Source organism: Vigna umbellata, chromosome 8 (assembly GCF_029865625.1).
Source record: "Vigna umbellata cultivar VRB3 chromosome 8, Vumbellata_1.0, whole genome shotgun sequence".
Taxonomy (NCBI): domain Eukaryota; kingdom Viridiplantae; phylum Streptophyta; class Magnoliopsida; order Fabales; family Fabaceae; genus Vigna; species Vigna umbellata.
In genome coordinates, this window is record NC_142172.1 from 3336757 (window position 1) to 3408845 (window position 72089).

The window sequence follows — 72089 nt, forward strand, 5'->3', positions numbered from 1 at the left end:
AGAAAAAAAAAAGAGAAAGAAAAGAGAAGAAAAAGCAAAGCTCAATGCAAAGGAAAGTTGGGAAGAAGTAAGAATGGTTGTGTTTATATGACTCTCTTAACTCAAGGGTTTTGTGATCTAGAAAAACCAATTTTCTTGTTAGCCCAGCCACATTATAAGCCATAGAAAAGTTCTTGTGATGATGCTTGCTTGTAAGTGTTTTTCATTGTGGTTAAATGAAAGGCAAAGTTGATTCATGTGACATTGTGATAGTAGAGTGAATGAGTGAATACCTCTTATACACTTGTGTGTTTGAGTGAAACACTTTATCTAGTGAGGAAAGATTCCATGAACATATAAGAACAACTTTGCTTAGTTGATTGATCATTCATGAAAAGTAGAATTTGTTAGATAGTATCTGATTGTGTGAACACTAAAGCATGTGCATGTTTGATAACAGTTGAAAAACTGTTATTTTCCTGCTTAAAATTGATACTAAAAGCAACCTTTAACACTTAGAAACTAGCTTGAAATCATGCTTTTGGTCATATTTTTAGAAATAAGAGAGCTGCACAGGTTATGCTTGATTTCAGTGTTTTTATGCAGGTTTTAAGGTGAATTTGGTGAAAGAAGTGAAGAAGGATAGAGATGGAATCAGAAAAGACATAAAAAAGTGCAAAAGGAGAAGCCGCAACTGCCGCTCAGCGGCAGTTTACCGCTGAGCGGCACTCAGGCAGTCACGTTGGCTCCGCTGAGGGGTGAAAAGGCCACTGAGGGGAGAAAAACAACTCACGCACTTACCGCTGAGCGGCACTATTTTGGGCTTGGGACTAATTTTTTGTATTGTTAGAATAGTATATAAGCTTTAGGATGTCCTAGGGTTTGTATCTTTGGCAGAGACGAAGCAAACACTCTCTTTTCCACCCCTTGAAGGAAGATCTTGGATGCTTAGGCTACCTCCTCCTCTTTCTAGGGTTTTATCTTTCATTCTTTCATTATTGTTCATCTAGTTTCACCATGAATATGGTGAACTAAACCTTGTATTGTTGTTGGGGAATCAATGTAGTCTTGTGAAACTCTCATATATGGAATTTGATTTAATGTCTTATATTAAGATATATGCTTTCTTTCATCTTTAGCTAGGGTTTTTCCTCTTTGCTTATTGCTTGCTTTGTTTAACTCATTCATTGCCATGATTATTGATTTTGTCGATACGGAAACGTACGGGGAAGTCTAGATCCGGGGAATTTCTCCCAATAGCATATTGGTTGACTCTAAGCTCCTGCACTTTAAGAACTAATTACTAGGAATGCTAGGAATTGTATGAACTTGTAATTAGGGATAGGCCTTCTTGCAAGGTGATTTAGAGAGTGGCATTAGCATTGATGATAAAAATGATGAATTCCTAAAAGTATATGAGAGTGGATAAGATGAAATTGATAACCCCAACACCATACTCATCCATCTAATTCATTGAAGTGTTTGTATTATGTTTTTCTCCATTGATCAAATTCATGCATACATATTTAATTACTGTCTCTTGCATTGAAACCTAAAATCAATTTGTTCTTAAGTCTTAAATAATCAACAAACCACATAGCTAAACTAGGTCGTGAGTCCTTTGGGAAAACGATACTTGGTCTTACCTTGTTTTATTACTTGATACGATTCGGTCACGCTTGCCGATTGTTCAACAAGTTTGTGGCGCCGTTTTTCGGTGTTCATAAATTTGTCATCAAGTTTTTGGCGTCGTTGCCGGGGACTCGTGGTTTAACTAGTTCATTTGTGTGATTATTGATTATCTTTGACGTGAATTTTGAATTTTGAATTTTGAATTTCTGTTTTTATTTTTTTCTGTTTTTATTTTATTTTATTTTATTCTATTTTATTTTATTTTATTTTCTGTTTTTATTTTTATTTTTTTGTTTTCTATTTTTATCTTCTCATCTCAGATTTTATATCTTTTTGTGCTAACCAATTCTTCTAGGGATTTGTTTTCTTGTGTATGCAGGAAGCAATCCGAACTAGAAGCAAGAAAACTGCAGAACCTCTTCTTGAAGGTTTAGACGAGAGTAGACGGAGGAGAAGAATTCGTACATCTAGAGAGCTTTTTCCTCCTCCGGAAACTCTGTTACAACCATCACCACAAGGTTCTGACCATAGCACTGAAAATATGGAGAATAATAATGCCAGAAGAACTCTTGCAGATTACACAAATATAGCTGGACCTCAACACTTTAACAGCATAGCAAGACCGAGGGTCAATGCAGTCAACATGGAGGTTAAGCCAGCATTAATCCAACTGGTGAAGAGTAATCAATTTAATGGGTTGTCTCACGAAAGCCCATATGAGCACCTCACAACTTTTAATGAGATCTGCAACACGGTGAAAATAAATGGGGTGTCGGATGAAGCAATCAAACTTAGCTTGTTTCCATTCTCACTAGGAGGCAATGCTAAGCTTTGGTTAAATTCTTTTCCAGAAGAAAGCTTTATAGAGTGGGAAGCAGTGGTGACCAAGTTCCTAAACAAATACTTTCCACAATCAAAAGTAAATAAAGGAAAGCAAGAGATTTCAGCATTCAGGCAAGGCATGGAGGAATCACTAGGGCATGCATAGGATAGGTATAAAAGCTTATTAAGAAAGACACCTACACATGGCTTTGATGATGTGCAAGTAGTCCTAACCTTCCTTGGAGGTCTTGGTTCACAAACCAAGATGATGCTTGACGCCTCAGCAGGAGGAAATATCAAATGGAAAACTCCAGAGGAAGCTACAGAAATAATTGACAATATGGCTACAAGTGACAATGAACTCAACAGTGAAAGAGGAGCTCCTATACAACAAAAAGGAGTTCTACAATTACAAACCCATGATGCCTTGCTAGCACAAAATAAGATACTAACTCAACAACTGGAGACTCTTACGAAAACACTTGCACAACTGCCAAAAGAGTTGAAGACAGTTGCACAGGCTCAATCACAGTTGTGTGAATTATGTGGAGGTGACCATATCAATGGTCAATGCGCTTTTCCAGTAGAAGCATTAGAGGATGTAAACTTCATGGCCAATCAATACCGTCAAGGGAATTTTAATCAAGGGTGGAAACCACACCCAAGCATTGGTCACGGACAAACTGGGCAAGTTGGACAAACTGGGCAATTCAATAAGCAACAACAACAACCAACCTTATGGCAACAGATTGCTATACTTAATGAATGGTCAATAAGGATGGAAGAAATTCTTCATCAGTTCATACAGAAAACTGAGTCTACTCAAAAGAGCACTGAGGCTACTATTAAGAATTGGGAGACTCAAATGGGTCAGATTACCAAGCAGTTGGAAGAGAGGACAAACAAAAATTTTGGGGCTAATACTGAGGTTAACCCCAGGGAAGAATGCAAAGTGGTGGAGAGTACAAATGATGAGAGAGTTGAGTTAAAAGAAAAGAGAGAAAAGAAAGAAAAAGAAGAGAGAGAAAAGAGAGAAAAGAAAGAAAAAGAAGAGAGAGAAAAAGAAAAAGAGAGAAAAGAGAAAGGAGAGAGAAGAGAGATAGAGAGTAATGATATTTTTCCTTTTCCAATAAATCAAGAGAAGCAATTTGATTTTACAGAATTATTCAGGATGGTGGACAATGATGTACCTTGGAATCAGATACTACAACAAATTGCAGTTTATACTAAACCTGAAGAAGAAGTCCCTACAAGGAAAAGACGTAGAGATGATAATACAAAAAAGTATAAAGCTGTTAAAAAGGAGCCATTCCCTCTAAAGGCAAAAGAGCCATTCCATGCACAATAAGGAAGAAGAGGATAAACAAAGCCTTACTTGATTTAGGATCAAGTGTTAACTTGATACCTTATTCTTTACTGGAGCAGATCGGTGATGTTGATGTGAAGCCTGTAAAGGTTAACTTAGTAATGGCAGATGGATCTTCAAAGGAACCCTGTGGAATAACAGAAGATATTATAGTTTGTGTGGGCAAACTCCAGTTCTTGGTAGACTTTGTGGTGATGAAGATGGAGACTGAAAAGATACCCATTATTCTTTGAAGACCGTTTATGAAAACGGCCAAAGCTATCATTGATGTGAACGAAGGTATAGTGGTGCTCCAAGACAGAGAAGAGAGAGTTGTTGAAGATGTCTTCAAAGATGAGAGGCAGATGCAGGAGGAAGAAGCTAGTCATAAAGTTGCATTTCAAGATGTACTCATGACTAGCCCTCAAGATGAAAAGCCCAAGGTTAAAGGTAAACATTGTTTATTGTTTCAGGTACCGGACAAAGAAAATATTGGAAGAGGAAGGAAAGTTTCTGATGACTGGATGAAAGAACAACTCCAACTGGGTACACCTGTGAGAATCAAAAACAAATTGTGGGTTGTGAAAGGCTATAAAGAAAAGGAGATGATAGAGATAGAGTCTTCATATTCTAGAAGAGTCAAAAACAGTACACCGGAAGAAGTTGAGGAGTTGGTGGAATATGGACATCAACCAGAAAGAAGAACATGAGCTTTATTGGGTCAAGCTAGTGACGTTAAAAGAGCGCTTGCTGGGAGGCAACCCAGTGATTTAAGAACTTTTAATTTTTGGTTTGGTGATGTAATTTTGAACTTTTGGACATTATTTTTGTAAATATTTTGTTGGGATATAGCATCTACTGAAGGATTCTAGGTGGTTAAGTATCCACTGAAGGATACTAGGTTTCTTACACCTACTGATGGGTGTTGGTAAGAAAGTTTTGCACCTACTGATGGGTGTTGGTGGATTTTGGGTCAGGCTCGTGACGTTAAACAAGCGCTACTTGGGAGGCAACCCAGTTGATTGATTATATTTTTGTTTGTTCTGCTGTAGTTGCATAATAGGATTTTGCATGAGTAATCTGAACATGTTATTGCAGGGAATAAGTGAGAGGCATGGGTAGGAGGCACCTAGGTTAAGCTAGGAAGAAGAAGAGAAATTCCCGAAAGTGCCGCTGAGCGGCAAACTACCGCTTAGCGGTAGTGTCGCAGATTGGGCTTAGGCTTCCCCTAAGCGGAACCCGAGCCCATTAGGGTATTTTTATACCCTAAGCTGCGCCTTAGTTTTTCTTTTCAGATTTTTCTCTGCACACACACTCCTACATACTTTTTCAAAGGTTCTCTACAACTTTTCCCTCATCCCGTTTTAGAAAATCTCTCTTTCACTCATTTTATCACTAGCTTTCCATCTAAGTTTGGGGTAGGAAGAGAGAGCATCTTAGCTTGAAAGCATTCTCAGTTCATCTAGCATCTCCACCCAAGTAAGTCAAGCATTTTTCATTCTAGGGTTCTTGAATGTGAATTTGATTGTTAAACCATGAATATTTAGGGGTTTTGATTTCTAAGCATGATTTGATGATTTAATTGAAGTTTGAACCGATTAAACTGAATGATTTTGAACTGGAAAACTGAAAATTGCATGTGGGTGGAGTTAGGACAGGTTAAAACGAAGTTTTCAAAAATCTGTAGAGTTACCGCTGAGGGGTAAATTGCCGCTGAGCGGCACTCTGACAGACAACAGATTTTTACTGAATTGTGTTCTGGATTGCTGCACTGGTGGCGCTGAGGGGTGATTTTTGACCCTCAGCGGTGGTTTAGCCTCGAAATAAGGTGTTTTCTGTGTTTTACTAATGATTAACAACATGTTTTGTGGTTTGGTATCTGTGTTTGATGTAGGAATGGCATCCTCTTCAGGAAAAAGATTTAAGACCATGGCATCCAAAAGAAAAGAAAAGGAACCAGAACAACCCCATTCTAGTAGGTTCCTATCTCGCAAACATGAAAAGCACTTCAAGGTGGTCCAAGATAGGAGGCTACTGATGGAGAGAAAGGTTGGAATGATACCTAACTTTGCTCCTCAATTTGGAGAGCAATTGTTAGGGAATGATTGGGGAAAGCTAGCCACATACCCTACACCTGCCAATATAGCTGTGGTGAAAGAATTCTGCACTAATGCAAGAAAGATTGGTGATTATCCAGCTGAGAATTACCTTGGCTATGTCAGAGGCCATGCTATCAGGTATGATCCTAATTCCATCAACAACTTCGTGGATACTGTGTGGGCTAGTGAGCAGTGCCAGTTTGCTCTCTGTATGGAAGAAGGAGCTGATTTTGAGGATGTAGAGAGAGTTTTATGTGTGCCTGGAGGACATTTTCAAAGGAATAGAACTGGCGTTGTGGTAAACATTAGGAGAACTGACTTGACTCCTCTTGCAAAGTATTGGATGGCATTTTCTCATGCCAACATTCAGCCATGTTCTCATGTGTCAGACATTACTCTTAGCAGGGCACTCCTCCTTTACTGTGCAATCAGGAACTTGAATGTCAATATTGGACAGGTAATAGCTGATGAGATAAGGGTATGCGCTAACACAACAAACAACAAAGCACCCTTAGGACATCCGTCTTTAATCACACACCTTTGCAAGATAGCTGGGGTGGATACTTCTGCTCCACCGTTTGAAAGGCCAAGGAAAGCCATTGATGAGGCTTATAGACAGTACTGTGGAGGTGAGGAAGCAGCTGAGCCAGTTCCACCAGGCCGTACTCGCAGAGAAAGAGGGCAAGCACAGAATCAGGCATCTGCTAAGACACATGAAGCAGAACCGTTCCAAATGAGGGACATGTACATGTCTCTTATAGGTGCACAGTTACAGTCTATCCACAGAGGGCAGGTGGCTACTGTAGAGATGATTGCTGGAATGTATGATACACCTCCAGCACACAGGTGGACTATGGAGGAGTTTCATAATGTGGTGGCTTGGCCAGAAGAACAGGTACAAGGCAGCAAAGCTGGAGCAGCTGAAGCTTCAGCTATGGAGATGGATGAAGAAGATGCTGATGATGATGATGATGCATTTGAGGATGCGGAAGATGAGGAAGAAGAGGAGGATACAGATGACAGCTCAGATTGATGAGGAGCTGAGATAGCATTTACTGATGAATGCTATCATATCTAGAGCAGGACTTATGCTTTTATTTGGTTTTGTGTTTTGAACTTAATTACTGTTGTTTTAGAATAAGGTATGATGTACTCAATTGGAAACTTTGTCTGGTATGATGGTTTGCTTATGATTGTGATTGTTTGATAAGTGATGCTTGATGATACTTTGAGATGGATTGATGTTGAGAATGTGCACATTATATGCTTATACAGGTGGTTCACAAGCATTGTGAACAAATGCAAGATTTTGTGATTGTGATTATGATTCTAAGCAGGATTTTATATGTGGAATGTGAATGAGCTTATATGTGAGGTTTTGAGCTCCAGAGTTGTTATTGTTGAATATTATTCCTTTGGAAACATGAATGACTTTGCCCAGGTTTTCTATGATTGAATTACTTGCTTGTTTGCATCATATGATCAAGGCCATTTGTTGGTAACCTTTTTATTAGCCAAATTCATAAATTTAGCCACTAAAAGAGAACACTATGTGTTCTATCCTTTGAACCCTTAGCCTTGAACATGATTGGGAAACCCTTGTTGAAAAGATTTACCTTGAGTTAAGTAGAAAATATTGTGTGGTATTGACAAATGTTCAAGTTTGGGGTTGTTGTAAAATAGAAAGGGAAATTGAAAGCATTGAGCTAAGTGCTAAGAAATAAGTATGTGAAAAGAAAAAGGAAAAAGAGAAAGAAAATAAAAGAAAAGCAAAGCCCAATGCAAAAGAAAGTTGGGAATAAATAAGAATGATTGTGTTGATATAATTCTCTTAACTCAAGGGTTTTGTGATCCAGAAAAACCAATTTTCTTGTTAGCCCAGCCACATTATAAGCCATTGAAAAAGTCCTTGTGATGATGCATGCTTGTGAATTTATTTGATTGTGGTTAAATGAAAGGCAAAGACGATTCATGTGACATTGTGATAGTAGAGTGAATGAGTGATTACCTCTTATACACTTGTGTTTGAGTGAAACACTTTACCTAGTGAGGAAATATTCATTGAGCACATGAACATCCATGTTTAGTTGATTAATCATTCATGAAAAATAGCATTTGTTGGATATTAAGTGACTTTGTGAACACCAAAGCATGTGCACGTCTTGATTAAAATCTTTGTCATGAGTTTGATTGAAGTCTTTACTTATCTTGAAAAGAAGATTTTTGAATGGGTGAACCATTATATGGATTGATGAAAGATTGAGTTACATCTTGTTTGCTTGAGGACAAGCAAAGTTCTAAGTTTGGGGTTGTGATAACAGTTGAAAAACTGTTATTTTCCTGCTTAAAATTGATACTAAAAGCAACCTTTAACACTTAGAAACTAGCTTGAAATCATGCTTTTGGTCATATTTTTAGAAATAAGAGAGCTGGACAGGTTATGCTGTATTTCAGTGTTTTTATGCAGGTTTTAAGGTGAATTTGGTGAAAGAAGTGAAGAAGGATAGAGATGGAATCAGAAAAGACATAAAAAAGTGCAAAAGGAGAAGCCGTACTTTCTAGGGTTTTATCTTTCATTCTTTCATTATTGTTCATCTAGTTTCACCATGAATATGGTGAACTAAACCTTGTATTGTTGTTGGGGAATCAATGTAGTCTTGTGAAACTCTCATATATGGAATTTGATTTAATGTCTTATATTAAGATATATTCTTTCTTTCATCTTTAGCTAGGGTTTTTCCTCTTTGCTTATTGCTTGCTTTGTTTAACTCATTCATTGCCATGATTATTGGTTTTGTCGATACGGAAACGTACGGGGAAGTCTAGAGTCGGGGAATTTCTCCCAATAGCATATTGGTTGCCTCTAAGCTCCTACACTTTAAGAACTAATGATGGAAGACCATCTAAGACATACATTGGACCTCTTACTAGAGCCATGGCTAAGAGAGTTCAAGAGGAAGAAGGATCACTTAATATTTTGCTTCTATGGAAGGTGAATTATCTTAAACCTTCTTCTCTTAATTAAGGATGTTTACTTTGTTTTGTAGGATTAAATAAATTGGAGGGAGCAGCTGCCAGCATGGCATTTGGCACGTGAAAGGAAGGCTGGTTGGAGAAGCTTGCTGCCAAAGTCATATGCGCCCAGCCAAAACCCCAAAATAGCCAGCGTTGGATGAGAAGATGCTTCAAACACGTGAGGAGCTGACCTGGAGCCAGGCATGGGATTGCTGGAAGGATTTGGCGTTGCTGTTAGGCTTCCCATTTGAAATTAGGCGGGATTTCATTTCAGAAAAGAGACCCATCTTCACTTATAAATAGGAGGGTTTCTTCCTTGTATGGGTACTTTAGAGCTATGCCCAAATGTGAGAAATATATTCCAGTCTTGCATTCTGCTCTTGAGTCAAAATTGCTTGCTAATTCTTCATTTTCTCTCAAGCTTCCTTCCATTATATGAAGGCTTTCTGAGCTGAGAGGCTTCACTCATTTTACCTTGCTTCATTCAAACATCTCCATCACCATTTACTCCATCAATTCCGCTGCACACCAACACATCTACCACACCTTGATCTGGGAGCTTCAGGCCACTGGTTTCCTCTGAATTTGGCTCCATCAAGTGGTATCAGAGCTTAGGTTCTCCACGCACCAAGGAGCTAAGCATTTCTTCTCATTCTGCAATTTAATTCTGCTGAATTCCATCTCTGTTTCTGTTTCAGTTTTAATTCTGTTTCAGTTTTTGTTCTTTTAATTCTGCTTCTGTAATTTTGTTCCAGCCTTTAATTTTGTGTTCTTATAGTGTTTTTGTCCATTTTTCATTTTAAACGGTGAATCATTTCTTGTTTGAGTCAATTCCAGCTTTGAACTTTAAATTCTGTTTTGTCTAAAGTCTTGTGCAAACTACTATTGCTGTTTTATCGTTGTCACTGTTTTGAAATTGTTTCTGTTGAGTTCTGTGCTTACCAGTGCTATACAAGCTGTTTGTTACCATTAGAGGCAGTGATGAGTTGATCTAGCCTTGGTAATATAGGCTAACTGGTTTTAAAATTCTGTTTAAATCTGATGCAGAATTTTGTTTGCTGTTCTAAATCATCAAATCTGTTTTCAGCTGGTTTTGGTTGATTCTAAAGCTTGATACAACATTGTTTAGTGTTGTTGAATGATGCTAAGAGTGTAGCCAACCATAACAAGCAATGAAATGCAATTTGCATAGCTTGGTTGTGCATAGACACTAGTCATTTGCTATTTCAGATTTAAATTTGGTTTATCACCGTGCCAATTTTCATTGCATAGTTTAATCTGAGTTTGGTCATGCTAAGCATCTTTAATTCCAGCTTAGATCTGTGTATTCACATTTCCTAGAGTCTTTTCCTTGCTGATTCAAACTTTGATTCCATAAAATGAATTTGGTTGGTTATTTTGTGTGCCATTTTACTGCATAAGTGGTACAGCAGTGGGGAATTTCGAAAATCTGCTGTTTCCTTGCTGTTTTATAGCTTGAGCAAGTTTCAATTGATGGTTCAAAGTTGCTAGTACTGTTCATTTGGTCAAAACATGACTTATATGCAAATTTGCATTTGAAACCATCAATTTTTGAGTGAAAATGGAAGTGAAACAATGATTTCGAATTATAGGCAGTTCCTAAGTGTTTTAAGGTCTGAACATGTTCAAAATCATCATTAAAAATTGTTGAAACTGTCCAAACAAAGATTGAAACATTTCCATATAGTTTTGGATCTCAAACCACCAAATTCAGTTTAATTTTTCTGGTGCAGTTCTGTTTTCCAGCTGCTGTTTGGTAATTTTGATGCAAAATTCATTACTGGATTGTGAAAAAGCTGGTTCTATGATTAAAAATGAAATAGATGACTCAAAGAAGTAATATCAAGTGATAAAAAGCTGTTGAACTGTGCAATCCAGATTACAGGCCCTGAAAAAAATCAAAATTCAAAAATCTGAAAGTCATTGGGGCATTTTATCAAACAGTTTTGAAAATTATCAAACAGTTTGCATTTGGAATCATTTCTGAACTGTGTTTGCGTTTTTAATTGCTTTCTTAATCTGTTCTAGCACCTTTGGTAGGTTCCTTTTGTGTACTTGCTGTTTTTTCCATACCTAGTTCATTTGTTTACCACATTTTTGGCTTCCAAAATTGTCAATTATTGCTGGAAATTGGTGTGGAAAACTGGTGCAGAATGGTAAATCTGGCTTGGTTTGTTTGAGTGGATTTAAGGTACTGTGATAGCTGTTGTGAAGCATCCAGTTGCAGAAACCTTTACTTATAATGGTAGCATACTAGGAAGTGAGGGGAAAGCTGAAATGAAAAGCAATTAGGAGCTCTTGAGTAGATGCAACTCTGCTGTCCAGCAGCTGCAGAATACATTACAGCAGCATAATTTGCCACCAGAATTTGAACAACTTGCATACTGTTTTTGAGATACACTTGGCAGCAGCTGAAGATTGAAGTCCACACTGTTTTTACACATTTAATTGAGCTTGTTTGAGTATCACGGAACCTTGTAGTTTTTTTTAATTATATTTCTGTTTTTGTGCCAAGTGACTTGGGAAAATGCTTTTGAAGCAATTCCAAGCTCACAATTGAACATTGTAATAGTCCAATTTCGTTTTCTTAGTGTGAAAGTGTGTCAAGGGGCTCCAAGTGTCACTTGCACTTTCACTTAGGGCCGTCTAGCATTTACATTCTTGCATCTTTATTGCTTTCCTTAAATGTCTTGAGTAATCCTTTTGTTTTTAGGTCTCCGTGGTATTTAGGATAGCATAGCATATAGTAAACCTTTCTTTGGTTTGTAGGTTCATAACATTTAAAAAGAATTTGAAGAATTTCTACTTAGAAACTAAAGTAAAAGAACATTCTAAGGAAACTCTGGCTAAGGAAGAACTTGGTTTCTAAGCTTGTCCATTTGTGACTCACCTCTTCTTCCTGGGAGCTACTTAGAAACATCTTTTAGTTCTAGAATCTCTTAGAAATTTTTCACCAAAAACAAAGAAAGTTTGTGAAAATTTTTTTCATTCATTACTTGTCAAACATTTTGAAAACCTTTTGAAAATTTTCCTTTGACAAGAATGAGTCAATCAAGTGTGCAAGGAAGTTTGAAACCCAATAGTGAAATGTCTTTAAGGGAAGAATTTGAGCAAAGATTTGAACAAAGGGATAAAGAGATTAGTGAGCTCAAAGATATGATTAGTCAACTTTTGATTAATCAAGATAAAAAGAAAGAGAGGTCTTCCCATAGGAGAAGAGAAGAATCATCATCTTCTCCAAGTGAAATTGAGCAAAATAGTAGTCATCACAATGATGACCACTACCAAATGCCTCCTAGAAGACAACATAGAGTTAGAGAGCATTACCCAAGAGAGCCTAAGATTGATCTTCCTTCCTTTCATGGAAAAGATGTAGAAGAATACCTAGAGTGGGAAATGAAAGTTGAGCAATTGTTTGAGTGCCACCAAATAGATGATGAACGGAGAGTCACCATGGCTTCTCTAAGCTTTCAAGGTTATGCCTTAATTTGGTGGACAGCCTTAGTCAAGGACCATAGGCTAAGACACTTACCTCCCATTAGGTATTGGAATGAAATGAGAGCTGCCTTGAGGAGGAGGCATGTACCAGCCTACTATGATAGGGAGATAATGGATAAACTCCATAAACTCCAACAAAGGAACATGAGTGTTGAGGAATATAGACAAAAAATGGAATTACTCATGTTGAGGGCTGGGATAAGAGAGGAACCAAGAATCACAATTGCTAGGTTCCAAAGTGGACTCAACTATGACATAAGAGATAGGGTTGAACTTATACCCTACAATGATCTCAATGAGTTAGTCCAACTTTGTGTGAGGGTAGAGCAGCAACTCAAAAGAAAAAGCTCTACTAAGAAAGATTACCCTCATAGTTACAAGAAAGAATATAAGAGGGAGGGTAGTCTAATTAAGCCAAGATATGAAGAATCTAGAGAGAGGGAGAAAGGGAAAGAAAGAGCCAAAGAACCTCCAAAAGATAATAAAAGTAAGGAAACCAAATGCTTTAAATGTGGGGAAAGAGGGCACTATTCATCTGAGTGTCGAAATAGAAGGTCAACTTACATTCTTGAACATGAAAGTGAAAGTGAGGGTTCTTCATGTAGTGAGTCTGAAACATCCACTTCTGAAGAAGAAGAAACTCTACCTTGTGATGGAGATTTACTCATGGTGAGAAGACTCCTTGAGAGCAAACATGTAGAACTAGAACAGTCACAAAGAGAGAACCTATTCCACACAAGATGCAAAGTTTTAGAAAAGACATGTTCAATGATAGTGGATAGTGGCTCTTGTTGCAACTGTTGTAGTTCTAGAATGGTAGAGAAGCTTGGCTTAACCACTACTCCTCATCCTAAACCTTACAAACTTCAATGGATCAAAGAGGATGATGGAATAGTAGTTAAAGAACAAGTAAGTGTACCCATTTCCATTGGCAAATATGAAGATCAAATTGTTTGTGATATAGTACCAATGGAAGCTGGGCACATATTACTTGGAAGACCTTGGCAATATGATAAACAAGCTTTACATGATGGAGTCACCAACAAAATCACCATTCAACACAAGGAAAAAAAATTATTTTGTGTCCTCTTACACCTTCACAAGTAAGAGAGGACCAAATAATTCTTAAGAAGAAGTTGGATGGAGAAAAGAAAAAAGAAAATAAGAAAGAAAGAAAGAATTTGGTAACCCATGCCTCAGCCCATGAAGTTGTCCAACCTCAAACCTTGAATATTTCCAAAAATCTTTTTCTTGGACAACCTCATTTCCTTCTTTATTGCAAAGAGGCATTTGTTTCAATCACTCATGAACTTGGTTCTCTACCAAAGGGGTTGCAAAAACTTTTAAAGGAATTTGATGATATATTTCCCAAAGAGGTACCAAGTGGATTACCACCTTTGAGGGGAATAGAACATCAAATAGATTTGGTGCCTGGGCAAGCCTACCCAATAGGCCAGCCTATAGAACCAACCCTATGGAAACAAAAGAAATAGAGAAACAAGTTAATGACTTGTTGAACAAAGGGTGGATCCAAAAGAGTTTAAGTCCCTGTGCTGTGCCTGTGTTGTTGGTCCCTAAAAAGGATGGGTCTTGGAGAATGTGTACAGATTGTAGGGCCATCAACAACATAACTGTCAAGTATAGGCACCCCATTCCTAGGCTAGATGACATGTTGGATGAATTACATGGAGCAAATCTCTTCACCAAAATTGATCTTAAAAGTGGATACCATCAAATAAGAATTCATGAAGGAGATGAATGGAAAACTGCTTTCAAGACCAAGTTTGGTTTATATGAATGGTTAGTCATGCCCTTTGGCTTGACCAATGCTCCAAGTACATTCATGAGATTAATGAATCATGTGCTTAGGGAATGCATAGGCAGATTTGTAGTGGTCTACTTTGATGACATCTTAATCTATAGTCAAAGTCTTCAAGAGCATCTTAGACATATCAAGGAAGTCTTGCTTCTTCTTAGAGAACACCACCTCTTTGCCAACTTTGACAAATGTACTTTTTGTCAAGAAAGTGTGATTTTCCTTGGTTTCAAAGTTGGAAAAGAAGGTGTGCATGTTGATCCAGAGAAGATCAAGGCTATACAAGAATGGCCAACCCCTAAAAATATAGGAGAAGTAAGAAGCTTTCATGGGCTAGCTAGTTTTTATAGGAGATTTGTGAAAGACTTTTCCACCATAGCTGCTCCTTTAAATGAGTTAGTCAAGAAAGATGTTCCTTTTCTTTGGGGTGATAAGCAAGAGTTGTCTTTTGAGACTTTGAAACATAAGTTAACTCATGCACCCATTCTCGTTTTACCTGATTTTTCCAAAGCCTTTGAATTAGAATGTGATGCATCTGGGATAGGTATAGGAGCTGTTTTAATACAAGGAGGACATCCCGTAGCTTACTTTAGTGAAAAACTTAGGGGACCTACCTTGAACTATCCTACCTATGACAAAGAGTTGTATGCCCTCATTAGAGCTTTAAAAACTTGGGAACATTACTTGGTTACTAGAATTCATCATCCACACTGACCATGAATCTCTCAAGTACATAAAAGGGCAAGCAAAGCTAAACAAAAGACATGCCAAGTGGGTGGAATATCTGGAGCAATTTCCCTATGTCATCAAACACAAAAAGGGGAGTACTAATGTTGTTGCGGATGCTTTATCTAGAAGACATGCATTATTAGTAACCCTAGGATCCCAAATATTAGGATTTGATGACATAAAAGAGTTGTATGAAAATGATGAAACATTTGCATCCACTTATTCATCATGTCTTAAGAAGCCTTTTGATGGATTCTATCTTTCTGAGGGGTATCTTTTTAATAAAGGAAAACTTTGTATACCCCAAGGATCCATTAGAAAACTTCTTATCAAAGAGAGTCATGGAGGAGGACTTATGGGCCATCATGGAGTTGATAAAACTCTAAACATTTTGAAAAGTAAATTTTATTGGCCACACATGAGAATAGATGTTCAAAGGCATTGTTCTAAATGCATAGCTTGTTTACAAGCTAAGTCAAAGATTATGCCTCATGGACTCTATACACCTCTTCCCATAGCTAATACCCCTTGGGAGGACATAAGCATGGACTTTGTCCTAGGATTACCAAGAACTCAAAGGGGTTATGATTCTATCTTTGTGGTAGTAGATCGTTTTAGTAAAATGGCTCATTTTATACCCTGCCACAAAGTAGATGATGCTAGCTATATATCTCGACTCTTCTTTAAGGAAATAGTGAGATTGCATGGTTTACCCAAATCTATAGTGTCTGATAGAGATGTGAAGTTCCTAAGCCACTTTTGGAAAACTTTATGGGAAAAGCTTGGAACTAAACTTCTATTTTCTACTACATGTCACCCACAAACTGATGGGCAAACTGAAGTAGTTAATAGATCTCTATCTACATTATTAAGGGTAATATTAAGAGGTAACAATAAATCTTGGGATGAACATCTACCTCATATTGAATTTGCTTATAACAGGGTAGTCCACAAGACTACTAATCTTTCTCCTTTTGAGGTTGTTTATGGTTTTAATCCTATCACACCTCTTGATTTACTACCTCTTCCAGAACCATCTCTTTTTCTTCATAAAGAAGGTGTTTCTAAAGCGGAGTTCATCAAGAAGTTACATGAGAAGGTCAAAACCCAAATTGAAAAACAAACTCAAAAATATACAGAATACAACAACAAAGGGAGAAAGAAAATAGTTTTTGAAAAAGGAGACCTAGTTTGGCTTCATTTGAGAAAGGAAAGATTTCCCTCTCAAAGGAAGTCCAAACTTAGTCCAAGAGGAGATGGTCCATTCAAGGTGGTCAAAAGGATAAATGATAATGCATACATCTTAGATCTTCCTGAAAGTTATGGTGTCAGTCATACTTTTAACATCTGTGATTTAATTCCTTTCACAGGAGATGATCAACAGGATGCAACAGATCTGAGGACAGATCCTTCTCAAGAGGGAGGGTCTGATGGAAGACCATCTAAGACATACATTGGACCTCTTACTAGAGCCATGGCTAAGAGAGTTCAAGAGAAGAAGGATCACTTAATATTTTGCTTCTATGGAAGGTGAATTATCTTAAACCTTCTTCTCTTAATTAAGCATGTTTACTTTGTTTTGTAGGATTAAATAAATTGGAGGGAGCAGCTGCCAGCATGGCATTTGGCACGTGAAAGGAAGGCCTGGTTGGAGAAGCTTGCTGCCAAAGTCATATGCGCCCAGCCAAAACCCCAAAATAGCCAGTTGGATGAGAAGATGCTTCAAACACGTGAGGAGCTGACCTGGAGCAAGGCATGGGATTTGCTGGAAGGATTTGGCGTTGCTGTTAGGCTTCCCATTTGAAATTAGGCGGGATTTCATTTCAGAAAAGAGACCCATCTTCACTTATAAATAGGAGGGTTTCTTCCTTGTATGGGTACTTTAGAGCTATGCCCAAATGCTGAGAAATATATTCCAGTCTTGCATTCTGCTCTTGAGTCAAAATTGCTTGCTAATTCTTCATTTCTCTCAAGCTTCCTTCCATTATATGAAGGCTTTCTGAGCTGAGAGGCTTCACTCATTTTACCTTGCTTCATTCAAACATCTCCATCACCATTTACTCCATCAATTCCGCTGCACACCAACACATCTACCACACCTCTGATCTGGGAGCTTCAGGCCACTGGTTTCCTCTGGAATTTGGCTCCATCAACTAATTACTAGGAATGCTATGAATTGTATGAACTCGTAATTAGGGATAGGCCTTCTTGCAAGGTGATTTAGAGAGTGGCAATAGCATTGATGATAAGAATGATGAATTCCTAAAAGTATATGAGAGTGGATAAGATGAAATTGATAACCCCAACAACATACTCATCCATCTAATTCATTGAAGTGTTTGTATTCTATTTTTCTCCATTGATCAAATTCATGCATACATATTTAATTACTGTCTCTTGCATTGAAACCTAAAATCAATTTGTTCTAAAGTCTTAAATAATCAACAAACCACATAGCTAAACTAGGTCGTGAATCCTTTGGGAAAACGATACTTGGTCTTACCTTGTTTTATTACTTGATACGATTCGGTCACACTTGCCGATTGTTCAACAAGTTTGTGGCGTCGTTTTTCGGTGTTCATAAATTTGTCATCAATGTCTTGATTAAAATCTTTGAAATGAGCTTAATTGAGTACTTACTTATCTTGAAAAGGGAGTTTTGAATGTGGTGAACCAATATATGGATTGATGGAAGATTGAGTTACATCTTGTTTGCTTGAGGACAAGCAAAGTTTTAAGTTTGGGGTTGTGATAATGGTTGAAAACCCGTTATTTTTATGCTTAAAATTGATACCAAAAGCAACCTTTAAAACTTAGAAACTAGCTTGAACTCATATTTTTGCTTTAGTTTTGGGAATAAGAGAGTTGAAGGTGAATTTAATGGTTTTGTGCATGATTCCCTTGATTTTGTAGGCTAATTGAATGATTTGAAAGAAGAATTGAAGTACCGAATGATTGGAGTGCTGAAAAGTCAACCAGAAACCACAAAAGTCAACCAGTCAACCAGAAAGTCAACCAATCACTAGTGCAGCGAGGGGCTTTTACGCGTTGATTTTCACTATACGTCCGGTTCTTGAACCGCGGCATTTCAGCCGCGTAGTAAGTCAGACACTTTATGCCGCGGTCATAACCCGTATATAGTCTGCGCAATATGCCGCGGTTGTCTAGGGAACCGCTGCCAAATTCATTTTTTTTTAAAAAAAATTCAAAAAAAAATAATTAAAAAATGCACTATATGCCGCGTTCGCGGTTCAACCGCGGCATATAGGCCGACAAATATGCCGCGGTTAGTGTCAAAACCGCGGCCATATGTCTCGTTTTTAAAAAAAAACGAAGCACTATATGCGCGGTTGTGGTTAGAACCGCGGCATATGGGGGAATATGTCGCGGTTGTGTTAGAACCGCGGCATATTCCCACTGCAGTTTTTTAAAATTGCAGGTCTGTGTTTTGTGATATCCACTACCACAAAACAGACCTGCATATAAAAACATTTACAGAAATGCAATTTCAACATAACAACACATGTTCAAATGTGTTTCAACATCAAATAAAGTAGAGAGTCTAAGAAATCAAAAGCTAATCAATGCATTGTTTAAATCTAAATCTAAGAGCTATTGTATAATCTAACTATATACTTCGCAGCAGCGTTCCTAATGAATAGTAGGACCTTCTCAGGAACTGGTGTAGTAGTCTTGAATCTCTGCAAAAGACAATCATTTTAATTAGTGTATATAATTCAACATTTGTTAAAAAATCAAAATTTGTTAAAGTTAAATATTACCGTTTCCCAGCTTCTTGTGATGTGAGAACGAACAATATGGGTCATCCAATACATTACATAGTATCCACACTCATATGACCCATTTTGTCTGTTACACTACAATATATCATCACAGTTGATAATAGTTAGTGAATAACATTTGTTATAAAACAATTATAACAAAGTATGACTTTAGCATATGTCAAACCTTGAGAGAAATCCAAGCAATCTTTCTACTCTTAGCAATTGATCTCCCGTCCATCATCATACTTGCTGGAATAGAACTGTATATAAAAAATGTTTTAGCATTCAGTTATATAACAAAGAAAGTCCAAACATTGAGGTTCTTACCAATCAATTGCTTGTCTGAGTTGTGTGGGAGGAGGCCTGTGCAATGAGCAGAACCACAAAGCATAGTTGTCTTGCACAGACATAACAAGAAGTTGCCAATGGCGCCTGAAATTCATAATAACGTAACTATTAAATATTAAAATCACATATGGAACATTATTATGTTAACAAAGTTCACTTACCCGGATATATAAGGCAAAAAGTATATTTTCTTGCCCCTTCCAAAACTTCTTATCAGACTCATGTTGATATGGTCAAAATCATTTGATTCATGAATTTCTTGGGGATCAATGAATCCATAATCATCAGAACGCCCCAACTTATTAGCGACCCCAAACATATACCTGAAATCAAAAATTAACTTTGATATAAGGATACTTGATATATAAATCAATTTTATATATAAATAATTGGTCATAGACTTACATCGTCCATAGTTGAATAATTGAAATATTCAACTCTTGTGTTCCCGACGCAAGCTCACGGACATCTTGGCTATTAAGGTATATTGGGACCTCAGAGCCATGCCCAAATACATTAGCATCATACTGAACCTCCAAAGGCTTATCATCAAGGATGTCAGCAAGTAGATGCAATGAAGAAAGAGGGTCATCCTCAGATAGAGGAATCTTCTGTTGTTCCTGCGTCTGTTGTTACATGAAAAGATAAGATAAGTTTTGAAATCAAAAACCTTTAAAATTGAGAAGTGTAAAGAAGAATTTCATACCGAGGGGTCAGAAACTGGTTTAACCAAAAATTTAGGCCAAGTGATAAACGACTTATATGCTTGTTCCACAGTGAAAATCTCTTCCGTGGACAGTGGAACCGAGGCATCTGGCATGATCATTTCATCCACTGAGACCTTCACCTCATCCTCTAATAGTTGCATACCATGACATACAGTCGCTGACCTAAACTCTGTTCCACGAGCTACCAGCACCATCTGATCTTCTTCTAAAATGTATAGCAGACATGGACTACCATCGTCCATGTCATCCTCTGGGATGGCTGATGCGGAACAACTTCCTTTGCCGCTTCTCCCTGTCAGAGTAAATGTTAGATTATACAAGAGATAGAAATAATTGCACATAAATGTTTATTAAGTTTACCTGTGGGAGGGGGAGGGACCACATGTTCCTCTATAGGAGACTGCATCGGGCGCATGCTCTGAAACTGCTCCTGGTAGAGCATCTGGAATTCAGCCCTCACCTCGGCCCTGATCTCCTGCATAAGGTCTTGTCGGACCTTTTTTGTGATCTCTTCTGTCATCCTTTGTGTATCGCTGTACGAATATGAAGGCTGACGAGAAGAGCTCCCAAAATAATCCGTAATTCCTACTCCAGGACCTGCAGCACGTACACGTCCAGGGTGCTCAGGTCGTCCAATTGCAGCAGCAAGAATATCCTGGCGACCCTCTGGAGTGAATTGGCCTTGGGAGCTCTGCTCAACCAAGGCGTCCTGTAACATTACAAAACACCATTATCAGTTAAATAGTTTAATGTAGTATGTATAATGACAATATTTATTATTTTAGGAACAGTGATAACTTACAATTTTTTCAGAAATCTCTCGTGCTGAGTCGGAAGAGTAGGTGCCCGATGGTCGCATACGGGCCAACTTCCATTTCTCGTGTCTAGACGGTGGAGAAGGAGGCTGAGGAGGGCTACCACTCTGAGATGGTGGTATAGCATCTGCCTTTTGCTTGAGGATTTTCTCCTCAAGCTTCCTATACCCACCACGAGATAATAGGTGGGGGTTTTTGTTCTTAGCACTTGTTCCTTGTGCTTTGCTTCTAATTGCCTGTCACATACACATTAATTAATGAGTTCATATGATATATATTTGTTAATGAGGAATTGAATAATATGAACTACACTAACCTGCCATTCCTCTGACATCCGACTCTCTTTAAAAACCCGCCAAGTCTCCTCATCAATGGACTTATATGCATTACATGGAGTTTTATGTTTAAGGTGTCCAAAGATGTACCTTGATGTCAACTTGCTTTTAAAGTTTCTGAAATTTTCTGCAACAGTTGACAAACACTTATTTCTAAGTGTTGGGACATTTGGAATGTCAAATGTCATCTGAAAAAAACATAATAAAGTTGTATTAGTACAAAATTATCAATATAAACAAATTATAATTCAAATGCTATTAACTAACTTACCAATATATCTTGCCAAATAATGTTCCGATCACCCTCGGACACATGATCAAAAGATGGAATGAGAATGCTAATCTTATCACGTGCCACTACTCCAAGGTATGATCGGAAGTCATCTGCATTGGGGCCAGTTGCCACACCCGTGGTGACATTCACATTCACCGGAGTTCTTTCACCACTATTTTTCCTGATTAATAGTTGTTTCATCCTAGTGGGTCCTCTAGTGGATCTGGGTGGGGGAGCCTCATCCCCTGAAGAATGTGGATGATCAGCCATATATCTGTCAAAATAAATAACAACATTAAATTTTCTTTCAAGACTTATGTAATATCATATAAATTAACAAAACATGTAATAGTATCCAAATTGAAAATTCATACATAAAGATATGGATTCATGATACAAAAGCAGGATCTGATGGAGCAGGGAAGGAAGTTCACACCTAACAATTCATCATATGTATATTCCCTCATCATGATCTGACCGAATTGCATGTACATCATCGTCAACTACAGATTGGTCATCCAACTTTGTTGTAGTTTGAAATGAATGGTTGTCAGCAATATCAATATTAATTAGATTGTCTTCGTTAACTTCAATTTGTTTTTTGCCTTGAAGAGCAACATACCAATGGTCAGACGAAGGATCTTTGACATAAAAAACTTGAGATGGTTGATGTACCATGATAAACGGTTCGTCTCGATAACCCACCTTGCGAAAATCAACCAGTGTCATACCCGAGTCATCTATTTTCACACCACTCTTATTGTCAAACCACTTACACTTGAACAATGGAACGGAAAACTTGGTGTAATCAACCTCCCATATCTCTTCTATTATACCATAATATCTCATTGATCCAAGTACAGGAGATTGATCTTTTGATGTGGAAAATTGAAGTGACTCAGCTTCTAAACTGACTCCACTATTTTGTACTGTGCTTTTATCATCCAAAGTCTTCGTATAGAATGTGCAATTATTGACTTCATAACCTGTACAACACACGACATCAAACTTCAAACCATTTGCAAGCCACAATAAAGTTTCAGAAGAATGTGGCTCTTTGTCAATTTCAGATTTGAACCAAGACATAAATGTTTTGTTATGCTCCATCAATTGCCATTTCTCTGATTGTCTTGGATTTTTATTCTTAACAATGGTTTTGTGTGCTTCCAAAAAAGGGATCACCTCATCTGTGTTGTTCAATATATAAAGATGCGCTTGCAACAATTCTTCGCGATCTTTTGTCACCACATTGACACCTCGGATGCTTTTACTTGTAGAAAATTTATTCAACCATGCTGTGCGAGGAACTCCTATTGGATTCGTTGATGTCATGTAATCTGAACAAAACTCGATACTTTCTTCAGCAATATACCTTTCAATCATCGAACCTTCAGGATGATATGGATTTTTAACGTACCCTTTCAAAATCTTCATATAACGCTCAATAGGATACATCCATCTTAAGTATACCGGTCCGCACAACTTGATTTCTCTAACCAAATGAACAAGTAAATGTACCATGATGTCAAAAAAAGATGGAGGGAAAAACATCTCTAGTTCACACAAGATGATAACAATCTCGCCTTGAAGTTCATCTAACTTTGTAGGATCGATGGCTTTACTACATATTGACGAGAAAAATGAACACAACCTGTTTATGGTGTGCCTAACATTTTTGGGCAAAATTCCACGAATAGCCACCGGTAACAACTGTTGCATTAAGACGTGACAATCGTGAGACTTCATGCCAACAAGCTTTAAGTCCTGCATTGACACTAAACTCTTGATATTTGAAGAGTATCCTTGTGGTACTTTGATACTCTTTAAACATACACAAAAACTTATCTTCTCTTGTCTAGACATTGTGTAACATGCAGGGGGCAAATAAGTACGTTTACCAATCTCCTTCGGTGCCAACTCTTCTCGGATATTCATGTCAACCAAATCCAAACGAGCATTCACTCCATCTTTTGTCTTTCCCTGAATGTTGAGTAATGTACCAATCAAGCTATCACACACATTCTTTTCTACATGCATCACATCTATGCAATGTCGAACATCTAACTTTGACCAATATGGAAGATCAAAGAATATTGATTTCTTCTTCCAAGGGGTCGTTACAGATGACTTCTTCGATGTTTTCCCAAATACATGATGTATTTTATTAACTTTTTGAAGAACTTCAAGGCCAGTAAGTGGATTTGGTGCTTCGTCCCTCTCTTGATCTCCATTGAATGCTTTTTTTAACCTTCGATATGGATGATTACGTTTTAGAAATCTCCGATGACGCAGATACACCGTCTTTCTTCCATGTTTCAATTGATGAGCTGCAGTGTTTTCTTCACATATAGGACACGCTTTATGACCCTTGACACTGTATCCTGACAAATTACCATAAGCAGGAAAGTCATTAATGGTGCAAAATAACATTGCACGCATCATAAAAGTCTCTGAAGCGAATGCATCAAATATTTCAACCCCGTCAACCCACAAAACCTTCAAGTCTTCAACTAGTGGGCTTAGATAAACATCTATGTCATTTCCAGGCTGCTTTGGACCAGATATCATCATAGACAACATCATGTACTTCCTCTTCATGCACAATGCAGGAGATAAGTTGTAAATTATCAATATAACTGGCCAACAACTGTGATTGGTACTCAGATTACCAAATGGGTTCATTCCATCAGTGGCTAAACCAAGCCTAAGATTTCTACACTCTTTACCAAATTCGGGGAATTGTCGATCAATATTTTTCCATTGCTTTGAATCAGCTGGATGACGAAGCAGCCCGTCAATTTTTTCTCATCTGCATGCCATCTAAGGTTTTTAGCATCTTTGGGATTCGCAAACAAACGCTTCAGTCTGGGCACTATTGGAAGGTACCAACTACTTTCAAAGCAGATCCATTTTTTTCTATCTGACCATTATCTTCAGTATTGTTTTTTGACTTGTATCGTGATAAGCCACATTTTGGACACTTTGTCAAAAATTCAAACTCTTTCCTATACAAATGCAGTCATTAGGACAAGCATGTATCCTTTTATACTCCATACCCATTGGACAAAGAATTTTCTTTGCATCATAATTACGAGTGGGCAGTGTATTTCCATCTGGCAACATTTCATTCAACAACGTCAACAGTTCTGTAAAACTCTTATCAGTCCATCCATTGCTCGCCTTCAAATTCATGAGCCTTAACACCGCTGACAAACGTGTGAACTTAGTTGAACCGACATACAAAGGTGTTTCTGCATCAGTCGACATCGTCTCATACACATGAGCTTTGGCAAAATTTTCTGCTCCAACATCGCGGATCATGTCCTCCAATTTGTCTTCATCCGGTCGATCTTCTTCCATGGTGGAATCAGTAACATTTACACTTTGAGAGTCAGTGGGAAAATCCATTTCTTCGCCGTGCCAGATCCATGTTGTATAGCATCTTAGAAAACCATCACATATAAGATGTTCTCTAATTTGAGTTGCGTTCAACTTTCTCCCATTCAAACAGTTCACACAAGGACATCTAAATTTCACTTCATTATCAGTTCTCCCCTCATTACGTTGCGCAAATTGTATAAATTCCTCTACCCCTCTCTCGTACTCAACACTAATGCGTGGTAAATTAATCCAATTTCGATCCATACGTAAATATTCTACAAAATTACAATCATACAATTATACAATATATTCAACATACAATCAATTCAATCATACAATCAAACAATTAATAAACTATAACAATTTCATGCACTATCAAAATTAAAGCAAAAATTATACCATAATACATTACCAAAACTATAGAAACTTCATACATTACCAAAACTATAGCATTATGCAAAAATTAATGAAAAAATCACGTTAAAATGCAAATGGACATAAATACCTGGAAGAGGAACGGCGGCGGAGAGGGTGAAAAACGCAACACAACGGCGGCGGCGGCGGAGAGGGTGAAAAACGCAAGGAAATCACGATTTTGATCGGCTAAAACTCGTTTTTATCGTCAAAAACGAATAATGACCGAACAATTTTGAGTTTAAACGGTTAAAAACGCAAAATCTGAGATGAAGGGTGCTGGGAGGAAGAAGAAACGCGAAACAGAGAGAACGCGCGAGGAAGACGATGCACTGTTCCAAGTTTTGTTTTTTAACTCTGAACAGGGGAATCTACCGCGGTTCACTACTTAACCGCGGTATAAAGGGGTTATATGCCGCGGTTTAACCCCCAACCGCGGCATATACTAATTTAAAAAATTATCAGAAATGGCATTTTTGAAATTATTTTCAAACTATATGCCGCGGTTCAGCGGGCAACCGCGGCATATACCTCGAAATATTTCAAATAAATATTAAATTAATTTCATATAGGCGAATATGCCGCGGTTCCCTGGGGAACCGCGGCATATACCCCTGAAACGTGTTCAGCACAACTGTCTCCCCAACTGCCTTTCAGAGAATTTCAGAAGTTACAGGGGGTATATGCCGCGGTTCTCTGGGGAACCGCGGCATATACCCCCTGTAACTTCTGAAATTCTCTGACTAGCAGAGAAGTTAAGACGTTACAGGGGGTATATGCCGCGGTTCCCCAGGGAACCGCGGCATATACCCCCTGTAACTTTTCAAATTCACTGACCCAGTCAGCACCTGCAATAAATTGGCAGGGTATATGCCGCGGTTGTGCAGAGAACCGCGGCATATACTCTGTTATTTAATTTTTTATTCATACGTGGCGTCAAAGGCAAAGTTTGACTGGGGTATATGCCGCGGTTCTACTGGGAACCGCGGCATATATGTTCGTTTTATTTACAAAACTGCCACCGCGCACCATTATGCTGCGGTTTTCGTTGAACCGTGGCATAATGTGCGCTGTAAAAACCCGATTTTTTACTAGTGAATCAACCAGAAAAGTCAACCAATCAACCAGAATGCTGAAAAGTCAACCAGAATGCAGAAAAAGTGTGACCGAGTGGCGCTGAGCGGTAATTTGGCGCTGAGCGGCAGTATTTAGGTGTCGAAATCACCGTTGAGGGGCAAAACAGCAGTTGGGGGGCAAAATGGATCATGCACTAGTACCGCTCAGCGGTAAAATACTGCTGAGCGCCATTTTAAATGGGCTTGGACCGGTTTTCTGTTACTTTTATGGGCTTGGGCCTAATTTTCTGTAATTTTTAGAATAATATATAAGCTTTAGGACGTCCTAGGGTTGGTATCTTTGGTTGGAGAAGCCGCAAAACACACTTTTCACCCCTTGGGGTAGAATTGGAGATGCTGACGGCTTACCTCTTCTTTTTCTAGGGTTTTTCTATCTCTTCCATTCTTTCATTATTGTTCATCTAGTTTCACCATGAATATGGTGAACTAAACTTTGTATTGTTGTTGGGGAATCAATGTAATCTTTTGAAGCTCTCATATATGGAATTTGTGTTTAAACATCTTATTTGAGATACATGCTTTCTTTCATTAATACTTAGGGTTTTTCCTCTTTGCTCAAAGCATGCATTGTTTAACTCATTCGATGTCATGATTATGGATTTTGTCGATACGGACACATACGGGGAAATCTAGATCTGGGTAAATTCTCCCAATAGCATATTGCCTAGACATAGGGATATGAGGGTTTGTTGCCTTTAATGCTTCTGTGCTTCAGAATTAATTATTAGGGATGCTAGGAATTGTATGAACTCGTAATTAAGGATAGGCTTTCTTCGCAAGGTAATTTAGAGAGTGGCATTAACATTGATGAAAAGAATGATGCATTCCTAAAATATATGAGAGTGGATAAGATGAAGTTGATTACCCCAACAACATACTCATCCAATATAATTCGTCCAGTTTTTGTGTTCTTCTTTCCTATTGATCATAACATGCATACATGTTTAATTCTTGTCTTTTGCATTTGAAACTTATACCAATTTGTTCACAAGTCTTAAATAATCAAGAAATCATATAACTAACTAGGCCGTGAGTCCTTTGGGAGAACGATACTTGGTCGTACCGAGTTTATTACGTGATACGATTCGGTCACACTTGCCGAGGGTTAAACAAGTTTTTGGCGCCGTTTTTCGGTGTTCATAAATTTGTCATCATCGCTCAACGCCAATTACTGCTGAGGGGAAAACTGGCGCTGAGGGGAAGAAGTGTCACGCGCTATTGCCGCTGAGTGGCACTTTTCTGGGGTTGGGCCTATCTTTCTGTATTTTTTAGAATAGTATATAAGCTTTAGGACGTTCTAGGGTTTGTATCTTTGGTTGGAACGAAGCAACAACACACTCTTTCACCCCTTGGAGGAGGATTTTGGATGCTAAGGCTCCTTTGTCAACTTTCTAGGGTTCTATCCTTCACTTTTCCATTGTATTTCATCTAGTTTCACCATGAATATGGTGAACTAAACTTATTTTGGTGTTGGGGAATCAATGTAAATCCTTAGAAACTCTCTTGTATGGAATTTGTTCTTCAAGATCATCTTTATGATACATGCTTTCTTTCATTAATAGTTAGGGTTTTTCCCCTTTGCTCAAAGCATGCATTGTTTAACTCATTCGATGTCATGATTTTTGGTTTTGTCGATATGGACACATACGGGGAAATCTAGATCTGGGGAATCTCTCCCAAAATTATGTTACCAACCTACACATAGGAGTATGATAGTTGGTTGCCTTTAAGCTTCTGTACTTTAGAATTAATTATTAGTGATGCTAGGAATTGTATGAACTCATAATTAAGGATAGGGTTTCTTTGCCGAGACATCGGGTTTAAAGTAATTTAGAAAGTGGCATTAACATTAATGAAAAGAATGATGAATTCCTAAATACAAGAGAGTGGATAAGATGAAATTGATAAACCCCAACAACATATTCATCGATATAGTTCAATTCCCGTGTTTTGTTTCTTCTTGCCCATTTATCATCACATGCATACATATTTACTTTTCAGTCTTTTGCATTTGAAACTTACAACAATTTGTTCACAAGTCTTAATTAATCAATAAATCACATAATTGTCTAGGTCGTGAGTCCTTTGGGAGAACGATACTTGGTCTTACTAGGTTTATTACTTTATACGATTCAGTTACACTTGTCAAGGGTTTAACAAGTCTTTGACTTCGTTTTCGGGGATCGAAGATTTGTTCATCAGATTCTGATAACGGTTGATATACTATTATTTTTATACTTAATTTTGATATTAAAAACACCCTTTATGACTTAGAAACTAGCTTAAAATCATGCTTTTGCTTAGGTTCTGAGAATAAGAGAGTTGAAGGTGGTATTATTGGTTTTATGCTTGGTATTCCTTGCTTTGACAGGAATTAAGATGAATTGGATAAAGAAGTTTAAGTAGCAAGGAGTTGGAGTCACGAAAGGCTGGAAAAGTACCACATAGAAGAATTGTAGATAACGTTGAGCGTCAATTTCTTCTCTCTCACGTCAAGCGCCACCATTGAGCACCAAGTTCTTTTGTCTCACGCTTGAACGCCACCGCTAGGCGCCCTTTTGGAGCGTTGAGCACCAATGACGTGGGCTTGGACCTATTTTCTATTATATTTATGAACTATTTAAGGTTTTGGACGACCTAGAGACTGGATCTTTTGAAAGAAAGAGGCGCAAAAACACTCATTTCATCTCTCGGAGGCGAATTTTGGATGCAGAAGCTCTGATCTTCAACTTTTTGGGTTTTATCTTTCATTCTTTTCCATATTTTCATCTAGTTTCACCATGTCTATAGTGAACTAAACCTCCATTGTTGTTGGGGAAATGATGTAATCCTTTTAAACTCTCATGTATTGAATTGATTTATATTATAAATGTTTTACTTCATTAATTGTTAGGGTTCTTCCTCTACGTTCTATGCATGCTTTGTTTAAATCATTCAATTGCATGATTACTAATGTTGTTGATATGGAAACATATGGGGAAATCTAGAAATGGGAAAATTCTCCCAAAAGCAATATTACCTAGACATAGGGATAGGAGGGTTGGTTGCCTTTAAGCTTTTGTGCGAATGTAATGCATAATTAATTGCTGGGGATACAAGACATTGTGATCTAGTAATTAAGAGTAGGCGAGACATTAGGTTTAAGGTAAATTCGAAAGTGGCATTAACATTAATGAAGAAGATGAATTCATAAATAGATCAGAGTGGATAGGATAAGTCGAAAACCTTAACAACATAATCATTCCATATTTTATAGATCAATCACCCTTGCATTCTTCAAGTCAATTGATCAACACTTGCATTCATATTTATTTTCTGCATTATAAACACCATGATTTTGTTTACAAGTCTTAATTAATCAAGAAACCACATGAATGTCTAGGTAGTGAGTCTCTTGGGAAACGATACTTGATCTTACCATTTTTTATTACTTGATATGATTCGGTACACTTGCCGGAGTCTTAAAATCTGAAAAATAGTAAACGAAGAAGGCAGAAAAGGTTTTCCAGACAACTTTTTCCCTCTCTTGAGACTCTTCAATAGCCTTTCACATCAGTATCTGACCAGGAAATAGAAGAGATGACAGACAATCAGAATGGTAGACGTACCTTGGCAAATTATGCAGCAGTCACTAGACCTCTTCATTTTAATAGTATTGTTAGACCAAGGGTAAATGCAACAAACATGGAGATGAAGTATGCTCTCATTCAACTGGTGAAGATCAATCAATTCAATGGATTTGCTCATGAAAATCCATATGAACATCTGACCACGTTCAATGAAATATGAAATACAATGAAGATTAATAGTGTGCCAAATGAGGCTATTAGACTTAGCTTGTTCCCTTTCTCTTTAGGAGGCAATGCTAAAATGTGGCTTAATTCATTCCCAGAGAATAGCTTCATTGAGTGGGAAGATGTGGTGGCAAAAATTATGAATAAATATTTTCCTGAGTCTAAGTTAAATAAAGGTAAACAGTAAATTTCTTCTTTTAGACAGGGCATGGAGAAAACTCTAGGTCAAACATTGGATAGATTCAAAGGTCTATTGGGGAAGACACCCACACATGGCTTTGATGAAACCACGGTGGTCATTCTTTTCCTTAGAGGACTGAGTTCACAGGCTAAATTGATGATGGATGCCTTAGTTGGAGGTAATATCAAGTGTAAGACTCCAGAGGAAGCTTATGAGTTGATTGAAAAAATGGCGCCAATGATAATGAGATGCATGATGAAAGGGCTCAATTTCAAACTAAAGGAGTTCTACAATTACAATCTCAAGATGCTTTGTTGGCTCAGAACAAAATAATGACTCAATAATTGGAGACTCTGATGAAGAAAATCTCTCAATTGCCTCAAGAATTGCAGAATGTTTCTTAAGCTCAACATCAACTTTGGAAGCAATGTGGTGGAGATCATATTAATGGACAATGTGCCATGCAAGCTATTACCCAAGAAGAAATCAATTTTATGGGTAATCAAGGTCGCCCAGGTAACTACAACCAAGGGTGGAAACCTCACCCAAGCATGGGTCGAGGGCAAGCTGGACAATTCAATAGACATCCACAACAACAATGGTACCCACAACCATCCTTATCTGATACGACTGCAAAACTAGAGGAGACACTCCAACAATTCATGTAAGTGTCTATCTCCAATCATAAAAGCATTGAAGTTGCCAATAGAAATTTGGAGATACAGGTTGGCCAATTGGCAAAGAAGTTGGAGGAAAAGTCTAAGAATAATTTTGGGGCAAATACTGGAGTTAACCCTAAGGAAGAATGTAACGCCATCATGAGTATAAGTGGTGAGATGTTAGTTGAGAGAAAAGAGAAGGAAGTTGGTGAGAAAGAAAAGATGAGTAGAGAAAAAGAGGAATTGAGCGAAAAAAAGGAGAAAAATGAAGAGCGAAAAGAAGAGGCTGAGAAAAAGATAAGAGATGATAATGATGAGGGGGTGGAAAAGGAAAAAGAAGAAGGAGAAGACGAGAGAAAAAAGGGAAAAATAATTGAGAAGCCCCTTCCTTACCCAAAAGGTTATTCAAAGAAGGATAAAGAGAAGCAATTTGGGTGTTTCATGGATACCTTCAAGCAATTGGAGATTACTATACCTTTGACCAAATCACTGCAACAAATTCCTGCTTATGCAAAACACTTGAAGCAGTTCCTTAGTAAAAAGAAGAGGTATTTTGATAAGGGAACAATTGAAGTGCAGGGTAATTGCAGTGCCATATTGCAGAAGACGCTTCCTCCCAAATTCAAAGATTCGGGGAGTTTCACCATCCCTTGCACCATTGGGAATCATGATATAGGGAAGGCTCTAGTTGACTTAGGGGCTAGCATCAATCTGATGCCCCTATCTATGGTAGAGAATATGGGTGGTCTTGAGGTCAAACCTACAAGAATGATCTTGCAAATGGCAGACAGGTCCATTAAGCATCCTTATGGTGTAGTGGAAGATGTTGTGATACAGATTGACAAACTCAAATTCCAGTGGATTTTGTAGTAATGGATATGAGGGAAGAAATAGAGATCCCTCTCATTCTTGGAAGACCATTCATGAAGACAGCCAAGGTTGTAATTCATGTAGATGATGGAGTTTAAACATTAAAAGATCAAGATGAAGAGGTGACTTTTAATGTCTTCAATGATGTGCATCCAATTCAAGTAAAAAAGACTAGTCCTAAAACAACAGATGAAGTTCTATCAGTGACTAGTCTACCTGATCAAGCTGCCGATTTGGTCAAGAGGAGCCATAATTGTTTTTCCCCAAAAGTAAAGGAGGAGGATGGAGATAATGAAGAGAAACAAGTGCACCAAGACTCGGTGCTGGAAAATAATGAACCTAAACCTGGCCAACCAATGAAATTCAAGAACAAGTTATGGGTTATCAAGGATATTAAAGCAAAGGGAGTTTTTGAGATTGAGACTCCCTATCCTACGAGAGTAAAGTTGGTGACTAGGAATCTGCTGAGATTTTGTTGGTGTCATGAAAGAAAGAAGAACGCCAACATCAAAAATTCAAACTGAGCTTAGTGGTGTAAAGCTAATGACGTTAAACGAGCGCTTACTGGGAGGCAACCTGATGACAAATTTATGAACAACGAAAAATGGCGCCACAAACTTGTTGAACAATCGGCAAGTGTGACCGAATCGTATCAAGTAATAAAACAAGGTAAGACCAAGTATCGTTTTCCCAAAGGACTCACGGCCTAATTTAGCTATGTGGTTTGTTGATTATTTAAGACTTAAGAACAAATTGATTTTAGGTTTCAATGCAAGAGACAGTAATTAAATATGTATGCATGAATTTGATCAATGGAGAAAAACATAATATAAACACTTCAATGAATTAGATGGATGAGTATGTTGTTGGGGTTATCAATTTCATCTTATCCACTCTCATATACTTTTAGGAATTCATCATTCTTATCATCAATGCTAATGCCACTCTCTAAATCACCTTGCAAGAAGGCCTATCCCTAATTACGAGTTCATACAATTCCTAGCATTCCTAGTAATTAGTTCTTAAAGTGCAGGAGCTTCAAGGCAAACAATATGCTATTGGGAGAAATTCCCCGGATCTAGACTTCCCCATACGTTTCCGTATCGACAAAATCAATAATCATGGCAATGAATGACTTAAACAAAGCAAGCAATAAGCAAAGAGGAAAAACCCTAGCTAAAGATGAAAGAAAGCATATATCTTAATATAAGACATTAAATCAAATTCCATATATGAGAGTTTCACAAGACTACATTGATTCCCCAACAACAATACAAGGTTTAGTTCACCATATTCATGGTGAAACTAGATGAACAATAAGGAAAGAATGAAAGATAAAACCCTAGAAAGAGGAGGAGGTAGCCTGAGCATCCAAGACCTTCCTTCAAGGGGTGGAAAAGAGAGTGTTTGCTTCGTCTCTGCCAAAGATACAAACCCTAGGACGTCCTAAAGCTTATATACTATTCTAAAATTACAAAAAATTAGGCCCAAGCCCAAAATAGTACCGCTCAGCGGTAAACTACCGCTCAGCGGTAAGTGCGTGAGTTGTTTTTTCTCCCCTCAGCGGCCTTTTCACCCCTCAACGGAGCCAATGTGACTGCCTGAGTGCCGCTCAGCGGTAAACTGCCGCTGAGCGGCAGTTGCGGCTTCTCCTTTTGCACTTTTTGATGCCTTTTCTAATTCCATCTCTATCCTTCTTCATTTCTTTCACCAAATTCACCTTAAAACCTGCATAAAAACACTGAAATCAAGCATAAACCTGTCCAGCTCTCTTATTTCTAAAAATATGACCAAAAGCATGATTTCAAGCTAGTTTCTAAGTGTTAAAGGTTGCTTTTAGTATCAATTTTAAGCATGAAAATAACAGTTTTTCAACTGTTATCACAACCCCAAACTTAGAACTTTGCTTGTCCTCAAGCAAACAAGATGTAACTCAATCTTCTACCAATCCTTATAATGGTTCACTCATTCAAAAATCTTCTTTTCAAGATAAGTAAAGACTTCAATCAAACTCATGACAAAGATTTCAATCAAGACATGCACATGCCTTCGTGTTCACAAAGTCACTTAATATCCAACAAATGTTATTTTTCATGAATGATTAATCAACTAAACATGGATGTTCATGTGCTCAATGAATATTTCCTCACTAGGTAAAGTGTTTCACTCAAACACAAGTGTATAAGAGGTAATCACTCATTCACTCTACTATCACAATGTCACATGAATCATCTTTGCCTTTCATTTAACCACAATCAAATAAATTCACAAGCATGCATCATCACAAGGACTTTTTAAATGGCTTATAATGTGGCTGGGCTAACAAGAAAATTGGTTTTTCTGGATCACAAAACCCTTGAGTTAAGAGAATCATATCAACACAATCATTCTTATTTATTCCCAACTTTCTTTTGCATTGAGCTTTGCTTTTTCTTTTCTTTTCTTTCTCTTTTTCCTTTTCTTTTCATATTTTTATTTCTTAGCACTTAGCTCAATGCTTTCAATTTCCCTTTCTATTTTACAACAACCCCAAACTTGAACATTTGTCAATACCACAAAATATTTTCTACTTAACTCAAGGTAAAGCTTTTCAACAAGGGTTTCCCAATCATGTTCAAGGCTAAGGGTTCAAATGATAGAACACATAGTGTTCTCTTTTAGTGGCTAAATTTATGAATTTGGCTAATAGAAAGGTTACCAACAAATGACCTTGATCATATGATGCAAACAAGCAAGTAATTCAATCATAGAAAACCTGGGTAACTCTGGAGCTCAAAACCTCACATATAAGCTCATTCACATTCCACATATAAAATCCTACTTAGAATCATAATCACAATCACAACATCTTGCATTTGTTCACAATGCTTGTGAACCACCTGTATAAGTATATAATGTGCACATTCTCAACATCAATCCATATCAAAGTATCATCAAGCATCACTTATCAAACAACAATCATAAGCAAACCATCACAACAGAAAAAATTTCCAATTGAGTACATCAAATCTTATTCTAAAAACAAAAGTGAATGATAAAACAAATCCTACTCTAGTGCTTTGAAAAACTCAGCCCCAACAATGATGCTCTCTCCCAACCCCAAACTTAGATGGAAAACTAGTGAGAAAGTGAGTGGAAGGGAAATTTTCTAAAGAGGGATGAAAGGAAACATGTAGAAAACCTTTGGAAAAGTGTGTAGGAGTGTGTGTGCAGAGAAGAATCTGAAAATAGAGGCCAAAGCGTGACTTAGGGTATAAAAATACCCTAATGGGCTCGAGTTCCGCTAAGGGGCAACCTAAGCCCATTTTACGATACCACCGCTCAGCGGCACTTTCGTGTTGTGCTTTTCTTCTTCCTAGCTTACCCTAGGTGCCTCCTACCCATGCCTCTCACTTATTCCCTGCAATAACATGTTCAGATTACTCATGCAAAATCCTATTATGCAACTACAACAGAACAAACAAAAATATAATCAATCAACTGGGTTGCCTCCCAGGTAGCGCTTGTTTAATGTCACAAGCCTGACCCAAAATCCACCAACACCCATCAGTAGGTGCAAAACTTTCTTACCAACACCCATCAGTAGATGTAACAATCCTAGTATCCTTCAGTGGATACTTAACCACCTAGAATCCTTCAGTAGATGCTATATCCCAACAAAATATTTACAAAAATGATGTCCAAAAGTTCAAAATTACATCACCAAACCAAAAATTAAAAGTTCTTAAATCATTGGGTTGCCTCCCAGCAAGCGCTCTTTTAACGTCATTAGCTTGACCCAATAAAGTTCAAGTTCCTTCTTCCTGGTTGATGTCCATATTCCACCAACTCCTCAACTGCTTCCGGTGTACTGTTTTAACTCTTCTAGAATATGGAGACTCTATCTCTATCATCTCCTTTTCTTTATAGCCTTTCACAACCCACAATTTGTTTTTGACTCTCACAGGTGTACCCAGTTGGAGTTTTTCTTTCATCCAGTCATCAGGAACTTTCCTTCCTCTTCCAATCTTGTACTTTTCCGGTACCTGAAACAATAAACAGTGTTTACCTTTAACCTTGGGCTTTTCATCTTGAGAGCTAGTCATGAGTACATCTTGAAATGCAGCTTTATGACTAGCTTCTTCCTCCTGCATCTGCCTCTCATCTTTGAAGACATCTACAACAACTCTCTCTTCTCTGTCTTGGAGCACCACTATACCTTCGTTCACATCAATGATAGCTTTGGCCGTTTTCATAAACGGTCTTCCAAGAATAATGGGTATATTTTCAGTCTCCATCTCCATCACCACAAAGTCTACCAAGAACTGGAGTTTACCCACACAAACTATAATATCTTCTGCGATTCCACAGGGTTCCTTTGAAGATCCATCTGCCATTACTAAGTTAACCTTTACAGGCTTCACATCAACATCACTGATCTGCTCCAGTAAAGAATAAGGTATCAAGTTAACACTTGATCCTAAATCGAGTAAGGCTTTGTTTATCCTCTTCTTCCCTATTGTGCATGGAATGGAGAAACCTCCTGGATCTTTTACCTTTAGAGGGAATGGCTCCTTTTTAACAGCTTTATACTTTTTTGTATTATCATCTCTACGTCTTTTCCTTGTAGAGACTTCTTCTTCAGGTTTAGTATAAACTACAATTTGTTGTAGTATCTGATTCCAAGGTACATCATTGTCCACCATCCTGAATAATTCTGTAAAATCAAATTGCTTCTCTTGATTTATTGGAAAAGGAAAAATATCATTACTCTCTATCTCTCTTCTCTCTCCTTTCTCTTTTCTCTCTTTTTCTTTTTCTCTCTCTTCTTTTTCTTTTTCTCTCTTTTCTCTCTCTTCTTTTTCTTGCTCTCCTTCTTCTAACTCAACTCTCTCATCATTTGTACTCTCCACCACTTTGCATTCTTCCCTGGGTTAACCTCAATATTAGCCCTAAAATTTTTGTTTGGCCTCTCTTCCAACTGCTTGGTAATCTGACCCATTTGAGTCTCCCAATTCCTAATAGAAGCCTCAGTGCTCTTTTGAGTAGACTCAGTTTTCTGTATGAACTGATTAAGAGTTTCTTCCATCCTTATTGACCTTTCATTAAGTAAAGCAATCTGTTGCCATAAGGTTGGTTGTTGCTGTTGCTTATTGAATTGCCCAGTTTGTCCAGCTTGCCCAGTTTGTCCAGCTTGCCTAGTTTGTCCGTGACCAATGCTTGGGTATGGTTTCCACCCTTGACGGTATTGATTGGCCATGAAGTTTACATCCTCTAATGCTTCTACTGGAAAAGCGCATTGACCATTGATATGGTCACCTCCACATACTTCACACAACTGTGATTGAGCCTGTGAAACAGTCTTTAACTCTTTTGGTAGTTGTGCAAGTGTTTTCGTAAGAGTCTCCAGTTGTTCACAAGGTCTTTTCTATGGCTTGTAATGTGGCTGGGCTAAGACGAAAATTGGTTTTTCCAGATCACAAAATCCTTGAGTTAAGAGAGTTATTCATAATTTCATCATTTAAACACAATCTCTCTTTTTCAACCCAACTTTCCCTTGCATTGAGCTTTTCTTTTCTTTCTTTTCTTTTCTTTTTCTTTTGCTTTTCATTTGCTCAACACTTAGCTCAATGCTTATTCTTGATTTCCCAACAACCCCAAACTTGAACCTTTATCAATACCACACAAATATTCTCAACTTACTCAAGGTAAAGATTTTCACAAAGGGTTTTCATATCATGTTTAAGGCTAAAGGTTCAAAGGATAGAACACATTGTGCTCTCTTTTATTGGGCTAAAATCATGCATTGGCTAAAAAGGGATAACAACAGATGACGTTGATCATATGACACATGCAAGCAAGTGATTCAATCATAGAAACCTAGGCAAAATCATTCATGTTTTCAAAGTAATAGCAATCATTCATAAACACTCTGGAGTTCAATCCTCACACAGGATAATTCAACCCAATTTTCCCTTCTTTTTTATTTGATTTTATTTTGACTAGGCTGCTTCTCCCGGACTTTAGTGCATTTCACTTGATGAGTTCATCACTTGAACGTCTTGGCCTGGGGACGAGGCCCAAGCTAGTGGAGGATGTGGCACGTTTGGAGCTAAAGCCATGGTAGAGGATGATTTGGAGGAAGATTCAGATGCCTTTGAGGGGAGTGATGACAACATCTCTTATTTTTCTTTACTTTTATGCATGTTTGCATTCTGTTAATTTTTTTTAATTTTAGTGAGCTATGTACTTGGTTAAATCAATACACTACTGGAAAAATAATTATTTCCGACGGCAAATTACCGAAGGACTTTGTGGCCTTCGGTAAATGTAGTTTACCGAAGGATTTTCCGAAGGCTTGTGTAGTATCACTTTACCGAAGGGTATTGGCCGTCTGTAATGGACAGGAGTGATTACCGAAGGCCTATGACCGTCCGTAAGTGAATGATGTATATGAAATTAGAAAGTGACACATTTCCCTCCCCCTCATTTCGCGAAAACCCCTTCTTCCCCAATATTGAGATTCTGTGCCCTTCCTCCCTCAGACGAACTACTGTGTGGCGTGTGCAGACTTCTTCCCAGCCTAACCATAACTGGGATACGATTCTTCCCCAGTCTTCCATTATAGGTGAAGTGTCCCATTCTCCCATCTCATTTTATTTCCCTGTTACCGTTTTCGATTAGGCATCAGTGGTGGAACCTTTCTTCTTGTAGCGTTTTGCAGTGTTCTGAGCTGAGGAAGGTCGTGGGTGGTTCACTTGAAGGCTACCATTCTCGAGGGAGGATATTGGAGGAGGCGGCGTAGAGGAGGCGGCGCAACCAGGGGAGTGGCGCTCTGTGACAAGGTCTTCCAGTACCGCTTCAGAGGCTATTGAAGGGGCTACCGTCGAGGTAAGTTGTCATTTTCATTGATGAACTATAAAAGCTAAGAACAATGTGTTCTGACTTTGTTCATTGTATGCCCAGAATGAGTTTGTGCAATATGATTTTTTACAGAAAATATTGTTCAAAGTAGTCATTTTGATTGCTAATGCATTTTTTAGAAATAGCCATTTTAAAACTAAAGCAACCTAATATCTGTTGATTATGAAAACTGATAACAAATACTGGATGAGAGTAAAAACCTACTGGTACACCTAAAAAGCCAATTTCAATAAGTAGTGAAATACTGAAGATAACATTAAAGCTGAGTCCTGTTTCACAATTTGGTGTGTCTGTCTCTGTTGAAGCATCTGAAGGTTCGTTATAGAGCATGACCTAACCATGTCACTTGGTAAGGGAATGACGGGAAGGATATCACAGATGCATATCTCAATCATGAACCCATGTGGGTCATGAAAAAACAACTGATCCACTTTGATCCCGGCTTCTTCCACTCCATTTCCTCAACCTTCTTCTCCACTACTCCCATGCTTTGACACTGTTTTCATTCATCACAAAAACCAAACAAACCATGTCAGTTTCGTTTTGTTCAGTCATTTTGTCAAACACACTGTAATTAATTTCAAGTAATGCTATGAAACAAATTTCATTTCACACTGAAACCTTGCCCGGAATGATATGTGATTATATTTCGGATTATTTTATTTCTTTCTTGGAATGTTGCTGGGGTCCTCTACTTGAAGCAACACTCATGCATTACCCAATCAGTTCTGATTCCTTGAGGAGGTCTACCTCTATAGTACACCTTGGTATCTTTTCCAGTGGACTTCCCGTAGCCTGCAGGAGTTGGAGAATCATGTCCAAGAGCTTCAAGAGCTTGTGCTGCATTACACAAGACATGTTGAAAACCTAGACAAAGGTGGTTGAAGTTGAGCTGAAAGAGTGTTTCTTGTGAGTTGTGCTCAGCTTTGAAGAGTAGCACGAGATGTGAGAGTAAGGGAAGCTATATATAATGAAAAAACTCAGCCCTGTCAGCACAGTCCATAACAATAAATGAAATAAATTTAAGGGTGAGAAAAAGAAAATGAAAAAAATAAGACATCAAACACTGAAGCGGTGAAAAAAATAAGACATCAAACACTGAAGTGGTCATTCTTGATTATTATGGCTGCTGATATACAAACTTCATAGTAAATTTGCATCTTTAATGCAGACAACTTTTGGAAGATGCTTGTGATGCTTTGTATTAGTGTCTGCCTTAATAATATATGGCTAGGAAGCATATTTTATTTAATTATCGAGTTCAATCCATTATTATCAAGTGAGTGTATAATTTATTAGGAAGCATATTTTATTTAATGTTTCTGCTTTTGCTGAGTACTTGTTAAAAAATTTAGCAAACAATCTTAAGCTGTTGTATAAGATTATTAAATGGTGCAAATATAGGTTTTTTTGGAGGAAGACCCACTGTTGAATGCAATAAAGTTGGTGTCAAATTTCGAGGTCTTGCAAATTAGGAGGAGTTAAGCATCTGAAACAAGTATGTACTCAATCATATTTTATTGAAGTTTTCAAAGTCCTGTTTTTGGTGCCTGAATGTGCATTTTGTTGGGTATGTGCTGATTTTAACATTGTAAATAACCTTATTGGAATATTTTGAATTGTGGACTTGTATTTGATTTAAATTCTGATTTGTATGGTAAAAAACTACATAACAGACCTATAATCCGTGCCTTTGGTTCATGTTTATGGTCCAAACTTGATCTCACTCTCTCCCTTTATGTCCAACATCCAACCACATTTAAAGTAAGTCTTAATGTTTGACCAAGAAACACAAAATACTAAAGTAGGCTACCAAACTACACATACACTGTTCTAAAAAGTTTAGAACAGTTAAACCTACCTAGTACAGAAATGAGACTACCAAAAGTACCTAAAACTGAAAACATGACTACCTAGAACCTAAAAGTAGTTAGCAGAATAGGATAAAAGTCATAATATGGACAAGGTTAAGAACCTTGTCCTTCCTAGCCAGTTAGTCTTTGGTTGTTTCTTACATTAGTGTGAAGGACCATTTGAACAGTGCACAGTAGTTTGTAATGACCAAATACACTTGCATAATTGGTTAAAAAACAGAAAGGTACACAACTTCTCAAAATGACTATCGTAGTTGCTATTTATGCAGCAAAAAGTGCTAAAACAGCACTATAACTGACCAAAACAGCAGAATCAAAGATAGCTAGATCAATAAACATGTAGGAAAATTCCTAAACAACAAGATCTAGCTTGAACATCTGAGCTAGGAGAATTAAATTGGGCTAAAACACGAAAGAAAAACAATGGCAAACAGCAATAAAAATGAACTGTGCACCTTACAAAGTCGCTGGAAAAATTAACAGTAGTGGCTAAAATGAGCAACAGTGATTGTGAGGTTCAAATGATTTGTCAATCAAGTTTATATCATCAAATTGGATGTGTGCAAACACTTAAACAGCCAAGGAATACACTACAACAGAATTTCACTACTGCACTTCCAAATATAGGCAAAAATGATGGTTTAAAAGGTGATTTTGCATATAGGTTCAAAATGCACCAAATGAACAGTGCACACTAATTTGAAATGGTAAAATACACTTGCTCAATTGTTCAGAATGCATAGAAATAGCCAGTACACTCGTATGACAGTAGCAGTTGCCAAGATTCAAGAAAATTAGACCAAAACTGCATAAGATTTGAAAACTAAGTGGAATCAAAGCTGGAAAGCACCAACAAAGATTATGAAAGTCCTAATTGAGTAGATCTAGCTTGAGAATATGAGCTAGGAGAGAATATGAAAGTCTTTAGAAGACCACTATTTCACACAATAATTAGTACCAAACTAGATCAAAAAGTGGACCATCACACGTTCAATAATTCTAAGCCTGAAAAACTGTAAAACTTCTCTACTATTAAATGTGACCAATTCATCTACCAAAAGAAAATTAAAATTACAATTTACTTAAACCACTTCTTGGCCCGTGACCTTACTTAATACTTTTTTTTGTTTTATTAAACAAAAGAAATGTTACACTTAGATCCTGATGGCCGTGAGCTATTTGGCAAGCAAAGAAGAAAATGTCAAGCAATTTGGTTCTCTACCTTCCAGACGTGAACTTTATCTTCTATACACAAGATCCACTGAATTGCAAAGGGAATTGAAAACAAATAAAAATAAAAGCTATCTACTACTCCATCTTAGTCAATAAGTCTCAAGCAATAAAAGTAAAATGCAATAAAGGACCAAGTCTTCTTCACGTGAAAAGGGGTTTAGAAATCTGAAAACTTTGCTCTCCTATCCATCCATTCACTTAATTCCTTCAATGAAAAGACAAAACAAGGTGCAAAGACATTAAAGGGAGGGGCTGCCACTGGACACAACAACAACACGGTATTTTATAAAAGAAAGGTAAAGATAACAAAGCATTTTGGCAAGAAAAACAAGGAGGACCCTACCACTTTCTTCATTCACGTACACCTAAGAGGTTTTCACATAAGAATACAACTTTTGAAAGCTTTTGTTGTTGCCAAAGAATAAAAAACGTAGCTGCACATTCACTTCACCTCTCTATTCATCTTTCAAAAGTAAACAAAGTAGAAATGTGTAAAATAATGATGTTGCTGGACCCATGAACATTATATAAAAGAAAGACAAGCAAAAACATATTGATTGGAAGGTGAAAACATGCAATTCTTCCAGTAGGGCTGTCCAACTTTCTTTAAGCAAAATTAAACTACAAGTTCTGAAATTTAAAGCATACTACCGTGCAAACAAACCAAAGTCATTGAAAGCATTAAAAATTTCATAAACTATACTACTATATGGACCACTTTTTGCGAGAATTCATGTGTTGATGGATCATGGTTGCACTTCTCCAAATTGCAGTAGGAATCACACAATTCTACCTCTTTTGACCGAGAATCACACCTCCATATTCATCTACTTCTTCAAGAGTTTTCTCCAAGCAGTTCACCATGCTCACTCTCTCAAAAGCTCCTCACATATGCGTATCTTCCAGTCATTACAGCAACTTCCTCTCTTCATCTCCAACTCAGTTCTTGTATTTCAAGAAAAGAAAGAAACGTATACTTCACTTCAGCCGTGAAAGCAACTTGTTCTTCTCTCCCTCTCTGAACGTATCATCTCACACCACCACCAATTCTTCCTTCATCCAGCCATGATCTCTGTAATACACTTGCTATACTCCATGGAAAAAAAGGAAAAGAAGATGCCTCTTTCCAATTGTCGAGAGGAAGAATTTAAGAGAGATCTCCAAATCCTTCTGTTGTCTCCTTCTGACCATAGGCTTTAGGCTTGTCTCCTCCCCTAGCATCTAGCTTCCTCATTTTTCTTCAATCAATTCCCTGTGCTTGGATGTAGCTATGCCAATTGGTGTTTCATGTTGACAAAAATTGATGCCTATAATCTCCACGTGCAATAAGCCAACTGCTGTAAAACTTATTCTAAACACATGTGGCATACCACGTGCTTGAATTCCTCACACTCTGATTTCAAATTCTGCATCAAAATTCATGTCTGGTTTGATCATGTGCACACTGTTTTTGTTCAGATTTATTGATTCTAATGCTTGAGACAAGTTTATTTGATGAATTTATACATGTTTCAAGTGCTAGAAATCTGTATTGACCACTAAATTTCAAAAACAGTAGTTGAGTTGATCAAAATCTGGTTTCCAAAACTGTCACAATTCTCCATAAGTTTTTGCACCGTGCTTGAATCCTTGCCATGTTTTAGGCCATTTTAATTCTCCTAGCTAACATGTTCAAGCTAGATCTGGTTGCTTAGGACTTTTCTTACATGTTTCTTGATCCATCCAGCATTGATTCACATGAATTTCCAATTCTACTGCAGTTTTGCTTTATTTTTATGCATTCTTAAGCAACTACCACTGTCATTTGTTGCTACTGTGTGTTTCTGTGATGTTTCAATGTTTGTGAAAGTATATTTTGTGAATTGAAATCTGTTTCTACTGTTGAAATGGTCATTAAGAAGCCTATATGCAGATTTCCTCTGTATACCACCAAATTTTGCTGTATTTTTGGCTTCAGTTGCTGTGATTTTGCGAATCTGTCTCTGCAAGTGCATTTTCAAAGTGTATGCAAGTTTATTTTACCATTTAAAACTTGTGCACACTGTTCATTTGGTCATTTGTCAGTTCATATGCAAAATTTCTTACTAGACCATCCATTTTGCCTACATTTGGAAGTGCACTAGTGAAGTACTGTTGCAGTGTGTTTCTTGACTATTTAAGTGTTTCCACACATCCAATTTGATGATATAAACTTGTTTGACAAATCATTTGAGCCTCACATATACTGCCACTCATATATATGCAGTGAAACCTCTTAAGGGCTACTATAAATGCACTAGAATGGTGAAATCATGATGACTGCACTAAAGTAACCTCTTAAGGGCTACTTAACTTCATTAAGTTAAGTAGTCATTTCAAATCCTATGGTACTACACACATTCTCAATGAAATGAGAAGGGTAAAAATACTATAAACACTTAGAACGTACAAAATATGTGGAAGTACTCTAGACAAGAGAACTTCAGGTGTAATAAGTTGTCTCCTCCAACTTTAATACACAACCCCTTAGGATGTTTAATGCATTTCAATACTGAGGACTTGTCTTTGCATGCCCTTATTGAATGCCTATGACCATAGTGTTGAAATTGCCTTCCATGTTCGACTTCAGTAGTAATTGCTTTATTACTTATGTCACATGGAGTGTTGCTGTTTTGGCTAAGTTTGTATTTGTTTGGCTTGTCACAGAACATGGCCCATTATCCCAACCATCGTGGATGGATGTACGACCGTTGTTATAGTGGAAGGAGAGGTTTGAAAGAATCTTTTGTCATCGGAGTTGAAGAGTTCGTGGAGACGGCACGACGATATCAATATTATGCCCTTGATGGAGGGATTCGATGTCCATGCATCAAGTGCGAATGCACAAGCATTCTGAAAGATGAAGTCGTCAAAGTTCACCTTTACCAAAAAGGGTTCATGCCTAATTACACGGTCTGGACATTTCATGGTGAAGAAATTCCTTCGACCTCCACTGCAGCTGAAAAAACGGCTTGCATCAGGTTCGAATACTGTTGTACATACATGTGAGATAGATCAATTTGCCTACATGCAAGAGATGGTCGACCATGCTCTTCGTCACCATGCTGCAGAAGCAGACGATACTCATGATGAAGAGCCTCCAAATGAAACGACGCAGAGGTTTTACAATTTACTGACAGAGGCAAATCTACCTGTATTTGAAGGTTCATCTGAGTCAAAATTGTCAGTGTGCATTAGACTCATGGCTGGCAAATCTAATTGGAACGTTCCCATTCAAGCAGTGGACTTCTATACAAAACTGATGTTAGATTTGACACCACCAAACAATTTGATGCCGAAGAATTATTACCAAGCCAAAAAATGTGTTTCAAAGTTGGGATTGGATGTGAAGAAGATTGATTGTTGTGTTAATGGATGTATGTTATTCTATGACAATGAGAGTGGCAAAAATGATGCATTGTTGGTGGAATGCAAGTTTTGTGGCTCACCTCGATATCAGACAATGCATGCTGGACGGAGGCAAAAAAAACCAATTCCATTAAAGTCCATGTTCTACTTGCCTATAATTCCAAGATTACAAAGATTGTTTACTTCAATGCAAACAGCAGAACACATGACATGGCATGATGGTAACAAAACTCCGGGACTTTTGCGTCATCCTTCTGATGGTGAAGCTTGGAAGCACTTCAATCGTAAACATCCATCCTTTGCTAGTGAACCGCGTAACGTCAGACTTGGTCTATGCTCTGATGGGTTTACCCCGTACATTCAGGCGTCTGCATCACCGTATTCATGTTGGCCCGTGATAGTTACCCCATACAATCTACCACCGGAGATGTGCATGACAAAGCCTTACATGTTTTTATCGTGTATAATACCAGGTCCATCTAATCCCAAATCATTGATTGATGTTTACTTGGAGCCTTTGATTGATGATTTGAAGAAGTTATGGAATGGTGTTTGGACGTATGACGTTTCAAGGAGGCAAAATTTCCTTATGAGGGCAGCCTTGATGTGGACTATTAATGACTTCCCAGCGTACGGCATGTTATCTGGTTGGAGCACACATGGTCGATTAGCTTGTCCACATTGCATGGAACGTACAAAGTCATTCCAATTGAGTCATGGTCGGAAAAGTAGTTGGTTTGACTGCCATCGACGGTTCTTGCCCATTGATCACCCCTTTAGAAGAAACAAAAAGGCATTTCGAAAAGGACAAGTTGAAACGGATATGCCCCCGCCAAAGTTGACTGGATCACACGTGTGGAGAAGAGTGAAAGACTATCCAAAAGTGACTGAATCTGGTCAGAATAGGCTAGAAGGGTTTGGGGAATGGCATAATTGGACTAAAAGAAGCATATTTTGGGAACTTCCCTATTGGAAGGACAACTTGCTAAGACACAACATCGATGTGATGCACACAGAAAAAAATTTCTTTGACAATGTCTTCAACACAGTTATGAATGTTAAAGGTAAGACAAAAGATAATGAGAAAGCAAGAAAAGATTTACCTTTGTATTGTGGACGAAAAGACTTAGAGTTGAAGGCACAAGGTAACGGCCGATTATTTAAACCAAAAGCAAATTACACCATGTCAAAAGACGAGACAAGAATAGTGTGTGCATGGATCAAGGAGCTTAGAATGCCAGATGGATATGCTTCTAACTTGTCCAGATGTGCCAATGTTCAGAACGGTACTATTCAAGGGTTGAAGAGTCATGATTGTCATGTATTCATGGAGACTTTCATCCCTCTTGCGTTCAGTTGTTTGCCAACACACGTGTTACATCCACTGATAGAAATCAGTAACTTCTTTAAAGATTTGTGTTGCACGACACTAAAGGAAGATTCCCTTAAAAAGATGGATGAAAATATCCCGATTATTCTCTGCAAATTGGAAAGAATATTCCCTCCTGCATTCTTTGATTCAATGGAGCACATTGCAATACATCTTGCATATGAAGCTTGGCTTGGGGGACCCGTGCAGTACAGGTGGATGTATCCCTTTGAAAGGTTTATGGGAGAATCCAAACGCTCAGTTAAAAATAAAGCTAGAGTGGAAGGCTCAATTTGTGCAGCTTACTTGCACAGAGAGACAACTTATTTTTGTTCACATTATTTCAAGAACTTCATGTTGTCCCCCACTCATGTCAGAAATGAAATGCAATGGCAAGTTGAACGACGTGAAGGTGCATTATCAGTTTTTCGACAAACAGGCCGTCACGCAGGGAAAGAATTCACTCACTGGTTAACTGATGCTGAATTCAACTCTGCTCATGTCCATGTCTTGATCAATTGCAGTGAAGTAAAGCCGTACCTTGAGTATGTCATCATCCATCTCTAATCTATCAAACGGTTTAATTGTTATACACTAATGAATTTCATTTGTACCAGCTCATTTGTTGTGGCTGAGCAAGTCGCAGAAGGAAACACTTCTGCTAGAATACACTCAGAGTTTCCGCATTGGTTTAGAAATCAGGTCCGTAGTTTTTCCTACGTTTAGAGCAAGGTAAATTTGACCATTGCTTTTAAAATTTTGTTACTACCTTTGTAGGTTTTTAATCAGGCATTAACTCCCACGGTTCAAGAGTTAAGACATCTCTCCAATTGGCCAATGAGATGTGTCAAAGAATGGCACACTTACTTCATCAATGGTTACAAATTCCATACACATGAATGGTCTAAAGGAAAGAAAACATCAAATTGTGGCGTGTATGTCAAGGGCCTAACAGAGGGGTCTTATGATGATTTCTACGGCATCATTCATAAAATATATGAGTTAGAGTACAACAGCACTACTTCTCCAAACAGAGTGGTACTCTTCTATTGTGAATGGTTTGATCCTTCTAGAGCTGGTACTAGAGTCGATCCACGCTTTAATATTGTCGAACTGAACCAGAGATTAAGATATGGGCCTTTTGATCCTTTCATTCTACCATCTAATGTGAGACAGGTTTATTATGTGTCATATCCACCATTTCGCAATATTGACAAGCGTGGTTGGGCCGTAGCAATACAAACGAAGCCTAGAGGTCGCATAGACTCAAATGAAGTTGAGGAAGATGTAGCCTACCAACTTGACCAAATGTCACAACCACAAGAAATTATCGAAGTTGAACGTATAACCGCATTGGTCGACCCTGATGGTGATGGAGATGAATTAGAAGCAACAGTACAAGGTGATGAAGAACAAGAGGAAGAAGAAGAAGAAGAAGAAGAAGAAGAAGAAGAAGCAAATGAAGAAGAAGAAGAAGAAGATGATGATGATGATGATGACGATGAAGAAGAAGAACAAGAAGAAGAAGACGATGATGAAGATGAAGATGAAGATGATGATCATGATGACGATGATTGAATGTTGAACATCTATTGTAGCAAATTGGACTATCATTTCATTACCATTATCTAAAATACCATCTTGAAGTTGTATGCAATTACTTGTACATTGACTTTGAAAACAATTCATCCTTCTTTATTTATTTATATTTATTCGCTTTGTTTGTAACCATTTCAATGCAGTAATGACAGGACAAGGTTCAGAGCGTCCTGATAAAGGAAAAGGGGTAGCAAGGCCTACAAAGAGGCAACGGCAGACACCAAAGTATGTACTTAGGGTGCCTGCTAGACTACCTACCCCTGCTCCCGGTAGTTCATCATCTGTGGGGCCTCCTCCTACCCCTATTATACAGACTCCTACACCAGCAGTAGACCCCACTCCTCCTCCTCCTGCAGTACACCCTTCTACTACCACTGCAGTAGACCCTTCTCCTCCTCCTGCAGCACACCCTTCTACAACCCCTGCCACAGACCTCTTCCTCCTCCTATTATTGCCACCCCCACTCCTCCCCCTATTGTTATTACCCCCACTCCTCTCTCTGACCCTACTTCTATACCTTCCTCATCTTCTGTACCTCCTTCTGAGACCGTCACACCACTTGGTGATCCAGATTCAAGTGGTGATGGTGAAGATCTTGACCCGCCCCTCCATGATCGACCATGGATTGAGCCCTATGGTAAAGGGTAAGTTTATAATCTGTTGATATCATTTGATGTTTAAACCATATTGTAATTGAAATGAGCTTTCTTATGCAGGTTTATTCCATCTAGGGTTGCTTCCCAGGCCATCACACGTTCAATAAAGCAACAGTTTTTAACTCCATGGCCTACTTGGGGAGCAATACCTAAGGACGACAGGAAGCCATTCTGGCAGCGCTTTCAGGTGAGCAATCTATTACACTAATGTTGGGAATATTTTAGTATGTTCTGTAATCAATGTTTGTTCTCTTTAATGTTACAGATGAAGGTGCAGTGGAAACCTGAACATGAAACTCAGATACACAGAAATTTCCACATGAAAGCATCTCATCGGCTGTCAGAGATGTTTAGGGATGCCCGGAATGCAGCACAGCGCCCTAACTGGCTGGGTGAGCACATTTGGAACTCTTTACTGGCCCATTGGAATACAGTAGAGTTCCGCAATAAGTGTGCCAAAGCCCAGCGGAACAGAGCGTCTGAAAGGGGTGGCACCCTGCATACTGGTGGGTCGATCACCATTCATGAGCATGCCATTCGTATGGTATAATCTCATTACATAACTTTTTCTTTCATACACAAGTTATGTATATTGTATTTCATATGTACGCTTGTAATTCTTAATTATGTTACAGGCACAGGCTCTAGGACGGGCGGTCCATGTTGATGAGGTCTTTGCACAGACTCATGTTCGGAAGGGAACTAATGAATTTGTTGATGAAAGATCTCGGAAGACTCATGTAAGCAAATAACACTATTACTAATTTTTTATTTCTGTTATACTATCGTTCTCTGACATTGCTTTTAATGTTTCAACAGGAAGACTTTTCTACGAGACTTTCACAGGTTAGATCTGAACATGAGTCAGCTCCTACACCGGATGATGCCAGTAATGCAGATGATGACATCCGTAGGACGCAGTGCTGGATCGACACCGTTGGTGGGAAGAAAAAGGGACGAGTGTATGGTGCGGGACAGCTTGCTGCAAACTATACAGCATCCAGAGGAGGTACTCTGAAGCACCAGCCTTCTTCTTCCACCAGTACTCCTGACGAGGTTCTTCAACTCAGGCAGGAACTCCATCAACGTGACCAGGAGCTCACTGATCTCAGAGCAGAGTTTTCAAATTTTAAGGCCCTGGTCATGACTGTCTTGCCTCAAACCTCACAGGACGTACAAAATATCCCTCCCACCCAATCACGACCGTCCTCATCACCTGCTGCCACTCAGCAGCCCACTTCAGTCCAACCCTCATCAGTCCAACCCTCATCAGTCCAACCCACACCAGTCCAGCCATCAATAGAGGAGCAGGATGATGAAAATCATTCTGATGATAGTTATGTACATTATTAGGTTTCATTTTCTCATTACTTGTTAGACAAACTTTTGGATATTAGAACATTTTTAGTTGATATCATTTCAATGTTAGATGTACTTACAGACTTTGGATGTTACAACATCCTTGTGTTACATTGTTTTATGTTTGAACTATAAATACATTATTTTTACATTAATGGATGTCCTGTGGATTATTTGATGTGCCTTGGATATTGATCATTGATTGGATCTTTGAGATGCACATTATGCATGTTTGTATGTGTTTGAAAATTGTTATGCAGGTCTGTTTGTAAATTAAATTTGTTATACAGGTCTGGGTTGCAGAGGGAAAACCATTTCTCTAAAACCTGCTCTGCATTTTACCGAAGGCTTTTGCCCTTCGGTAAATGCCCTCGTCTGGCCATTACCGAAGGCTCCCGCCCTTCGGTAAATACCCTCGAATGCTCATTACCGAGGGCTTCTGCCCTTCGGAAATTACCGAAGGCTTTCGCCCTTCGGTAATTACCGAGGGCTTTCGCCCTTCGGTAATTACCGAAGGCTTCTGACCCTCGGTAATTACCGAAGGTCAGAAGCCCTCGGTAATGGTTAGCGACAAGGGATTTACCGAAGGATTTTTGGCCGTCGATAGGCCTTCGGTAAACGTCCATTATCGACGGCTTTTGGCATTTTCCGAGGGTTTCTGGCCTTCGGTAATGCCCTACTTTTTTGTAGTGATAGTTTGCTGCAATGGTTTGGTGTGAAGTGATAACGGTTGAATATACCCTTATCTGTGATGCAGTTTTGATACTAAATCAACCCTTTTTGACTTAGAAGCTTACTTGAACTCATGTTTTTAGTTTAGTTTTGTGAATAAGTGAGTAGAGGTTATACTTTATGATTTTATCACTAAATTCCCTTTATTTTGTAGCTAATAATGTGCCTGGAAGAAACTCCAACAATGTATAGTGCTGAATCAGCCATAAAAGTAAGCAAAACAGGAAAAAAAAAAGTGAGTTTTGGAATTCTACCGCCAGGGCTGATCATAACAGTTGAAAAACTGTTATTTTCATACTTAAAATTGATACTAAAAGCAACCTTTAACACTCAGAAACTAGCTTGAACTCATATTTTTGCTTTAGTTTTGGGAATAAGAGAGTTGAAAGTGAACTTAATGGTTTTGTGCAAGATTCCCTTGATTTTGTAGGCTAATTGAATGATTTCAAAGAAGAATTGAAGTACCGAATGATTGGAGTGCTGAAAAGTCAACAAGAAAAGTCAACCAGTCAACCAGAAAAGTCAATCAGATGAGTTTTGGGCCATTTTTATGCGATTTTATGATCTGTTTAGGCCTGGACCCCTTTTCTATTATTTTTATGTCCTATTTAAAGACCTAGATGTCTTAGGGTTTATATCTTTGGCTGGGAGGAAGCATAAACACACTTTTCACCCCTTGGGGGTAGATTGGGAGATGGTGACGGCTCTCCTCTTCTCTTTCTAGGGTTTTTCTATCTCTTTCATTCTTTCATTATTGTTCATCTAGTTTCACCATGAATATGGTGAACTAAACCTTATATTGTTGTTGGGGAATCAATGTAGTCTTGTGAAACTCTCATATATGGAATTTGTTTTAACATCTTAATTTAAGACTTATGCTTTCTTTCATCATTAGTTAGGGTTTTTCCTCTTTGCTTAACGCTTGCTTTGTTTAACTCATTCATTGCCATGATTATTGATTTTGTCGATATGGGAACGTATGGGGAAATCTAGACCCGGGGAATTTCTCCCAATAGCATATTGGTTGCAGTTAAGTTTCTGCACTTCCGAATTAATTATTAGGGATGCTAGGAATTGTATGAACTCGTAATTAAGGATAGGCCTTCTTGTAAGCTGATTTAGAGAGTGGCATTAGCATTGATGAAAAGAATGATGAATTCCTAAAAGTATATGAGAGTGGATAAGATGAAATTGATAACCTGATAATAGTTGAAAAACTGTTATTTTCATGCTTAAAATTGATACTAAAAGCAACCTTTAACACTCAGAAACTAGCTTGAACTCATATTTTTGCTTTAGTTTTGTGAATAAGAGAGTTGAAAGTGAATTTAATGGTTTTGTGCAAGATTCCCTTGATTTTGTAGGCTAATTGAATGATTTGAAAGAAGAATTGAAGTACCGAATGATTGGAGTGCTGAAAAGTCAACCAAAAACCAAAAAAGTCAACCAGTCAACCAGAAAAGTCAACCAATCAACCAGAATACGGAAAAAGTCAACCAGACGAGTTTTGGGCCATTTTTCTGCGATTTTATGATCTGTTTGGGCCTGGACCCGTTTTCTATTATTTGTATGTCCTATTTAAAGACCTAGATGTCTTAGGGTTTGTATCTTTGGTTGGGAGGAAGCAGAAACACACTTTTCACCCCTTGGGGGTAGATTGGGAGATGGTGACGGCTCTCCTCTTCTCTTTCTAGGGTTTTTCTATCTCTTTCATTCTTTCATTATTGTTCATCTAGTTTCACCATGAATATGGTGAACTAAACCTTATATTGTTGTTGGGGAATCAATGTAGTCTTGTGAAACTCTCATATATGGAATTTGTTTTAACATCTTAATTTAAGACTTATGCTTTCTTTCATCATTAGTTAGGGTTTTTCCTCTTTGCTTAACGCTTGCTTTGTTTAACTCATTCATTGCCATGATTATTGATTTTGTCGATATGGGAACGTATGGGGAAATCTAGACCCGGGGAATTTCTCCCAATAGCATATTGGTTGCAGTTAAGTTTCTGCACTTCCGAATTAATTATTAGGGATGCTAGGAATTGTATGAACTCGTAATTAAGGATAGGCCTTCTTGTAAGCTGATTTAGAGAGTGGCATTAGCATTGATGAAAAGAATGATGAATTCCTAAAAGTATATGAGAGTGGATAAGATGAAATTGATAACCTGATAATAGTTGAAAAACTGTTATTTTCATGCTTAAAATTGATACTAAAAGCAACCTTTAACACTCAGAAACTAGCTTGAACTCATATTTTTGCTTTAGTTTTGTGAATAAGAGAGTTGAAAGTGAATTTAATGGTTTTGTGCAAGATTCCCTTGATTTTGTAGGCTAATTGAATGATTTGAAAGAAGAATTGAAGTACCGAATGATTGGAGTGCTGAAAAGTCAACCAAAAACCAAAAAAGTCAACCAGTCAACCAGAAAAGTCAACCAATCAACCAGAATACGGAAAAAGTCAACCAGACGAGTTTTGGGCCATTTTTCTGCGATTTTATGATCTGTTTGGGCCTGGACCCGTTTTCTATTATTTGTATGTCCTATTTAAAGACCTAGATGTCTTAGGGTTTGTATCTTTGGTTGGGAGGAAGCAGAAACACACTTTTCACCCCTTGGGGGTAGATTGGGAGATGGTGACGGCTCTCCTCTTCTCTTTCTAGGGTTTTTCTATCTCTTTCATTCTTTCATTATTGTTCATCTAGTTTCACCATGAATATGGTGAACTAAACCTTATATTGTTGTTGGGGAATCAATGTAGTCTTGTGAAACTCTCATATATGGAATTTGTTTTAACATCTTAATTTAAGACTTATGCTTTCTTTCATCATTAGTTAGGGTTTTTCCTCTTTGCTTAACGCTTGCTTTGTTTAACTCATTCATTGCCATGATTATTGATTTTGTCGATATGGGAACGTATGGGGAAATCTAGACCCGGGGAATTTCTCCCAATAGCATATTGGTTGCAGTTAAGTTTCTGCACTTCCGAATTAATTATTAGGGATGCTAGGAATTGTATGAACTCGTAATTAAGGATAGGCCTTCTTGTAAGCTGATTTAGAGAGTGGCATTAGCATTGATGAAAAGAATGATGAATTCCTAAAAGTATATGAGAGTGGATAAGATGAAATTGATAACCTGATAATAGTTGAAAAACTGTTATTTTCATGCTTAAAATTGATACTAAAAGCAACCTTTAACACTCAGAAACTAGCTTGAACTCATATTTTTGCTTTAGTTTTGTGAATAAGAGAGTTGAAAGTGAATTTAATGGTTTTGTGCAAGATTCCCTTGATTTTGTAGGCTAATTGAATGATTTGAAAGAAGAATTGAAGTACCGAATGATTGGAGTGCTGAAAAGTCAACCAAAAACCAAAAAAGTCAACCAGTCAACCAGAAAAGTCAACCAATCAACCAGAATACGGAAAAAGTCAACCAGACGAGTTTTGGGCCATTTTTCTGCGATTTTATGATCTGTTTAGGCCTGGACCCATTTTCTATTATTTGTATGTCCTATTTAAAGACCTAGATGTCTTAGGGTTTGTATCTTTGGTTGGGAGGAAGCAGAAACACACTTTTCACCCCTTGGGGGTAGATTGGGAGATGGTGACGGCTCTCCTCTTCTCTTTCTAGGGTTTTTCTATCTCTTTCATTCTTTCATTATTGTTCATCTAGTTTCACCATGAATATGGTGAACTAAACCTTATATTGTTGTTGGGGAATCAATGTAGTCTTGTGAAACTCTCATATATGGAATTTGTTTTAACATCTTAATTTAAGACTTATGCTTTCTTTCATCATTAGTTAGGGTTTTTCCTCTTTGCTTAACGCTTGCTTTGTTTAACTCATTCATTGCCATGATTATTGATTTTGTCGATATGGGAACGTATGGGGAAATCTAGACCCGGGGAATTTCTCCCAATAGCATATTGGTTGCAGTTAAGTTTCTGCACTTCCGAATTAATTATTAGGGATGCTAGGAATTGTATGAACTCGTAATTAAGGATAGGCCTTCTTGTAAGCTGATTTAGAGAGTGGCATTAGCATTGATGAAAAGAATGATGAATTCCTAAAAGTATATGAGAGTGGATAAGATGAAATTGATAACCTGATAATAGTTGAAAAACTGTTATTTTCATGCTTAAAATTGATACTAAAAGCAACCTTTAACACTCAGAAACTAGCTTGAACTCATATTTTTGCTTTAGTTTTGTGAATAAGAGAGTTGAAAGTGAATTTAATGGTTTTGTGCAAGATTCCCTTGATTTTGTAGGCTAATTGAATGATTTGAAAGAAGAATTGAAGTACCGAATGATTGGAGTGCTGAAAAGTCAACCAAAAACCAAAAAAGTCAACCAGTCAACCAGAAAAGTCAACGAATCAACCAGAATACGGAAAAAGTCAACCAGACGAGTTTTGGGCCATTTTTCTGCGATTTTATGATCTGTTTGGGCCTGGACCCGTTTTCTATTATTTGTATGTCCTATTTAAAGACCTAGATGTCTTAGGGTTTGTATCTTTGGTTGGGAGGAAGCAGAAACACACTCTTCACCCCTTGGGGGTAGATTGGGAGATGGTGACGGCTCTCCTCTTCTCTTTCTAGGGTTTTTCTATCTCTTTCATTCTTTCATTATTGTTCATCTAGTTTCACCATGAATATGGTGAACTAAACCTTATATTGTTGTTGGGGAATCAATGTAGTCTTGTGAAACTCTCATATATGGAATTTGTGTTTTAACATCTTATTTTAAGATATATGCTTTCTTTCATCCTTAGTTAGGTTTTTTCCTCTTTGCTTATTGCTTGTTTTGTTTAACTCATTCATTGCCATGATTATTGATTTTGTCGATACGGGAACGTACGGGGAAATCTAGATCCGGGGAATTTCTCCCAATAGCATATGGTTGCCTTTAAGCTCCTACACTTCAGAACTAATTACTAGGAATGCTAGGAATTATATGAACTCGTAATTAAGGATAGGCCTTCTTGCAAGGTGTTTTAGAGAGTGGTATTAGCAATTGATGAAAAGAATGATGAATTCCTAAAGTATATGAGAGTGTACAAGATGAAATTGATAACCCCAACAACATACTCATCCATTTAATTCATTAAAGTGTTTGTTTTCCTCTTTTCCATTGCTCAAATTCATGCATACATGTTTAATTACTGTCTTTTGCATTTAAACCCTACAATCAATTGTTAACAAGTCTTAAATAATCAACAAATCATATAACTAACTAGGCCATGAGTCCTTTGGGAGAACGATACTTGGTCTTACCGAGTTTTATTACTTGATACGATTCGGTCACACTTGCCGATTGTTAAACAAGTTTGTGGCGCCGTTTTTCGGTGTTCATAAATTTTTCATCATAACCCCAACAACATACTCATCCATCTAATTCATTAAAGTGTTTGTATTCCTCTTTTCCATTGATCAACTTCATGTATACATGTTTAATTATTGTCTCTTGCATTTAAACCCTACAATCAATTGTTAACAAGTCTTAAATAATCAACAAATCATATAACTAACTAGGCCGTGAGTCCTTTGGGAGAACGATGCTTGGTCTTACCGAGTTTATTACTTGATACGATTCGGTCATACTTGCCGAGGGTTAAACAAGTTTTTGGCGCCGTTTTTGGGTGTTCATAAATTTGTCATCATCACTACAAGAAAAATTCCAATTACATACAGCCAAAATCCGTATATAATATCAAAAATCCGTATATAACATGATATTACATACGGATTATATACGGTCAAAAATCCGTATATAAAAAAGGTGTAGCTAAATTATATACGGATATATCCGTATATAATTTACATACGGAAAAATCCGTATATAAAATTCGTATGTAATTATATACAAAAAAATCCGTATATAATTACATAAAAAAAATCTATATATAATTATATACGGAAAAATCCGTATGTAATTTTTTATTTTAAAAAAAAAACTGTGATTTCTCGTATGCACTCAATAATTAAAAAGTTCTATATAGTTTATAAATATCAAATACAGTTGCCAAATTTTCAAATAGTAAGAATTATCTTTTATAAATAGAATTCAAAGAAACAAATACAACTCTTTTTCTTTAACAAACTCTTAAACAATTACATTAATAAATCTATTATAATGTGTTACCTATTCAACAACCACAATTTTAATATATACTCATAATCAACAAACTTATCAATCTAAATCTAAGTTGGCACTATGTCAAAACCATTTACAATGATAAATACCATACTAGACAGTAGTAGATTTATTTAGTTCAGCTAAGACTACAAAAGTATCACTTGCTTCTCTTTTTGCTTCTAGAGACTCCATGTACTATGAATATCTTGTCATGCTCATCTTTAGGTTTGTTTGCTTCATGAAAGAAGGAACCTTGATATTCTTCAGAAAAGACATTATTCTTCATTCTGCTAAGCTGGTTGTATGCTGCTCATCCTCCAACCCTTATAGTGCATAACACCAACCAACATGTTTTCATCACAAAAATATTTAAGGTAATGATTTGCATCCATCATAATATAATGATGACAGTTCATTATGAACTTACAAGATAACTAACAAGCCTAAAACCAATCCAATATCATTTATGAATAATGATTATAGACGTGATCTCAAATTCTATTGACAAATAATGATTATAAACTAAAATCATTGCCTTTATAGTTCAACTTACCTTGGTATGTTGTAGAAGGAGGAAAATAGAAAGAGAAAGGAGGATATGATGATTCAGATGCAGAAAAGAAGTGCTTCTAAGAAGACTGAAATTGAAACCAAGACTTCCTTGACTTCTGCAAAAAAACCAATAGATGATATAGATGAGATATAAACTTCTCCAAAGCCTCGGTGAGCCGATTCAGTGGTATAAGTTCTGAAAAGTTCTTTTAGTGAGTCTATCTCACCGTGTAAATATCACTACCACTAATAGGAGGCAACGAAGATGTCGAGGCTGATCAAACTGCCAATCTAGAAACAAAAAGTCATACAATCTGTAAGTTTTTTTAGTGAACGTAATAAAGTAAAATTTGAACATTTACTACTAATATATAAGAAAACGATTTGTAATATTATAGTATGATAATTATGTAGGTCTACATAGACAATCAACTATACGGACTTTCTTCACCATAATCAAAATCAAAACAACTTTGACTAAGTCCAAAGCTTTTGTCATAACTAAAATATTTTCTAATATTGCATCTTCACATTATTTATATTTTTAGAGCTAACAAATAATGTAAAACATTTTATCAATAATTAATGAATTATTTAATCACATTAATTTCTAATTTAGTATTCAAACATTAAAATTAATTTCTTTGGCAAATAGTATAATATGTATAACTTACTGGGTTCAAAATCAAACCAGTAACATAAATCAAATTAATAAATTAATTACAATATAAATGTGTAGATAATATTAATTGCAAAGCTGAGAAAAGCTGATATATAAAAAAGTATTAAGTGGAGGGTAAAATATTGGTACATATAAAATGTTGGAATGTAAAATATTACCAAAAAGAAATTTACTTGACTATTTGATGCATTCAAATTCTCCACCAGCTCTGCAATCTCAAACCGCTTCATCATTGTAGCATGAAGCACCTGCATTAATAGACAAATTATAAATACTATATAGTTAGAACAGTTAACAGAAAAATGATAAAGCCTTTTTTCTTTTTAATTGATTCTTATTCTTATAGAAATGATTGAACTGAAACACAATAAGTAAATTTCTTTATAAACACACTAAGTAATCTAAATAGGTTAAATGGTTAAATAGTAGAAACCAAGCCGCCTCTAAAAACAAATAGAAGAAATCAATGATATCTTTACTCATACCATTCATCATAAATCTAAGCATAGAATAGATATATTATCTTCCACCTGGATACCGACATGACTGCAGAGATAAAAATCAAATCATGTTGGATGACAGAACAAACTATAATGTTTAAAAAACTAACCCCTGCATCATAATTAACATACATTAAAAATACATACCTATAAAATATAATCCTTAAAGGCTTTTGTTCTGTTACTTTTTCTAAAGGAAATCAACAAATCTCTGCAAAAAAAAAGGACACAGAAAATATTTGGATACAGGGGAAATTGAAACTTCATTGTCAAAATTCCATCATTCCAAAAGAAAAAAAAACAACATTGAGAATTAGAAAAGAGGATGTCAAATCCTAGTATTACCGCTATAATTATCCTCTTAAAGAAGCAAAAACTGTAACAATTCGTTTTGCTATCACATTCAAACATGCAACACCGCTATAATTATCCCCTTCATCCACAAATGGCTCCTCTAATGCCTTTCATTATTTGTGATCAAACCCTGTATTAACATGACAAAAAGAAACCTCCATTACAAAGAAAAATGAAAAAGATTGATCAACGACGAGAAGACATTTCCCAGGTATAGGTGCAAATCCATTCATCATGTACTTACTCTAATGGCATTAAGAAATAATCTCAATATAAGAGTACGTTATTGGGCAACAAATTGTGTTCCAATTGCTCTAGAACTCTCTCCAAGTTATAAGCCCCATTGACACATGCCAAAAATAATGTTGGGCAAAGATATTATACAGGATTCATGACAACCATAGGCATTGGAAATATTTAACAAAGCACTGGAAATATCTTGACCACAGTCCTGCCCATCAGCATCTTAACACATATGACACCTCATGCACACGCATCACAAAGAATCAAACTGAGTAATTAACGGATCCCCATCAACAGCGAACTACACAATCCATTGCAGGCCAAAGCATATAATTTTTATTATAAAAAAAATTATACACTCATTAATTACAAACGCATTGCGTCATAAACATTAGAAAAACATTCAATTTCTCTATACAGGCAAATAACCAAAGGCGGTTATATCACCACGATGGATCTAAATCTGGCAGAAGAAGCAAAACCCATAACAACATATTATTAAGCAAATGAAGCAAAAGAACACAGTACAAACAATTTTTTCTGCATCTAAGAAACTTCAACAGGCAAAGGAACTCACTCACCTTTGGTTCCTTCAGTAAGGGCCTTCATAATCAAATGGTATATGTCTCAGTCCTACATACCACTGACAATCTTCTTAAACCGCCAAACACTAACCTTAATTGATGCTTCCTAACACTCCAACCACGGCTTGTGAGACCAACCACAAATGTGTCAAATAAAACAAAAAACGAAAAAGATTAGGGTTCGCGATTAACGATTTCATCGATTACTAAGCATTGGATTAGGGTTTACTTACCAGATGAAGATACTCCTTCAGCGTCCAACTACGACACCCGACGAACAAGGAGATTGCTTGGTGAACGCCGGAACACGACGGACACTTCGACAGAGAGAGAGGACACAAAAGCAGAGCACGACGGACAGGGACTGTGAAGAGGGTTGGAGAGAGGTACAGGGAGAGCGAAGACGGCTCGAGAGGGGGACGGCGAGAGCTCCAGGGTTCGAGAGAGAAAGGACTCGAGGGTTCGAGGAGAGAGATAGCTCGAGGTTTTCAGAGAGAGTAGCTCGACGGTTCGAGAGGGATAGCAAAGAGTGAATGATAGGTTTCAGCTTCTAATTAATCAAAAATACATTTTTTTAAATTATTTTTGAAATCCGTATATAATATACTTCATTCTACTTACATACGGATAATGGAAATTACATGGAGATATATCCTTATGAAATTTTCCCGCCGACAAGCGCCAATTTTATGTACGGAATTTATATACGGAAAATCCGTATATAAATATCCGTATATAATATGTGTATATAATTATTTTTTTAGAATCCGTATATAATATCCGTATAAAATATTTAAATTATATACGGATTTGTATCCGTATATAATAATCTGTATATAATTTCAATATTTCTTGTAGTGCATGTTTTTGGCGCCGTTGCCGGGGACTCGTGGTTTAACTAGTTCATTTGTGTGATTATTGATTATCTTTGACTTGAATTTTGAATTTTGAAATTTGAATTTCTGTTTTTATTTTCTGTTTTTATTTTCTGTTTTTATTTTTCGGTTTTTATTTTGTTTTAATTTATTTTATTTTATTTTTTTATTTTATTTTTTTTATTTTATTTTCTGTCTTTATTTTTTTCGGTTATTATTTTATTTTATTTTTTTTGTTTTTATTTTTTTCTGTTTTTATTTTCTGTTTTTATTTTTTATGTTTTTATTTTATCTTCTTATCTCTTATTTTATATCTTCTCTATCTTTTTGTGCTAACAATTGTTTTTAGGATTTTGTGTCTAATGCATGCAGGATGCAATTCGGTCAAGAATTTAACTATATGGGCACTCAATTCTTCCAAGGTCAACAAAGGAAAGCAAGAGGTCTCATCCTTCAGGAAAGGCATGGAGGAATCAGTAGGTCAGGAATGGGATAGGTACAAAAGCCTATTAAGAAAGACTCCCACGCATGGATTTGACGAAGTAGAAGTAGTCCTAATCTTCCTTGGAGGTCTTGGTTCACAAACCAAGATGATGCTTGAGGCCTCAGCAGGAGGAAATATCAAATGGAAAACTCCAGAGGAAGCTACAGAAATCATTGAAAATATGGCTACAAGTGATAATGAACTAAACAGTGAAAGAGGAGCTCCTATTCAACAAAAAGGAGTTCTACAGTTACAAACCAATGATGCCTTGCTAGCATAGAACAAGATACTAACTCAACAATTGGAGACTCTCACAAAAATGCTTGCACAACTGCCAAAAGAGTTAAAGACTGTTGCACAGGTTCAACCACAATTGTGTGAATTATGTGGGGGTGACCATATCAATGGTCAATGCGCTTTTCCAGCAGATGCTTTAGAAGATGTTAACTTCATGGCCAATCAATTTTCATACCGTCAGGGGAATTTCAATCAAGGGTGGAAAGCACACCCAAGCATTGATCACGGACAAAGTGGGCAAGCTGGACAAGAAGGGAAATTTCACAAGCAACAGCAACAACCAACCTTATGGCAACAAATTTCTATACTTAATGAAAGATCAATAAGGATGGAAGAAACTCTTCATCAGTTCATACAGAAAACTGAATCTACTCAAAAGAGCAATGAAGCTGCTATTAAGAATTTGGAGATTCAAATGGGTCAAATTACTAAGCAGTTGGAAGAAAGGCTTGACAAGAATTATGGGGCTAATACTGAGGTTAACCCCAGGGTAGAATGTGAAGTGCTAGTGAGTGTAAATGTTGAAAAAGTTGAGTTGGAAAAAGAAGAGAGAAAAGAGAAGAAGAAAAAGAAGAAGAGAAAATTTGTGTGATGATTGAGAAAGTGAGTAGAAAAAGAAAAGAAAAAAGAAAGTGAGAGAAAAGAGAAAGAGGACGAGAGGAAGAGAGAGAGAATCATATAAAAAAACCTCTTCCTCATCCAAAGACGTATCATAGGAAGGAAAAGAAATTTAAGTGCTTCATGGAAATCTTCAAGAAATTGGAGATTAAAGTTCCTATGATTGAGACATTACAACAGGTTCCTGGTTTGATCAAATTTCTGAAGAAGTTCAGTAGAAAGAAGAAGGAACTTGAGCTTTATTAGGTCAAGCTAGTGACGTTAAAAGAGCACTTGCTGGGAGGCAACCCAATGATTTAAGAACTTTTAATTTTTGGTTTGGTGATGTAATTTTGAACTTCTGGGTATTTTTGTTTTTGTTATAAGTTTGTTACAGGGTTTACATCTACTGATGGATGATAGGCGAAAGAGTATCTACTGAAGGATACTATGTTTGTATACACCTACTGATGGGTGTTGGTAAGAAAGATTTGCATCTATTGAAGGGTGCTGGAGGATTTTGGGTCAGGCTCGTGACGTTAAACAAGCGCTACTTGGGAGGCAACCCAGTCGATTGATTTTATCTGTATTGTTTGTTTTGATTCTGCTTTAGTTGCATGATAGGGATTGAATGTTTGAGTGATCTGAGAACTTAATTATAGGGAGCAGGTGAGGGGCATGAGTAGGAGGCAACTAGGTTAAGCTAGGAAGAAGAAGAGCACTTCACGAAAGTGCCGCTGAGCGGCAAACTGCCACTAAGCGGTAGTGTCGCAGAATGGGCTTAGGTTGCCCCTTAGCGGAACCCTAGCCCATTAGGGTATTTTTATACCCTAAGTCACGCTTTGGCCTCTATTTTCAGATTCTTCTCTGCACACACACTCCTAAACACTTTTCCAAAGGTTCTCTACATTTTTCCTTTCATTCCTCTTTAGAAAATCTCCCTTCCACTCACTTTCTCACTAGTTTTCCATCTAAGTTTGGGGTTGGGAGAGAGCATCATTGATGGGTCTGAGTTTTTCAAAGCACTAGAGCATAATTTATTTTATCAATCACTTTTGTTTTTAGAATAGGGTTTGATGCACTCAATTGGAAACTTTGTCTATTATGATGGTTTGCTTGTGATTGTTGTTTGATAAGTAATGCCTGATGATGATTTGATATTGATTGATGTTGAGATGTGCACATTAGATGCTTATACAGGTGATTCACAAGCTTTGTGAACAAATGCATGATGTTGTGATTGTGATTATGATTCTAAGCAGGATGTTATATGTGGAATGTGAATGAGCTTATATGTGAGGTTTTGAGCTCCAGAATTGTTATTGAATACTATTACTGTGAAAGCATGAATGACTTTGCCCAGGTTTTCTATGATTGAATCAATTGCTTGTTTGCATCATTTGATCAAGGCCATTTGTTGGTAACCCTTTTATTAGCCAAATTCATGAATTTATCCCACTAAAAGGGAGCATTATGTGTTCTATCATTTGAACCTGTAGCCTTGAACATAATTTGAAAACCCCTTGTGAAAAGCTTTACCTTGAGTTAAGTAGAAAATATTTTGTGGTATTGACAAATGTTCAAGTTTGGCGTTGCTGGGAAGTTATGAAAGGGAAATTGAAAGCATTGAGCTAAGAGCTAAGAACTAAGTATATGAAAAGAAAAAGAAAAAGAGAAAGAAAAGAGAAGAAAAAGCAAAGCTCAATGCAAAGGAAAGTTGGGAATAAGTAAGAATGGTTGTGTTTATATGATTCTCTTAACTCAAGGGTTTTTTGATCTAGAAAAACCAATTTTCTTGTTAGCCCAGCCACATTATAAGCCATTGAAAAGTCCTTGTGATGATGCATGCTTGTGAATGTATTTGATTGTGGTTAAATGAAAGGCAAAGTCAATTCATGTGACATTTTGATAGTAGAGTGAATGAGTGATTACCTCTTATACACTTGTGTTTGAGTGAAACACTTTACCTAGTGAGGAAAGATTCCATGAGCACATGAACATCCATGCTTAGTTGGTTGATCATTCATGAAAAATAGCATTTGTTGGATATTAAGTGACTTTGTGAACACTAAAGCATGTGCATGTCTTCATTGAAGTCTTTGTCATGAGCTTAATTGAAGTACTTACTTATCTTGAAAAGAGGATTTGTGAATCGAGTGAACCATTGTATTGATTGGTAGAAGATTGAGTTACATCTTGTTTGCTTGAGGACAAGCAAAGTTCTAAGTTTGGGGTTGTGATAACAGTTGAAAAACTGTTATTTCATGCTTAAAATTGATACTAAAAGCAACCTTTAACACTCAAGAACTAGCTTGAACTCATATTTTTGCCTTAGTTTTGGGAATAAGAGAGTTGAAAGTGAATTTAATGGTTTTGTGCAAGATTCCCTTGATTTTGTAGGCTAATTGAATGATTTGAAAGAAGAATTGAAGTACCGAATGATTGGAGTGCTGAAAAGTCAACCAGAAAAGTCAACCAGTCAACCAGAAAAGTCAACCAGAATACGGAAAAAGTCAACCAAACGAGTTTTGGGCCATTTTTCTGCGATTTTATGATCTGTTTGGCCCTGGACCCCTTTTCTATTATTTTTATGTCCTATTTAAAGACCTAGATGTCTTAGGGTTTGTATCTTTGGCTGGGAGGAAGCATAAACACACTTTTCACCCCTTGGGGGTAGATTGGGAGATGGTGACGACTCTCCTCTTCTCTTTCTAGGGTTTTTCTATCTCTTTCATTCTTTCATTATTGTTCATCTAGTTTCACCATGAATATGGTGAACTAAACTTTGTATTGTTGTTGGGGAATAATGTAGTCTTGTGAAACTCTCATATATAGAATTTGTTTTAACATCTTAATTTAAGACTTATGCTTTCTTTCATCATTAGTTAGGGTTTTTTCTCTTTGCTTAACGCTTGCTTTGTTTAACTCTTTCATTGCGATGATTATTGATTTTGTCGATATGGGAACGTACGGGGAAATCTAGATCCAGAGAATTTCTCCCAATAGCATATTGGTTGCCGCTAAGCTTCTGCACTTCAGAATTAATTATTAGGGATGCTAGGAATTGTATGAACTCGTAATTAAGGATAGGCCTTCTTGTAAGGTGATTTAGAGAGTGGCATTAGCATTGATGAAAAGAATGATGAATTCCTAAAAGTATATGAGAGTGGATAAGATGAAATTGATAACCCCAACAACATACTCATCCATCTAATTCATTAAAGTGTTTGTATTCCTCTTTTCCATTGATCAACTTCATGCATACATGTTTAATTATTGTCTCTTGCATTTAAACCCTACAATCAATTGTTAACAAGTCTTAAATAATCAACAAATCATATATCTAACTAGGCCGTGAGTCCTTTGGGAGAACGATACTTGGTCTTACCGAGTTTATTACTTGATACGATTCGATCATACTTGCTAAGGGTTAAACAAGTTTTTGGCGCCGTTTTTCGGTGTTCATAAATTTGTCATCAGTTGAGCGCCCGTTTTTTTCCCGCACCACACCTGGGCGCCCTTCCAGGGGCACTAAGCGCCAGGTTCATCGCAGTTTCGCCCTGGCGCCTGATGGGCAAATTTATGAACACCAAATTATGATGTCACAAACTTGTTTTCAATCGGCAAGTATGACCGAATCGTTCAAGTAATAAACTTGGTTAGACCAAGTATCGTTCTTCCCAAAGGACTCACGGCCTAGTTTAGTTATGTGGTTTCTTTATTAACTAAGACTTACAAACGAAATATTTGGGGTTTAATATGCAAGACAGAAAATAAACATGTATGCATGAATTTTGATCAATGGCAAAAAGCAAAAGATAAACACTTTCAATGAAATATAGATATGAATATGTTGTTCGGGGTCAATTTCATCTTATCCACTCTCATATATTTTTAGGAATTCAACAGTCAAATCATCATTGTTAATGCCACTCTCTAATGTACCTTTCCAGAAGGCTTCTCCCTAATCACGAGTTCATACAATTCCTAGCATTCCTAATGATCAGTTCATAAGTGCAGGAGCTTAATGACAACCAATATAAAATTGGGAGAAATTCCCCGGATCTAGACTTCCCCGTACGTGCCCGTATCGACAAAACCAATAATCATGCATCGAATGAGTTAAACAATGCAAGCATTAATCAAAGAGGAAAAACCCTAACTAATGATGAAAAGAAAGCATAAGTCTTAATTAAAAGATGTAAAAACAGATTCCATATATGAGAATTTCACAAGATTACATTGATTCCCCAACAAACATACAGAGTTTAGTTCACCATATTCATGGTGAACCTAGATGAATTACAATGAAAGAATGAAAGAATAAACCCTAAAAAGGTGAAGAGGAAGCCTCAGCATCCAAGATCCTCCTTCAAAGGGGTGGAAGAGAGAGTGTTTGCTTCGTTCCAGCCAAAGATGCCTAACCCTAGGAAACCCTAAAGCTTATATATCATTCGTAAATTACAAAAAGTCAAGTCCAAGCCCATTAAAGTGCCGCTCAACGGTAAAATACCGCTCAGCGGTGAGTGCGTGACTTGTTTTCTCCCCTCAGCGGCCATTTTGCCCCTCAGCGGACCTCACGTGACTTCTAGAGTGCCGCTCAGCGGTAAACTGCCGCTGAGCGGTGACTTCGGCTTCTCCTTTTTGCACTTTTTGTTGTCTTTTCTGATTTCAATTCTCTCCTTCTTCACTTCTTTCACCAAATTCACCTTAAAACCTGCACAAAAACACTGAAATCAAGCATAAACCTGTCCAGCTCTCTTATTTCCAAAAATATAAAGAAAAGCATGATTTCGAGCTAGTTTCTAAGTGTAAAGGTTGCTTTTAGTGTCAATTTTAATCATAAAAATAACAGTTTTTCAACTGTTATCAGCGCCCTAAGTTGGGGTGCTGAGCGCTAGCGTGTTGGACTAGGACCCATTTTCTGTTATTTTTTTTATCTATTTAAGGACTTGGACGTCGTACGGATTGTATCTCTTGATTGCTTGAGCACAGAAACACACTTTTCACCCCTTGGAGGCAGATTTGGGGATGTGGGAGCTCTCCTCTTCAGTTTTTAGGGTTTTTCTATCTCTTCCATTCCATTGTTCATCTAGTTTCTCCATGATAATGGAGAACTAAACCGTATTTATTGTTGGGGAAGATGTAACCTCTAAACTCTCATGTATTTGAATTGATTCTTATTTATTTATGCTTCTCTCATCAATTTTTAGGGTTATTCTTCTTTGCTCTATGCTTGTTATGTTTAACTCATTCATGACATGATTATTGAGTTTTGTGATATGGACACATACGGGTTAACCTAGATCTGGAGAATTTTCTCCCAAAAGTAGTATTGCCTAGACATAGGGATATGAGTTTTGGTCATCTTAAGCTTCTAATCGTAATGTAGAATTAATTACTAGTGATACAAGACATTGTGATCTAGTAATTAACGATAGGCTTTCTTTGCCGAGACATCGGGTTTTAAGTAATTTAGAAAGTGGTGTTAATAATTGAATGAACAAGACGAATTCATATATGCAAGAGAGTAAGCTAGGTGAAATCTAAACCCCAACAACATACTCATCTCATATTTTAAACCTCATCCATTCGTTTTAGTGTTTAGCCTCAATTGATCAATTTGCATTCATATTTACTTTCTTTTTTTGCATTCAAAACCCTAAAATTTGTTCTTCAAAGTCTTAATTAGTTAAGTAATTACATGATTGTCTAGTGTCGTGAGTCTCTTGGGAAACGATACTTGGTCTTATCATTTATTATTACTTGATACGATTTGGTACACTTGCCGACATCTTAACATGAAGTGATAAATTGTTTGTGAGAAGTAATATTGTCTTGTGTTTGCTTTATTGTTTTGAAAGGGATGTTGAGATATATATTGGTTTAGCTGTTAAGCACAGATGGTGGTTGCACATAGTTGTTTAAGACAGATGCATGGTTTCAATTCTGATTAATGTGCTTGGCATGATGTTTATCAAATTGTGGAACTTGAGTTAAACTGTGAGATGTTGTACTCTAGAGTTTGTTGTTTAATGTTATTGCTTTGGAATCACAGTTAATTTTGCTTGAGTTTTTCTGTTGAAGATTTGCTTGCTTGTTACAAATGATCAAGGTCATTTATTCTTATCCCTTGTAAGCCAATGCAAAAATTTCAACCCAAAAATTTTTAAAATTTGTTTTATCCTTTGAAGCTTGAGCCTAAACTGAAAAAATCCTTGAAACCCTTGCCTTGAGTTGAGTAGAGTATGCATGTATGGTACAGGAGAATGGTTCAAGTTTGGGGTTGTTGGAAAAAGGGAAAAGAAAAAAAGCATTGAGCAAAGGAAAAGAAAAGCAAGAGAAGAAAGAAAGAAGAAGAGAAGGATGAGCTCAATGAATAAAAGTTGGGACGAGGTTGAGAAGTGGTTTCTCAAGTGAAAAGTAGAAAGAAAGATTAATGTTAACTTAGGAAGTAAATTGTTCACTCTCTTAACTCAAAGAACTTTGTTGTCTAGAAAAACTAGTTTTCTTCTTAGCCCAGCCACAATACAAGCCTCAAAAAGTCCTTGTGATGATAACTTGTTTGTGAATGTGTTTGATGATGTTAAATGAAAGGCAAAGTTGAATTGTGTTACATTGTGATGGTAGAGTGAAGAGACACCTCACTATACACCTTTGAGCTTGAGTGAAACACTTTCTTTGGTGAGGAATGGTTTCATGCACTATAGGTTAACATTTTTCTTTGGTTATTGACCACTCATAAGGGTTTTGCATCTGTTGTGTATTCTTTGTTAGGTGAGCACCATAGTTAAAGTTTGATTGGCTAATTTTGACTGATCTTTCTATGATGGGCAGACATGAGTGATTTACTTGTCTTAGAAGACAATGTTTTTTGTGTGCTAAACCATTGTAGTATGGCTATTTTGTTTAAGCCAGGTTACAGTTTACTTGAGGACAAGCAAAGTTTCAAGTTTGGGATTGTGATAACGGTTGAAATTACCATTATCTGTGATGCAATTTTGATACTAAATTAACCTTTTTTGACTTTGAAGCTTGCTTAAACTCTTGTTTTAGTTTAACTTCGTGAATAAGTGAACATACGTTATACTTAAGGATTTTTATCATTAATTCCCTCAATTTTGTAGGTTATTGGTATGTTTTGGAAGAGGAGAAAAAGTATCAAGGAGTTGGAACCCAGGATGGACTGCAAAACCACTAGGAAAGAAGGCTGAAGAAGGCGTAGGGCGCCTAGGTGCCTTTTTCTGGGGGCCCTGGCGTTGGTTGTCACGCAACCACGCGTTGTTGCCCTCTTTAGGGGCCCTCAGCGTTGGAAGTCTCTCAAGGGCATCTACTTGCCCCCATTTGGGGCGCTGGGTGCCACTCATCTCGTAAGCACGCCTGGGCGCCCTCTTTAGGGGCGCTGAGCGCCAGTCAGCTACACTGCAAGACGCCTGGTTGCCCTCTGTTAAGATGTCGGCAAGTGTACCGAATCATATCAAGTAATATAAAATGGTAAGACCAAGTATTGTTTCACAAAAGACTCACGACACTAGACAGTCATGTAATTACTTAACTAATTAAGACTTTGAAGAACAATTTTAGGGTTTTTGAATGAAAAACAAGAAAGTAAATATGAATACAAATTGATCAATTTAAGAAAAACACAAAGGTGAATGAATGGTTTTGTAATTATGAGATGAGTATGTTGTTCGGGTTTAGATTTCACCTAGTTTACTCTCATGCATATAAGAATTCATCTTCTTCATTCAATTGTTAACGTCACTTTCTAAAGTACTTAAAACCCGATCCCTTGGCGAAGAAAGGCTATCCTTAATTACTATACCACAATCCCATCCCTTATAATTAATTTTGCATTACGATTAGAAGCTTAAGATGACCAATCCTCCTATCCCCATCCCTAGGCAATATTGCTCTTGGGAGAGATTCTCTAGATCATGGTTTCTAGGTATTTTCCAATAACAAAGAAGACCATAAAATCATGCCATGAACGATCAAAACATAACAAGCATAGAGCAAAGGAGAAAATCCCTAACAATTGATGAAAGAAGCATATATAATTAAAACCAATTCCATTACATGAGAGTTCACGAGGTTACATCATCCCCCAACAACAAATTGAATTTAGTTCCCGCTTCTCATGGGGAAACTAGATGAACAATGGAATGAGAATGAAAGATAAACCCTAAAAACTGAATAGGAGAGCTTTTGCATCCACTTCTGCCTCTAGGTCGATCAAATCCTTAAATAGGGTTGAATTGGTTCATGGGCCAAAGTTGACACTGCTCAGCGCCCCTACTTAGGGTGTCAGGCGAGCTTGCGAGAGGATGGCGCTCAGCACCCCAGGAAGGGCGCCCAAGTGTGAAACGTTACTTGACTCCTGCGCTGAGGGCCCTAGAAAAGGGCGCCCAAACGTCCTGCGACCTTTAGCAGCCTTCTCTTCTAGTGCTCTTTCTGTCCTTTCTGAGTTCCAACTTCTTGACATTTAACTCCTCTTCCAATTTATCCCAGTTTTCTACAAAATCAAGGGAATTTAGTGATAAAATCTTCAAGTATAACCTTGACTCTCTTATTCACCAAAATAAGCAAAAAACAAGAGAACAAGCAAGTTCCTAAGTTAAAAAGGATTCATTTATTATCAAAATTTAATACCAAATAACGGTGAAATCAATCGTTATCACCCTCAGCTAGGGTGCTGAGGGCCAGTCTCTTCGCAGTTGCGCTTGGTGGCCCCCACTTAGGACGCTGAGCGCCAGTGACGTTGGCCCGTGATCCAATTTTGATCTATTTAAACGCTTTTACACATTAGGGGTGGTATCTTTTGACGGTTGAAGCTCAGAAACACACTTTTCGACCCTTTGGAGGAAGATTTGGCATGCGGGAGCTATCCTCTTCTCTTTCTAGGGTTTTTATCTCATTCTTCCATCATTGTACACCAATTTTCTCCATGACAATGGAGAACTAAACTCATTTGTTGTTGGGGAAGATGTAACCTCTAAACTTTCATGTATTTGAACATGTTTTAAATATTGTATGCTTCTTTCATTAATTGTTAGTGATTTTCTCCTTTACTCAATGTGTGTTATGTTTTAATCACTCATAGCATCATGTATGGCTTTCTTTATTATTGGGAAATACCTAGGAACCAGGATTTGGAGAATTTCACCCCAAGGGACTATTGCCTAGACATAGGGATAGAACGTTTGGTTGTCTTAAGCTTCTTTTCGTAATGTAGAATTGATTATTAGGGATGCAAGACATTGTGGTCTAATAATTAAGCATAGGCTTTTTACGCCGAGAAATTGGGTTCTAAGTAATTTAGAGAGTGACATTAACAATTAAATGAAGAAGATGAATTCTTTTATGCATGAAAGTAAGGACGGTGAAATCTAAATCCCAACAACATTATCAACATCATCCATTCACTCTTGTGTTTAGCCTCAATTGATCAAATTTGACATTCAAGTTATTAGGTTTACTTTTATTGCATTTTACCCATAATCATTGAAATCACTCTTTAGTCTTAATTGGTTAAGGTATTACATGATTGTTTAGTAAACACGAGTCTCTTCGGAAACGATACTTGGTCTTACCATTTTATATTACTTGATACGATTTGGTATACTTGGCAATGAGTTAAAATTTGTGCATACTGTTACATTGCACGCACATTGCTTACGACACAAGAAAGTTTTCAAAAACAATATCATTTGCGAAAAAGATTTCAAAAGTGCACATTTTTATAAAACACCATTTTACCCCCCCCCCCCCCTCCCCTTGGTGTTGAGAAACAAAGCTCATCAATTCTAACATTATTTAACAGTTTCTATTGTTTATTTTGAGATGGTTATGGATACTCTAGTGGCAGCTTGGTTTATACTGGCCAATTAAATTGGACAAGTATTGTTATAGAAGTTACATTTTACACTTTGAAACTATCATAAATGTGGTTAGATTCTCAATATAAGAATAAATGTTTTTGGCATTCTATA

At 37.2% G+C, this 72089-nt stretch overlaps 2 protein-coding genes across 2 annotated transcripts; both read left to right on the forward strand.

Moving 5' to 3' along the window:
- The first annotated feature begins 31247 nt into the window (after positions 1-31247).
- On the forward strand, positions 31248-31676 carry LOC124820375 (uncharacterized). Its single transcript, XM_047292046.2, has one exon. It carries the CDS (start codon positions 31248-31250, stop codon positions 31674-31676), a length of 429 nt encoding a protein of 142 aa, XP_047148002.2.
- A 2-nt stretch (positions 31677-31678) lies between these two features.
- On the forward strand, positions 31679-50229 carry LOC148193875 (uncharacterized). Its single transcript, XM_088096386.1, has 10 exons — positions 31679-31744; positions 31847-32121; positions 37662-37778; positions 38420-38546; positions 38842-38893; positions 48355-48685; positions 48758-48884; positions 48963-49241; positions 49333-49437; positions 49517-50229. The coding sequence occupies exons 1-10, from the start codon at positions 31679-31681 to the stop codon at positions 50048-50050; spliced, it is 2013 nt and encodes a 670-aa protein (XP_087952512.1). The 3' UTR covers positions 50051-50229.
- Positions 50230-72089: the final 21860 nt, after the last annotated feature.

Bases quoted from the DNA above. Each gene is read 5' to 3' on its own strand.
- LOC148193875 (XM_088096386.1), top strand. From the start codon at position 31,679: ATGGATATGAGGGAAGAAATAGAGATCCCTCTCATTCTTGGAAGACCA. The intron at 38,894-48,354 runs GTTCGTTATAGA...CCTATTATACAG, and splicing joins CTCTGTTGAAGCATCTGAAG to ACTCCTACACCAGCAGTAGA. The intron at 49,242-49,332 runs GTATAATCTCAT...ATTATGTTACAG, and splicing joins ATGAGCATGCCATTCGTATG to GCACAGGCTCTAGGACGGGC.
- LOC124820375 (XM_047292046.2), top strand. From the start codon at position 31,248: ATGGATACCTTCAAGCAATTGGAGATTACTATACCTTTGACCAAATCA.